Raw genomic sequence first — 60,948 nt, forward strand, 5'->3', positions numbered from 1 at the left:
ATTAAAAAAAAAAAAAAAGCCTGGGGATGTAGCTCAGTGGTCGAGGGCTCACCTGGCATGTGTAAGATGCTGGGTTCCACCCCCAGTACCCCAGAACAGAAAAGAAAAAAATTCATCTTGAACTGCGCAGCTCCTGTTTCCATAGCAGTGTCACACTATGCTCCTTTGTCCTCAGGAGCCTTCAAAGAAGACTGGGCACAAGGGACTGTCCTTACTTGCAGACAGGCCAGAGCAGGACCCTGAGAACACGAGTTCAAGTTTACTTGGCCATTCCACAACACCAGCCACGTGGCATCTTGGGATTTGAACCCAGGGCTTTGTTTTTGTTTTCTACATTTTTTATTGGAGCATCAAAATTGTACATGATTGTGGATTTGCTGTCACATCTTTGTACATGCGCACAACACAGCAGTACGATTTGGCCAACATCACTCCCCGGGCATGTCCCCCCTCCAACACCTCCTTCACCCCCACCCCCACCGTCCCTTTCCTCTATTCTATTGATCTCCCTCTGGTTTTCATGAGATCCCTGCCCCCCACCGTTCTTTTCCATTTTCCTCTCTAGCTTCCACATGTGAGGGAAAACATATGACCCTTGACCTTCTGAGTTTGGCTTATTTCATTTAATATAATGGTCTCCAGTGCCATCCATTTTCCATAGGCAAATTACATAATTTCACTTTTATCTATGATGTTTTTGTTTTAGTGCTGAGTTCAGTGTTCTTTCCATCAGATCAGACTAAGGGAAGAATTCATTCTTTCATTTACTGAATACTTTCTAGGCAACTAAAATGGATCAGGCATCAGAGATAACTCTGGAATAGCAATAACCTTGAAAGTCACCTGCAAGGAATTCTGACAGGAGGTGATGATAGGAGGCTGAAGTTTAGAAAAGAGACAACAGCAACAACAGTAATAAAATCTACTCTATACCAAGCAGCTCTGTGTGACCTCTTCACATGAGATTAAGTATTCTATGGCAGATTATTAAACTCTCCCCACAATCTAAGGAGGCTGGTACAATTTTATTATCTCCATTTTGCAGATAAGGAAACTGAGGCTCAGAGAGGTGCTGTAACTTGACAAAGATGGCCTGTGTGCTGTGAGGCACAGCTTGACCCAGAGCCCACAGGGCTATGTTAACTCTCAGCCTGCTAAAGAGAAAAGGTGCTCCCCAGGGGAAGGGCTGCGGTGGGCAGAGCACAGAGCACCGCTGGGTGCCAGGAGGCTGAGCTCTGTCCCCCGGTGGCCACCAGCTCTTCCCATGCAGCAGGAGCATCCTGTCTGTTCCCCACCCCCACATCTCAGCAACCCTGACCTCCAGCAGGCCCAGGGGGTGCCTGCCCCCGGAAGCCCCGACATCCTGCACTCTGCTGAACCCACAACGTGTCAGGCTGCCCGTCCCAGCTGCGGCACACAGACGGCCTGAGCTGACAGGCTGGGGCTGAATTACCGGCCCCTCAGCTAGAAATAGCCCTCCGAGAAGTGTGTGGTGGCTACGTGTCCACAGAGAGGGGAGGAGGCAGGACAGGGGAGCCAAGGAGTCCCAGGATCCTGAGATAACACGAGTCCGGATGTGCAGCGTCCCAAACACCGTAGGCTAGCCCAGGTCACGGGCTCCAGGGAGGTGAGTGGGAACCAGGATGTCTGTTCCCCGACGTGGGCTGCGTGACAAGCCCCAGGCATCCTGAGAGGGTGGGCTGGGTCCTGCTGGGCAGCCTTGGAGCGCCAATCAGATTGGGCAGCCTGTGTGGGGACACACACACACACACACACACACACACACACACACACGTGCGTGCACACAAGGTTCCTCTTAGTCCAGTTTCTATTGTTCCTTCCTTGGGCAGAATCTCAGCTTTGGAAGCACGACTGATCTCTCAGACAAAAGAACACAATGGGAGAAGAGGGGTAGGAGCAGTCTGCAGAGCCTGCAGGTACAGTAACTCAGGGCTCCAACCACTGCTCCTTCTTCCTCCACCTAAGGAAGACACATTCAGAGCTTACCTGAGGAGCGCTGTTCCCAGGGCTGCGAATCCCCTGCCTCCCCCCTATCATGGCCCTCTGCCCACCAGGGTGCCCAGCCTGGTGGCTTCAGCACTGAAGATACATTCTTGAAACAGGGACATTCACAGACCAGGTGTCCTTGATAGAGCTTGAATTTAGAGAAAGAAGACAAGGATCACACTAGGTGTGTGACCTTGGTCAAGTCACAAATTGCTCCTCAGTATCTTCATAGGAAAGATGAGGATCCTTAATATGTCGTGGGTTCTGGAGAAAAACCAAGAAGAGACTGCATCTGAGGATGTTTTACAAAGAGCATGCAGCTAGAAAGTTCTTTGTAAATGTGAGACGTGATGCAAAATGGAGATAATAAAATTGTACCAGCCTCCTTAGATTGAGACTCCACTAAGTCTCACCTACACCTTGGCTTTTCACTGAGTGGAACAAACATAACCTTGTTCTTATCACCCAAAGAGAAATTTTTGTGAAGTCATTCATGTGGCTGGGTCTCCCTGCCTGGGGATACACACTGTTTCATATTCCATAAGCTACAGAGGCTGGAGAGGGATTTCAGTAAGGAGGAGGCTGTGAGCAGGAGAGGCGAGGAGGGGAGGAGCTGAGAGGGGAGGAAAGGAATTGAGGCTGCCGCTACTGATCGGTTGCAAGTGATTCTTCGCCCTTCACTCTCAAGCTCTTCTGTGATCTTGCTAGTGTCCCCAGTAGAAGGCATCTGAGGGTCCTCTTCTTGTCCAGGCAAAACAAGCTTCTGGTTATGGAACCAAAGGCGAGTTAGCAATACCACGGATTCTGCAAAGTTACAGAACTCACTCGCATTTCATTCTGAAATGTCCGGTGGGAGTCTATCTGTGTTTTTAGATTTACATTTGAGGAAATCTGCTGGATTGAGACGGATTTTATAGTGACTTACAAAAGTATGTAATATAATAATTATATTAAATATTAGATTAAAGAAACCTGCCTTCCTTCCATTTATCCCTCACCTGGGACAGACATTTTAAGCAAGACATGGGAGAGAAACAAGTCTCTTAGGAAATTTAAACTCTTCCAGTCACCAGCCGCATTTGATGATCAAGCAAAACAGGTGAGAAAGCAAATAACTGGAGGGGCTGCAAGACCAGCGAGCATTCTACATCCAGACAAAAGCCCCTGGAGGAACCTTAGAGATTCTCCCCTCTCCCCACCTCACACACAGTTTCTCCTGTTATTAACATCTTACACTAGCGTGGAGCATTTGTTATAACTGAAGAACACTGTTGACACATTGTTATTAGAGCACCTCTACAGTTCAAATTAGGGCTCTACTCTCCTTTTGTTCATTTCTTGGTGGTTTGACTAATGCATAATACCATGGATCCAAAATAGTGTTGCTGCTCTAGAAAATCTTGTGTGCTGCAGTTGTATTTTGTGTGCCCTCTCTGCAATCAGTTCTCATTGTGCAGCTAAGTCAGACAGTGGACCAAACGTACGTCACAAATGACAGCATGAAGGGATGTCAGGCACATACATCCAGCTCCAGCCCCTAACGTCTTGCAGAGTCATGTTCATGGTGAAAAGCATTTGCGGAGCTCTTGGCTGTATCACTGGCATTGGCTGACTTCATGTACTCCTGGGTGATATCTGTCACCTGCATCTGCTGCTGATAAATCCTGCAAGCCTTTCAAGGCTTCTTTCTCCATTGGTATTTTCCCCCCAGTCATCCTCTATCAGATCTCTCTTGCAAGGTTCTTTAGAATTCTTAATCTCAGCCGGGTACAGTGGTGCACATCTGTCATCCTAGCAGCTCGGGAGGCTGAGGCAGGAGGATCGCAAGTTCAAAGCCAGTCTCAGCAACTTAGGGAGGCTCTGTCTCAAAAAAAAAAAAAAAAAAAAAAAATTCTCATACTCACTCCAGCTAAACTCCTAAATAAACAAGCACTCAGCTATGCATATTTAATCACACTTTCTCGAACATTTGGCATTCTTATAAAAATCTTTATGCTCTTAACTATATAGGTAGCAAAAATTTAATGTTATGCATTTGGAAAATTAAAGCTTATTTTCAAGTTAAGTACTTAGCACTCAGATGCCTGCCCTTCTCATCAACTGTCAGTGTCAATGTAAATTCACACATGAGGTCCCTAGAAATCACTGGAAGCTTGGGGATTCAATGGCAGGAAAGGTGGGAGTGAAAATCATTCACTGTGGAGGATCGTGGAGGAGCACCTTAACATTTTATGTGGTTTTGAACCCGTTTTGGGGCCCAATATCCCCCTTCACTTGAGTTCTTGGCTCCCTTGCCCAGGATGTCTTAGAAGCAGACCTTCCTCTCTCGGGCCCTTATTTTGGAAAGGCTGCTATGACAAAAACAAGTGGAAAAATTTGTCTTGGGGAGGAGAAGCTGGAACATACCAATAGGAAAGAAAGAAGGGAAGTGAGGGAGATTGACTCCATGAGACATATTGGTTCTTGAGTAAGAGATGGCAAGTTCTTGAAGTAGCAGAGAACGGTGGTGACCCCAGCCACCAGGGCCACCCCTGCAGGGCCATTACTGTGCATGTATTCAGGTATGTGTATACGTAAATTTGAATATGTGGACGCGTGTGTCGTCATGCATGTATCTTATAAAGTCCTGTGGCCTTGAGAATCACCCTCAAATCTCTGGGGCAGAGCTTGGAAGGGAGGAAATGAGGCTTTTAGAAGAGCTGACCCTCTTAATGAGATATGGAGTGGAAGGGAATTCTTAAGGTGAATTCTAGATAGGGAAGAGGAGTGGGAAGGAAAGAGAGGGGCAGGGGATTAGCAAGGATGGTGGAATGTGATGGACATCATTATCCAAAGTACATGTATGAAGACTCGAATTGGGTATCAACATACTTTATATATAAGCAGAGATGTGAAAAATTGTGGTATATATGTGTAATAAGAATTGTAATGCAAAAAAAAACCCCACAAAGTACATGTATAAAGGCATGAATTGGCATGAACATACTCTATATACAAAGATATGAAAATTGTGCTCTATATGTGTAATAAGAATCGTAACGCATTCTGCTATCGTGTATATCATCCTGACCTGGAAAGATAGTCAAATAGACTTTGGCATGGACGGAATGTGCTTATGCTAAATAGTATGCCCTCAATGTTGACTTTTTAAAAGAACATCTATCTATTACATGAATATATATATGAATTATATGTGTGTGTATAATTATCCCCCAAGCTACAAATATTATTTTACCTTTGGTAACATCTTACCTCCACAGGGTAGAGCCTATATAGGAGATATTCACCTTCTATTTCATATTTTCTTCATTGATTAATTTTTTAAACCAACAGACTGAAAATAATGTGGTTTTTTTCCTTTTTTTATTTTTCCTTTCTTATTTTCCTTTAAATCCTGACAACACAGAATGTGTATATCAGGATCCAGGATTCTCTTGGGAAAGTCGCCCCAAACACCTTCCAGCATATCTCACAGGGCTGTTTTGAGCACCAACTGACACCGATGTTGTGAGCATCTATTGTAGGTGTGAAGTGCTGGGCAAATGCAAAATCCATTCTGTTCAGTAAACTGCAGGTTCCCTGAAGATCACGGCTGAACTTTTTCATTCTTATGCTTCCCTGAAGATTTTCCACAAGGTATTACCATGTAATAGGCTTTGGCTAGATAGTGATGTGTTATTGAACAGGTAGTACATTAAAGCAAGAGAATCTGCTTGGATATAAATAAGTGTCTTTTTGTTTGGTTTTTATTTGTTACCTCGCTGGAAAAGGAATCCAGGGCCTCACTGGCTCTATCACTAAGCTATACCCACATCCCCCAAAGCATGTTTTAACTGACAGGATGACAAGACACATAAGAATGACATTTTCTGGAAGGTTGCAGCACTTCCCCAGAGAACTTCAGAAAACAAGGAACAACCATTTGTTCTGGACTTAGATAACCATCTGTCTGCATGCAGGACTGGGCGAGGTCACCCCTTTTGACAGTGAGGCACCCTCATGGAATCAGATTATGAGAAAGAGAGGCTCAGGGCACAGAAGTCTGACAAGGTCTCCCATTGGTGACAAGGTCTTTAGACAGAGTCTCAAGAGAAGACTTTGAGCCACACTAGACCACCTCCCCTCCTACCTCCCGGGTCTTCTTTCATCTTGATTCCTCGATATTTTTCACCATAGCTAATGATGGTCAAGCCAATGTTACTTTTTGTAAATTGTTGTCAAGTCTTTTCATTGAGAAAATATGATCTGGTAGAGATAATATTCCTCAATACCTTCTCAGAGTGGATTCTGAGAAAAAGAAGACAGGAGATGAAGGGAATGGGTGACCTTGAAGGATTAGAGAGCTCTACCACCCCCAATTCATCTTTAGAGCTGGGTCCTCTGAGTGGAAGTGCAGGGCCTGGACCAGAGGCCTCCACACAGGGGGACTCTCCTGAGGTCAGAGCAGGGGCTCCCAAGGCAGGCGGATAAGCACGTTGGCACACCTGCCCTGGGACCAGCCTTTCTGTTGCATCTGGCAGTCACTGGGAACTGAGGGTGGGGACATCCAGAAGTGCAAATCAGCAGCCTCCTCCATGAGCTTCCTGTTCACATCTGCCATCTGTTTCACTTTGGGCTCCTAAGGTCGCAGTAGTTCCCAGATCCTGAACCGTGGCCAAGGGAAGCCTCTAGATTCAGAGACAAGGAACCCACACACCGGTGTCTTTCCCCTCATACTCTGGAGCTTCAGAAACCACACAGGCTCCAGTTAAAGGCTGTTTGTGGGCACAGAGCACTGACCGACCGGGCATGCACTACTCAGATTCCACAGAAAGGCCCATCTTAATCTACATGTAGGCTGGAAACTCTGGAAGGGAATGGGACAGTGAGCAGTCCAGCGACGGGGCCTTGGCTTCTGTGTACTAATTCCAGTGTGTGGTTGAGACTCAGAGCCTGTTCACTAATAAGTACTTAAATATCAGACACTCCCAGGTGGCTCTGCGAGGAAAGGCACAAATAGCTGTCCTTCACCACTGTAGATTTAAGATCAGCCCTGGGATGTTTTGGGTTTTAAAGCTCCAAGGGTGATTCTAATGGGAAACCAGGTCTGGAGCCCTTTGGTAGGGAGTTTCAGCCAGGGAGGTGGAAGTTCTGCCTCTCTGCATGCAACTGGGTAACTCTCATCTTTGCTCTCAACTGTTCTGTATCACAAATGCAAAGAATTATTCTGACAGTCTTGCATTTCCCTTTACTCTCTCCAAGTGGGGACTGTCTCATCACCCCCCACTCCCTCCCCAGACCCCTTATAAACCTACTCCCAGGAAATAAACCCACTCCCCAGGCCACACTCTGCCTTCACAACCAGCTGCTGTGAATTCACGGCTTTTCCTTGGAGGAAAGTCTTTGGAAATGTAGTGATGGCACAATTCTCTTTCCTAATAGCAGGAGTTCAACTGGTCAGGGACATGTCCCCCATCCACAGTCACCCCAGGAACTCCTTTCTGGACACCTGCACACCCTCCCCTCTGTGCCTTGGGTGCTGGTCAACACCCTGCCCCTTGTACAAAGCTCACTCTCTCCTTCCCCAAAGCACCTTGAGTCCAGCATTCACCCCCAAAATCTCTCCCTCGTGAATGCCTGTGGCATTTCTTACACGTCCTTGTAATTTAGCTCTTACATAGAACATGGCCATGAGCAAAGTTTTTCTCAGCATAACCATATTGTCAACCTCAGAAGATAAATTTGGTCTACTTTTTATTCCTGTAAATCCCTCTCTCCCGTCTCTCAGGGAAGTTTCTCAGTAGCTGCTGATTGCTTCACAGGTACTTCCCATCCCTCTACCATTTGCACCAGGAAGAGGAAATGCAGGGTTATCAATTGGCAAATATTTCTGAATGATGTGCATTTCAATTCTGAAAGCTAGCTGTTTCTTCATTTAGCTAAACTATGATGCTGTATTTATAAACCATTCTGTGACTTCTATGAAGGAAGTCTGTTTTAGACATAAGCATTAAATATTATCCATCTTCCATTTAAACCCTAGAGACAAGCACGTATATGCTAGAGACATACCCTGGGTAAAAACGTTGATTTACTAGAGAAAAGCACTCTGTCTCATTGCTACTTGTACTTACCAAGTGTCATAGCTCTGGCTGTAACATACTGGGTGGGCTTGCACATCTTGCAAAGAGCTACGCAGAGCTAAGTCAGACCTGGATTCAGATCCATCCTCTTCCATGAATTAGTTGTGTATTTGTGCAAGTTACTTAAGCCATGTGCTCCAGTTTCCTCATCTCTATAAAGGGAATAACAGTACCTCCTTAAACGGTTATTCTAAAGATTAAGTAAATTACTACAAGCATTAAAATAGGAAGTGGAAGGATAAGTTCTTGAGCATTTGCTGTCCCTGTGATTCTTACTAGAGAAGCAGCACAGGGAATCAAAAGATCCTGTCCTTCCTCTACCAGTTATTTGCTCAACCGACATCTTCATCTCTTCACAAATAACATTAAAATAGTAACAATACCTGAAGTACCTCTCTCATAGTTTGCAGTGAAGTTAAAATGAGCTAGCTGATTTGAAAATACTTTGTAAACTATAAAAACCTGTACCCCGTGGGGTTACAAAGGCCATTTCTGCTTGCCCGAGTCTGTCTGACGGTGCATGCTTTGTATGATAGTTACTTAATTTTATCTGCCTCCTCCATTAGATTGAGACAGGATCATATCTCATTCTCTTTTAATTAATAACAATGTCTAGCTTTATGCTTTATTCTTTTCTGTAGTATATGCTCAGTAAAATGAGAAACTGAAAGAATGGCAGTCTTCCTGGGGCATGTTTTTCTGGAAACTCTGGAAGGGAATGGGACAGTGAGCAGCCCAGTGCTTGGTTTCTGTGTACTAATTCCAGTGTGTGGTTGGTTGCCTCTCGTTGGGCTGTATGTGCTAAGACCACCACCACCACCACCACCACCACCACCACCACCACCACCCCACGGCCACAACCCTGTGTCAGACGAGTAGTTCCACAGGACATTCCTGGGAGCATCCTCTGCAAGAAGGCACCAGTCATAGAGCTAGACACCCCGTGTGAACACTCTGCTGAGGGTGCTTCCAGCACTCTGCCCGCCTCTGCTCAGCCAGCAGCCCTGCTAATCCCCATAAGCCTCTGATTTCATCTCCTGCCTATTGGAGAGACCAAGATTACCAGTTCAGTTGCCCTAAATCTCCCAACTAGGGAAACTGAGAAATCGGACCTTGGTATTTTCGGTGACCTCAAAGCCTTGTTTTCCTTTGCCCACTTTGAAATCTTTCCAAATGGCAACGTTGGGTTTTGTGTCCCCGATCCCAGCTCGAATATCTTTCCTGAGGTGGGAGTCTCAGCGGATGCCACTTGCCTGATGGCGTCACCTATCTCTATATCTATCAAGACACCCACCTGATGCTGCACACACAGAAAGCACCGGGTACATACATGGCAATTGGAGTTAAAAGGACTGAGGAAACCAAAATGAGTAGACTGGGTAAGAGATGACTAGCCGAGGAGGCGGGATACTACATGACTGGAGCTGGATTTTTTGGGACCGCTGGCTGCCTTCACATTTCCTGGTGGAAGTGGGACAGGTCATCAGATGACCCAGTGTCATAGATAACTTTTGCCCACACATCACTCACTTTTGGGAGCACTGGTCTGAAATTGAGGGGGGTGTGTACGTGTGTGTGTGTGTGTGTGTGTGTGTGTGTGTGTGTGTAACTGACGTACCTTCCGTGAGCCTCAGAAGTCTCTGCACTTTCTTTGAATGGCTGATTACAACACAGAGGATGTGGACAGTGGAGTTTTTCCTGTTTGATGTCATGCTGCTACCCTTTAAAAGTCTGAGGGGGGAAAGGAGGGAATCCAGCCTAGGATCCTCACTCTGCTATTTGCCAGAACGGAGAAGACAGGGCTAGGCCTGGGGAGTCAAGGAGGGAGTGTCAGGTTTCAAACTCAGCACTAGCCATTCAGAAAACAGCGATGTTGGGGACCCGCCTGAGGCTCCTGGTCTGGGCTCTGTGCGGTGTCTGCAGCACGCGTATCATCAGAGCCTATCCCAACACCTCTCCACTGTTGGCCTCCAACTGGGGTGGCCTGACTCACCTGTACACCGCCACGGCCAGGAACAGCTACCACCTGCAGATCCACAGGGACGGCCAAGTGGATGGCACACCCCATCAGACCATCTACAGTGAGTAGGGGCTTCAGGCTGGGAAGTTGGGAAATGGGGGAACTCTCCTTTGTCTACCTGGGGGGGAAGCCTTGGGGTAGACCAGAGGGCTAATCCAGCCTGGTAGCCTCTTTGCCTTGAACCCCTTAATGGTATTTGTAGGCTTTTTGTAAAACCTTAGGGGCGGGGGCAAGGTGGTATTGTGGCACATGCCTGGTGGCTCCAGAGGCTGAGACAGGAGGATCTTGAGTTCAAAGCCAGCCTCAGCAATTTAGCCAGACCCTAAGCAACTCAGCAAGACCCTGTCTCCAAATAAAATGTAAAAAAGAGTTGGGGATGTGGCTCAGAGGTTAAGTAAGCACCCCAGGGCTTAATCCTCAGTACCAAAGAAAGAAAGAAAGAAAGAAAGGTATGCCACCTCCCTAATTAGTATTTACTAATTTCTTTCAACACGAATAATTTAATAATTTGTCTTGACTAAAATACTCTTCCCATAATAGAAACCACTTGCACTTTGCCTTGTCCCAAGATTTAAAAAAAAAAAAAAATGTACAGAACGACAGGCAAGGTATCTAAAAGGAAAAGAAGCCAGATAGATGATCAATAGACACTAAGTTTTAGCTCATGAACTTTGAGCAGGGCTAACTAGGGATGTTATGAAGATTCCTGTATCATTCCAAGGATTGAAATAGATGAACTCAGAGGTTCTTTCCAACTCTGAGCTTCTAGTATTCGGATTTTGTTAAAATTATTAAGAAGAAATGTATTAAAGGCAGATTGCCCAGATACATTGTCTTGGTGAGTCTGACCAGGTATACAATCTATTTGTCCACTCATCTGTCCATCCATGCATCCATCCATCCAACAGGTTTATGAGGTGCTTCAGTGGTGCCCCATATAGGTTCTCAGTTCTGGTCAGTGGAGCTGAAAGGTGTCTAATCAGTAACAAATTGGGCTATCTGCAAACTCATTGACAACATGAGACAACCAGAATGTTTTTAAAGATTGGGTTTGATGAAAGATGGATCACAGTCCACAATAGTCTGTCAAGTAGCTGTCATTCAAATGACCGTCCTTTGCTGTGTGCCTAGGTAAGAGACAAAGGAGTGAGAAGGGAGATGGGTATGAAGAAGGATGTTCTATTTTTGGAGAACATGTTAAAATTACTCTAAGAATTCAGAAAAATACAAGATGATCCAATGTAGTTCAAGCAGAAGAAATAAAAGAGCAATCAAATCTCTATTTCAACAATGGAGGTGTCTCATGCCTCTGACCTTGGAAGGGCATGGGATTTGGGATTCAGATGTCCTCTAGGTTATTTACTACCTGTGTGGCCCTGAACCAGTTACATTGGAGAATGCACTCAACACTAGGTGCATTAAAATGACTAAGAAGCAAAATGGACTGAATGGACTTCAGATTTCCGTGTGCATGCGTGGAGCGCGCGCATGCGCGTGCACACACACACAAATTGTGTTTAGGTTTGTTTTGTCTGACATACAAGCCATCCAAGTATTATTTTTTTGGGGGGGGGAAGATGAACATACTAGCTTGGGGTGGGTGACTGAGAGTCAGGGCTACAGGAGAGGCACCTACTTTCCCTAACTGATATGTAAGCTTTGGTGATGTTCCATCAGTTATCAGGTGTATTTAAAAAAAAAAAAAAAAAGGAAAAAAAGTGTGCATTAAGATTAAGTTACCAAGAAAGGAAAGAAGAAACACTAATGCATGTAGATAAGTCTGGTAAAAGATTTTGGATGACATCATTGATAAAGCAGTGCTCTCCACACTGATGGAAAAGAATGTTATTTTCCCTTCCCAAATAATTATACATTTCCAGTGAAATCTGATTCCTTTTACTATTGTGTTTTAGTAGATCACTGATTAAGGGTTGAGTGTTCAACCCCTCTTGGGGTCACTGATCTTAATAAAATGAAATCATCTATGAGATTCTACGAGAGCCCCTGGGGTTCAGTGAGCTGAAGTCAGGGGGCTTCCCCAGTACCTACACACTTGTTCCACTGTGAACAAGTCCACCCTCCTATTCTCCATTAATCTAACTCTGTAGAAACAACAGGAAATAGACACTCATTACTATTAATTAATATCCCATTCTTTCTTTTTTCTCCCTGAGGTGTTGAGGATATCACGTATACTAAGCAAGAGTTCAACCACTGAGCTGTATCCCCTGCCCTCGTTTAGTTAATATCAATTCCTCGATCCTAATTTTTTTGCTTCCTCCATTCTCCAATTCTTCTGTACTTGAAGCTGAACTACTCAGGGTCTTTAAGCCTTCTTCATAGTTTCTCTTTTGAGGAGCTCAAAACCCTTTACATTTACCATCTTATTTATCACATACTGGCTATGAAAGTAGAAATAAGCAGATAATGTTCTACTTTTTAGCAGAAATTGAAATGAAACAGTAATAGTAACAGTTACTTTCTAAATTGCATTTAGAAATCTCTTTAAATGGGTGAAAACTCATCTCATTACATCCTCAGCAGGACTAGAGGTGGTTTAAACACCTCCATTTCAGACATGAAAAACAAAAGTTAAAGAATGTAACTGGTTCAGGGCCACACAGGTAGTAAATAACCTAGAGGACATCCGAATCCCAAATCCCATGCCCTTCCAAGGTCATAGGCATGAGACACCTCCATTGTTGAAATAATGTTCCTTAACCCTGCCAAGTGCCAACAGGGAGAGCAGGTGACTTCCACGGCCAGAGTGCTTTTTTGCTTTTTTCTGCTGAAATTTCCCTTGGATGTGTGCAGACTGAGAAAACATGCCTCCTAAAAACACAAAGGGGAGAAAATCCATCTAAATTACATTTTCTAAATGTTCACACTGGCTTACATTGGTTTGATTCAAGAGCCTGTGTACCCTACCCCACTCCACCCCAACCCACAGTAGCTGCAGGTTGTTTTCTACTGGGACTGGCCCTGGACCAGGAGCATATGTCCAGCGCTGGCCCCAAGCATCAGACCAGCATGATGATCGCATGTGGGTTTGGCACAAACAGCAGGTCAGCTGCACCATGATGCCCAACACTGTCAAGGGCCTTGGCAACCATTAACCCATTCAATCCTTGTGATAACCTACAATGTGGGCAGGATGGCTGTACTTTTGTTCATTTCAAAGCTGAGGAAACCCAGGCTAAAGCAAAGTTACTGGAGCCCACAAGTTCTTAAGTGGTAGAATTGATACCACAGTCCAAGTCTCTGGGCTCAGTGCCTCTTCCCTGCACCCCAGGGGCACTGAAACTTGGTGTCTTTGGGCCCTACAGCATGTATTTTGCATTTGATTTTTGTCTTCTCATGCTTGTGATGAATCCTGCTTTATCAGTTAAGTTGGGATGCTTCTACTACTACTAAAATAATATATTAACAGCAATACAGCAGCTATTTTGAGAATTGAAAATATGTAAAACACTTTTGCAACCACTCCAAAATCATTACTAAGTGTAATTTTTTCTCGATAGGACTGAAAAGCCATAGGATGGAAACTACCTCTTATATATTCCTTATGTTTTTCCTCAGAGTTTAACCACAAAATTGACCATACAATTGAGACACATAGACAGTCACCAATTTGGAGGAATTTAAATATCTTCTGTACCTCCCACACCTCACCACACTTTCCAGAAGCTTCCCTGGAGGCTAACCTTCAGTCAAATAAATTAACTGCTCTTCTTGGCTCTCTTCTGTTCCCTTCCTTCTGGGTTTGCTTCCACCCTCCATCCCTGTGTCCCACGTCATTCCAACTTCAGGCCACATCAGGCTCAGTCTAATCATTGCCCAGCCACTGCCCCCAGAGATCTTTATATTGAGCCCTCATAGGGTAGGAGAGGAGCCCAGGACTTCAAGTCACCCCAAGGCTCCCCCAGAGGCCCCACCACTTGCTAGGCACAGATGATGGGCATTTACAACCTCTCCAGGGGGTGTTTGCAGAAAACAGATTCTAATTCCTGGCTGGGCAACCCCCCCTTAACCACCACCATGGGGTGGGGGGCTGTCAAATGAAGTCAAATGAGATGCACACAGAAATATCCTGGTAGGCAAAAGGAAAGGTTTGGGGGTTTTTTGTTTGTTTGTTTTTTGACAGGAAATGTGAGACTCTCTAAACAAGCTGGATCCCTGAAAGACATCTTAGCATAGAAATAAAAAATAACAAAAGCAGAAAGCTTGGGAGGACATGTCCACTACCACAGACATTAAGAGGTATTCGCCAGGCAAGGGGAGAAATAAAATTCAGGTGGAGAGAGAGAAATGTGTGTGGGGCACAGGAAAAAGAAAGTGGTGAGGGGCTGGGGCTGGGGCTCAGCGGTAGCGCACTTGCCGGGCATATGAGAGGCACTGGGTTCGATTCTCAGCAGCACATATAAATGCATGAACAAAATAAAGGTCCATCAACAGCTAAAAAAAAATATTAAAAAATAAAAAGAAGAAAGTGGTGAGCTCCATTGGTCCCCATATAGGTAAGAGGATGAAGTGAGAGGTGAATGAGCAGGGAAAGGAGCCACAGGAAATGAGGGGGAACAAAAGCAGGAAGGGAGTTATGTGAAGTCTTCCCCACAAGGAGGTTTCATGAGGTGGAAACTTGAGTCTGTGACCTGAATAATTTTCTCCACAGGTGCCCTGCTGATCAGATCAGAGGATGCTGGCTTGGTGGTGATCACAGGTGTGATGAGTAGGAGATTCCTCTGTATGGATTTCAGAGGCAACATTTTTGGATCAGTGAGTTTCTTTTTATGTTGGTCACCATTTGCAATTATTTCTTTGGCAGAGCATAGACTTTCTAGTTTAAAGGCTCTACTTTCAGTGTCCCTGGGTGATCTGTTTTCACTTGGTACTTTATCCAGACTAAGTATCAAATGTGCAGCTGTATGGGGTGGGGGTTACAGCCTGGTTCTTCCGCCCAGGCTTTCTCCAGTCTGTTCTTCCTACTGTTTCCTACTTTTGCATCTAGTGTGGCCCCCTGAATGTATTTGTAGGTTCTTAAGTTGTGTAAATTCATGCTGCAACATAGTTTAGAAAACACTGAAAGGGGGCTGGGGATGTGGCTCAAGCGCTCGCCTGGCATGTATGCGGCCCGGGTTCGATCCTCAGCACCACATACAAATAAAGATGTTGTGTCCACCGAGAACTAAAAAATAAATATTAAAAAAAAAAGAAAGAAAACATTGAAAGGCCAGTGGTGTCTTCTGGAATCTGTTACCAACTGTGACCTTGGGCAAGTCCTCTCACTTCTCCAGTCCTTCCCTTGGAAAAAGTGAAATGGAATGGACCACATGATCTGGAATGCTCCCTCCCATTAAAGATCTCTTAATTAACTACCTGTGCCCTAGTGGGGATCTCTGGTCCTTAAGACTGGTAAGCACAGGGTTTCCCAAGTAAAGCTTGCTGTGTAGTCCAGAGGATTTTGAGATGGTCAAAGAGAAGGATTGTTTACCCTAGGATTCTGTTACCAACCAGCATACCCACTAGGAATTTCTTGAGAGTGAGGACTTTATTTTGTTCACTGCTGTGTCCCAGGACCAACATCTATCTGGTCAGAGTGGATAAACACGGGCTGAGCCCATACAGGCATATAGATCATCCTCATCTGTACAAATACTTTGTGGAGTCTGAGGATTAAGTGGAATAGTATATAAAGGCCCTCATAGGAACTCAATAAAAACCTAGTACTAGTAGCAGAATGAGGATTTAAACCCAATTCATATGTTAGCAAGTTCATGTCCCTAATCCCCAAGGACATTCTCTCTCCATTGCCAGTATCCTCATTCATGTTTGACCCAACACTACATCCCATCTCCTCCTTTCTCCAGGCAAGGAGACAAACACAAGCCAACTTTCAGCCAGAACAGCTCTAAAAGGTAGAAACCTTTTAGAGGGGGATTGTTAGCCCTCCCTCCAGAAACTAGGCACAAGGAGTGTCCCCGTTCCTGGGCCCAGCCCTAGCAAGCCAAGTGCCAGGCCTGCCCAGGTCTCAGGCACTGAGTTGTAAAGACCCAGAGCACAGGTCTTCTAGTCTAAAGACTGGAACCATATTCAGTGCTTGGACAGCTTGGAGTGCATTAGTGGAAATCCGTTGTTTTCCAAGAAAGGAGCCAAGGGAAAGCTGAACAGGTAAAACACTCCCAAGCTTCGGGCAGGGTACACAGCGCCTGAGCCCTTGGGGGCCTGGGGTCAGGCCCTCCCCCAGCCAGCCTTCACCCTCTGCCCTCTCGCCCCTCCAGCATTACTTCAACCCGGACAACTGCAGGTTCAGGCACCAGACGCTGGAGAACGGCTACGACATCTACCACTCCCCGCAGCACCACTTCCTGGTCAGCTTGGGCCGGGCCAAGAGGGCCTTCCTTCCAGGCATGAACCCGCCGCCCTACTCCCAGTTCCTGTCCCGGAGGAACCTCGTCCCGCTGATCCACTTCAACACCCCGACGCCGCGCCGGCGGCACACCCGGAGCGCAGAGGACGACTCGGAGAGGGACCCGCTGAACGTGCTCAAGCCCCGGCCCCGCATGACCCCGGCGCCGGCCTCCTGCTCCCAGGAGCTCCCGAGTGCCGAGGACAACAGCGTGGTGGCCAGCGACCCCCTGGGCGTGCTCCGTGGCAGCAGGGTCAACACGCACGCAGGGGGGGTGGGCGTGGAAAGGTGCCACCCGTTCCCCAAGTTCATCTAGGGAAACCGGAAAGATCCTCCTTAACCCACCTTTCCGCCCACTCAGCTTTCTCTAAAGGACCCAGCCCCCTTCACACTCCAAGGTCAAGGTGGAGGTGGTGCGTGCAATCCCTGCTTCCCTCCATTCCCTTTCCCGCGGGTCCCCTGAGAATCAGCCTTTGCAGCCTGAGTACTGGAGTTTCATTTCCCCCACCCTACACCCCCGCCTTTTGGTATAAGAAACCCCAACAGGTAAATGTCCCATTAAAGGGAAGAAAAGGGATTCCAACCACCCCCGCTTCCCTTCCCTATGCCTCTTCTCTACATCAGTCCAGCATTTAGAAGAAGCAGTGGCAGGTTGGGTTTTCATACTTGCATGGTGTGGGGAAGGGGCCATCTAGCAGCTTCTCCAGCGCTCTGTGTTACTTCTCTGGATCCTACTGGCATTTGAGTTTGCACACCTTGACATTAAGAGCTGAACCAGGCGAGTTGAGGAGAACACTAATTTCAAGTTTTGGTTCTGCCTGGAGTATCTCTGGGGAAAGGCTATCCAAGGAGACTGAGGCGGGCTGGTCAAAACCACATGGAGAATGCTCCTGGAACTGAAGCAGAAATCTCCACCCCTTTGCAGAGTGGCTGCGCTCTGCCTCCCTCTCTCCTTTTACACAACTAGAGCCAGAGGACCAAGAGTGATTCTGCATTAGTTCCCAAGTGCCTGATAATTTAGCCTCACTCCTTGGCCCCATTTTTGGCTTTAATGAATTAGGCCCAAAGAATAAGTTTAGTTTTTGGTTCATGGGAAATCTACCCCACCTGCCAGGATTTTGCAAAAGGGAAACACATTCACTCTCTCCTAAGAGGCATTTAATTATGCCTCTACTTGCAGGTTGAGTAGTAATACCTTTGACATGAATTTCAAAAACGTGTCTGGGGAACACTGAAACTGCTCTGGGTTGGACTTTCCATGGACTAAAAAAAAATGCAATTTTTTTGTAAGTGAAGTGGAATCAAGGACTTGGGGCAAGAAGTCTAATAACCAAATTATAGAAGAGGCAGAGGTGGCTACAGGATTAGTTACAGCACTCCTAGGCTGATGGCAGGCTCTCCATCCACTTGGAAGTTCCTGGGGCATTATGTTAAGAGAGCTTTTAGTCCCAGGAGCCCCAGTGCTGTGCGGAGGAAAAATCAGCCTGACTTTGAGAAAGCTGAGGTGTGCTGGATGGGAACTAATGCTCAGCCCTCATCTTAGTCTTTCCCAGTGACTTAGACTCTTCCTGCATGGTCCCTTTTTTTCTATCTCTATTTAAAATGACCACCTAAAGTGCAGAATATTAACAAACTAGATTCCAACTTCTTCCCACCTTTTATTTTTCCTGCCACCTTCATGTACCCAGACGTAGAGATTGACCCATTCTTTTTCCTGATCAGAGAAACACTGGACGACGACTTTGATCTGATGATTTTGAAGGACTAGTTCCCATACTCAGACTGTGTACAGCAGCATATACAGTGGGGCGTGGTGAATAATTTCTTTCATGGTTTTCATTTCCTGTTGGGGACATTGTCTTGTACAGTAGCTATAGATGCTCTCCCCTTCCTGATAATTAGATGGGAAATCCCAAAAGGACTTTGGTAGAAAACTGATTGTAATCTCAGAAACCCAGGACCGCCATTGGGGGGGTCTTCTTTTTGGCAGAGCCAAGGTAGCCCCTGCAGTTCCTTGTGTCCCTTAGCATATGGCCATATTTATTTATTTATTTGGAAGATTTTGCCTATCACTCTGTATTTATAGATATTTATAAAAATGCAATCCCACCTTTTCCTTCCTTCCATTTAAAAGAAAAATAAAATTTCTCTCAGCTTCTGTTACTTTTCTCTGCATTACTACATAAAAGCATGTTGGGATGTGAGAATTAAAGGGTTTATGGGAGGGGAGCATTCAGAAAATCTGGAGTAAGGACAATCGAAAAGGTTATCAGAATTTTTAAATATTCAAAGTTTTTTTTCCATTCAAAGCACACTTAATTTTGATTCATCTTAATCATTGAAAACAATAAAATTTTATCAATACTGGATTTCAGAGCACTCTAGCCCTAAAGTAGCCCCTTAAAGGAGAGAGAATTTCTAATTTGAAAATGTACACTGACACAACCACATCAAAAACCTCAGTAAACCAGGTGTTTTGCTGTGTCATTCAGCTTTCCACCACTATGACAAATCCTGAGATAAAAGATTTAATGTGGGCTGGGGATGTGGCTCAGCGGTAGTGCGCTCGCCTGGCATGCGTGCGGCCCGGGTTCGATCCTCAGCACCACATACCAACAAAGATGTTGTGTCTGCCGAGAACTAAAAAATAAATATTGAAAATTCTCTCTCTCTCTCTGTCTGTCTCTCTCTCTCTCTCTCTGTCTGTCTCTCTCTCTCTCTCTCCTCTCTCAAAAAAAAAAAAAAAAAAAGATTTAATGTGAGTCATAGTTTGGGAGGTTCCAGTCCATGATCCAGAGGTCACCTTGCTTTTAGCTCTTTGGTTGGGGGATAGCAAATCAGGGCATGATGCAAAGGCACTCACCTCATGGCCAGGAAGCAAGAGAGGAAGAGGCATCCCTTCAAAGCCCCCCTCCCAATGACCTATGACCTCCCACTATGCCCCACTTCTGAAATGTTCCACCACCTCCCCAAGAGTACCACAGGCTGGGGACTGAGCCTTCAACACATGGGGCTTTGGGGACATGCAAGATCCAAACTATACCAAATGCACTTAACACAGTGTTACAGTCCTGTGAGGTGTGATAGCAGCCAGCAAGGTAGTCTACCTTCTCTTTCTGTAGTTAGTGTTCTCAACATTCCTTCTTTAACCTCCATCCAGCTCTAAAAACCAGGAAGCAAAGATGCTTATTACACATCTGAATCTCTCCGTTCCAGTTCACATGGGCTCAAGCCTAGTTGTCACCTAACTTTAGCCTGCTTCTCGCTCTTAATGACGACTGTGGAAGAACTCAGCATAGGGGCCACCATTTTGACATCTGACAAAGTCTACACAGGGAATTTTGTTCTGATTATGTCCCTTTTAAGAGTCTGGGTGCCAGAGTCTTCCATATTACAGAGTAGGGCAAGGGAGAGTCACTAGATAGATATAGGAGCATAGGGAACAGGCTTTATTTCTTTAATCACACAAAACAGACTTATCAAAGGCAGGTTATTGCTGTTTCAAAAGTACTTTTTCCCCCCCAGACGTTTTATAAAAATGAATGATTTGGCCTCAGCTTGTAGGTTTTACCCCTCCATGGTATTTCAGAAATAAGAGGGTCAGGTATTTCTTAACTTTGCTCCTGGATCAAGCCACCTGAACACCTACAAAAGTAGGTAGAGCAGCATCAAAACAATCCTTTGGGAATAATCAGACTTTCACTCCCTTATAGAAAGAGAGTTAAACCTTGAAGAAGAGAAAAAAACAGACTGAATATTTCCCTACAAGAGTTCCTTTCTTTTCCCATAAATTTCTCCCTTGCATAAGGAAAAGAACAGCTGAAGTTTAACTGAAAACAATTGGTGGGGTGAAGACAGGAGAGACTAAGGGAAGAAAAAAAATGAATATATCGTGTGTGTGTGTGTGTACATGTGCATACTCTTATGTGTGGTGTGTAGTCAGTTTTATGATACATAAAAGTCTGCGTGATTACCAATCCTTGCTGAATAAAGATATCGCTGTAATATAGGTATTTGCTTAGAGACTTATTGTTTAAACAGAACTTTTTCTTAACATCTTAACTCATTTAACATTGAATATCACATAGATTTTCGTTTCTAGGATAATTGACTCACCCTCCTGCCAAAATTTATAAATGGAATAAAATACGAGGTAGTCCTTTCAAGCAGGGAGTAAGCACAGGACTATGATCCTTGGGAGAAAGGAGACTCACAAGTTGAATCCCATGTTTCCAAGCTTTCTGCTTTAGGAATACTTGAGAGCCGCAAAATTGGGAGATGAGTCCCAGGCAGAGTGGTGGTAGTTCTTACTGAGCTGAGGAAGCAGATGTATTTGTGGGCAGGGTAGCTGGAAAGAGGGAGCTATGAGAAGGGGAGGTTTCAGAAGTTGTCATGAGCATTCACTGCAGGTCTTTAGCCAAAAACTGAGCAGCACATACACAGATGAGGCATCCTAAGAAAGATCACTGGCTATAGCACTAGGAGATGGACAGCAAGCCATGCCAGAGATCATACAACACTGAAAAACATCGAAGATTCACCAAGCCAGGTTAAAAGAACTTACTGAGTGCATCAACATTCAAAAGCCTGTCTTAGTCTAAGGACTAAGCTCTAGAGAAAGGAAATATACCCTAAAATTAAATTCAAAACTGAAATAGACTTTCTCTAATAGGATTGTAATAATAATAATACTAACAAAACTATAAGGATTGGGCAATAATTTAACTGACTGCCAGAACAAAGCTCAATACCCTTTAAAGGAAGATGTCATGATCCAGACTCAATACATGATGTCATCTACATCAATAACAGCAACAAAAACTATACACGAGAAGACACAGGGCAAACTAACCCACAGTCAAGAGAAAACAGTCACTAGAAACCAATCTAGATGTTAGAATCAGCAGGTAAGAACTTTAAAGCAGCTAGTGAAAATATGCTTGAGAATATTAAGAAAAGTCATGATTATAATAAATAAACAGACTAGGAATCTCCACAGAGAAAGAAAAAAGAACCAAACAAAAATTCTAGAATTCAAAAACAGACTATCTCAAATGAAAATTTTACTGAATGGGCTTACCAACAGATTGAAGATAAGAGAAGAATAGGTCATTTAAGATAAAGAATGTTGCCCAGCAGCCTGCAGCAGGGCCCCGGAGATCCAGGCCAACTGATTCGCGTGGCCTGCCCTGCGGCTACAGAAGGCGTGGCGCCTCAGTGAAGCCATTAATTGGCAAGCAGGGAGGTTAGGGAAGGCCATTAGGTGGAATCCCACCAGCCAAGCCCACACGGACCCTTGGGCCGAGCACGGGTTCTCAGAAGGGGAAGGAAGCGGTACAGTCCCATCCCCCACAGCGGACACTCCGCCGAGGCAGTCAGCGGCCACCATCCGGGAAAGCTGAAGGATACACCGCCACTCTCCTTCAGAGTGCGACATCAAAACAGGTCGGTGTCATTCAGCTCACCCCCCAGACAGCGGGAATTCGCATAAAATCTCTCCTAGGCTTGCCGGGAGAGGGAGTATCAAGCTGAGCCTCCATACAGGCTAGGGGGAAACCAGAGACACCTGACCTCCAACCCCTCCTCCCAGTAGCAGCCAAAAGGAAACCTGGCTAGCCAGCGCTGGGGGAGGGGCAAGCAGAAAATATCAAAGTGATAGAGTGCCAGGGATCCCAGCAGCCTGCAGCAGGGCCCCGGAGATCCAGGCCAACTGATTCGCGTGGCCTGCCCTGCGGCTACAGAAGGCGTGGTGCCTCAGTGAAGCCATTAATTGGCAAGCAGGGAGGTTAGGGAAGGCCATTAGGTGGAATCCCACCAGCCAAGCCCACACGGACCCTTGGGCCGAGCACGGAATCTCAGAAGGGGAAGGAAGCGGTACAGTCCCATCCCCCACAGCGGACACTCCGCCGAGGCAGTCAGCGGCCACCATCCGGGAAAGCTGAAGGATACACCGCCACTCTCCTTCAGAGTGCAACATCAAAACAGCGGACACTCCATCCAGGCAGTCAGTGGCCACCATCCGGGAAAGCTGAAGAATACACCACCACTCTCCAACAGCTTGTAACATCAAAACAGCCAGCAGCAGGACCCCGGAGATCCAGGCCAACTGATTCGCGGGGCCTGCCCCGCAGCTACAGAAGGCGTGGCGCCTCAGAGAAGCCATTAATTAGCAAGCAGGGAGGTTAGGGACTGCCATTAGGTGGAATCCCGCCAGCCAAGCCCACCGCCCACGCCCGGAACAGGCCCAGCGATCTGCCAGCATTGTAGTCACGACACCCCAATTGGAATAGGGACAGAGCAGAGCCGCCTTCCACTCCCGGAACAGGCCCAGAGAGCCGCCAGCGTGGTAGACACGTCACCCAATTGGAGTAGGGGCACAGCCGCCGCCTGCACCTGCAAGGGAGACTTTTCAAGTATACAAGAGCAACATAAATAAATAGGGGGTAAATTTCAAAACACAACAGTTGCACCAAGCAGAAAGAAACGCGAGCAGTATGAAAAGACAAGGAAAGAAAGGACCACAAGCAATGCAGGTCAACTCAACTTTAGAAGAGGTAATAGCTGCAACAGATGGAATATCAGATAAAGAGTTCAGGATATATATGCTTCAGATGATCTGGAGTCTCAAGGAAGACATGAGACAGCAAAATCAGACAATGAAAGATCACATTGACAAACAAATCCAGGAAGTAAAAGATCAATTTCACAGGGAGATAGAGGTAATAAAAAACAAACAAATTGAAATTCTAGAAATGCAGGAAACAATAAACCAACTTAAAAACTCAATTGAGAATACTACCAGCAGAGTAGATCACTTAGAAGAGAGAACATCAGACAACGAAGACAAAGTATTTCAACTGGAAAAGAACATAGACAGCTCAGCAAGTCTGCTAAGAAACCATGAGCAGAACATCCAAGAATTATGGGACAATATCAAAAGACCAAATTTAAGAGTCATTGGGATACAGGAAGGCACAGAGCTCCATTCCAAAGGAATAAACAGTCTATTCAGTGAAATAATACGAGAAAACTTCCCAGAATTGAAGATTGAGACAGAATCCCAAATCCTAGAAGCCTACAGGACGCCAAATGTGCAAAATCATAAGAGATCCACACCTAGACACATTATAATGAAGATGTCCAACATACAGAATAAGGAGAGAATTTTAAAAGCTGCAAGAGAAAGAAAGCAGATTACATTTAGGGGTAAACCAATCAGGATAACAGCTGATCTCTCAACACAGACTCTGAAAGCTAGAAGATCCTGGAATAACATATTTCAAACACTGAAAGACAATGGGCTCCAACCAAGAATCGTGTATCCGGCGAAATTAAGCTTCAGGTTAGAAGATGAAATTAAAACCTTCCACAATAAACAAAAGTTAAAAGAATTCGCAGCTAGAAAACCATCTCTTCAAAAAATCCTTGGCAAAACATTACAGGAAGAGGAAATGGAAAACAACATTGAAAACCAACAATGGGAGGTAGGACAGTAAAGGGGGGAAAGTAGTCAAAGAGGATAACAAATCAGGTTTAGTAACATCAATAAACAAATATGGATAGAAGAACAAACCATATCTCAATAATAACCCTAAATGTTAATGGCTTAAACTCACCAATTAAGAGACACAGGCTAGTAGAATGGATCAAAAAACAAGACCCAACAATATGCTGTCTACAGGAGACGCATTTGATAGGAAAAGATATACATAGACTGAAGGTGAAAGGTTGGGAAAAATCATATCACTCATATGGACCGCGGAAACAAGCAGGAATGTCCATACTCATATCTAATAAAATAGATTTCAAGCCAAAGCTAATCAAAAGGGATATAGAAGGACACTTCATACTGCTCAAGGGAACCATACACCAACAAGACATAACAATCATAAATATATATGCCCCAAATAATGGTGCAGCTGTATTCATCAAGCAAACTCTTCTCAAGTTCAAGAGTCTAATAGACCAACATACAATAATCATGGGAGACTTCAACACACCTCTCTCACCACTGGACAGATCTTCCAAACAAAAGTTAAATAAGGAAACTATAGAACTCAATAACACAATTAACAACCTAGACTTAATTGACATATATAGACTATACCACCCAACATCAAGTAGCTACACTTTTTTCTCAGCAGCACATGGAACCTTCTCAAAAATAGACCATATACTATGTCACAGGGCAACTCTTAGACAATACAAAGGGGTAGAGATAATACCATGCATCTTATCTGATCATAATGGAATGAAACTGAAAATCAATGATAAAAGAAGAAAGGAAAAAGCAAGCATCACCTGGAGAATGAACAATAGGTTGCTGAGTGATCAATGGGTTTTAGAAGACATCAAGGAGGAAATTAAAAAATTCCTAGAGTTAAATGAAAACACAGACACAACATATCGGAATCTATGGGACACATTGAAAGCAGTTCTAAGAGGAAAATTCATTGCTTGGAGTTCATTCCTCAAAAAAAGAAAAAACCAACAAATAAATGATCTCATACTTCATCTCAAAATCCTAGAAAAAGAAGAGCAAAACAACAGCAAAAGAAGTAGAAGGCAAGAAATAATTAAAATCAGAGCTGAAATTAATGAAATTGAAACAAAAGAAACAATTGAAAAAATTGACAAAACTAAAAGCTGGTTCTTTGAAAAAATAAATAAAATTGACAGACCCTTAGCCATGCTAACGAAGAGAAGAAGAGAGAGAACCCAAATTACTAGCATACGGGATGAAAAAGACAATATCACAACAGACACTTCAGAAATACAGAAGATAATCAGAAATTACTTTGAATCCTTATACTCCAATAAAATAGAAGATAGTGAAGGCATAGATAAATTCCTTGAGTCCTATGATCTGCCCAGATTGAGCCAGGAGGATATAGACAACCGAAACAGACCAATAACAATAGAGGAAATAGAAGAAACCATCAAAAGACTACCAACTAAGAAAAGCCCAGGACCGGATGGGTATACAGCAGAGTTTTACAAAACCTTTAAAGAGGAACTAACACCAATACTTTTCAAGCTATTTCAGGAAATAGAAAAAGAGGGAGAACTTCCAAATTCATTCTACGAGGCCAACATCACCCTGATTCCGAAACCAGACAAAGACACATCAAAGAAGGAAAACTACAGACCAATATCTCTAATGAACCTTGACGCAAAAATCCTCAATAAAATTCTGGCGAATCGGATTCAAATACATATCAAAAAAATTATACATCATGATCAAGTAGGATTCATCCCTGGGATGCAAGGCTGGTTTAATATACGGAAATCAATAAATGTTATTCACCACATCAATAGACTTAAAAATAAGAACCATATGATCATCTCAATAGATGCAGAAAAAGCATTTGACAAAGTACAGCATCCCTTTATGTTCAAAACGCTAGAAAAATTAGGGATAACAGGATCATACCTCAACATTGTAAAAGCAATCTATGATAAGCCACAGGCCAGCATCATTCTGAATGGAGAAAAATTGAAGGCATTCCCTCTAAGATCTGGTACAAGACAGGGATGCCCTCTCTCACCACTTCTGTTCAACATAGTCCTCGAAACACTGGCCAGAGCAATTAGACAGTCAAAAGAAATTAAAGGCATAAAAATAGGAAAAGAAGAACTTAAATTATCACTATTTGCAGATGATATGATTCTATACCTAGCAGACCCAAAAGGGTCTACAAAGAAGCTATTAGAGCTAATAAATGAATTCAGCAAAGTGGCAGGATATAAGATCAACACGCATAAATCAAAGGCATTCCTGTATAAGAGCGACAAATCCTCTGAAACGGAAATGAGGACAACTACTCCATTCACAATATCCCCCCAAAAAATAAAATACTTGGGAATCAACCTAACAAAAGAGGTGAAAGATTTATACAATGAAAATTACAGAACCCTAAAGAAAGACATAGAAGAAGACCTTAGAAGATGGAAAAACATACCCTGCTCATGGATAGGCAGAACTAACATCATCAAAATGGCGATATTACCAAAAGTTCTCTATAAGTTCAATGCAATGCCAATCAAAATCCCAACAGCATATCTTGTAGAAATAGATAAAAGAATCATGAAATTCATATGGAATAATAAAAGACCCAGAATAGCAAAAACAATACTAAGCAGGAAGTGTGAATCAGGCGGTATAGCGATACCAGACTTCAAACTATACTACAGAGCAATAGTAACAAAAACAGCATGGTACTGGTACCAAAACAGGCGGGTGGACCAATGGTACAGAATAGAGGACACAGTAACCAATCCACAAAACTACAACTATCTTATTTTTGATAAAGGGGCTAAAAGCATGCAATGGAGGAAGGATAGCATCTTCAACAAATGGTGCTGGGAAAACTGGAAATCCATTTGCACCAAAATGAATCTGAATCCCTATCTCTCGCCGTGCACAAAAGTTAACTCAAAATGGATCAAGGAGCTTGATATTAAATCAGAGACACGGCATCTGATAGAAGAAAAAGTTGGTTATGATCTACACGCTGTGGGATCGGGCTCCAAATTCCTCAATAGGACACCCATAGCGCTAGAGTTAACAAATAGAATCAACAAATGGGACTTACTCAAACTAAAAAGTTTTTTCTCAGCAAAAGAAACAATAAGAGAGATAAATAGGGAGCCTACATCCTGGGAACAAATCTTTACTCCACACACTTCAGATAGAGCCCTAATAACCAGAATATACAAAGAACTCAAAAAATTAGACAATAAGATAACAAATAACCCAATCAATAAATGGGCCAAGGACCTGAACAGACACTTCTCAGAGGAGGACATACAATCAATCAACAAGTACATGAAAAAATGCTCACCATCGCTCGAAGTCAGAGAAATGCAAATCAAAACTACCCTAAGATACCATCTCACTCCAGTAAGACTGGCAGCCATTAGGAAGTCAAACAACAATAAGTGCTGGAGAGGATGCGGGGAAAAGGGCACTCTTGTTCATTGCTGGTGGGACTGCAAATTGGTGCAGCCAATTTGGAAAGCAGTATGGAGATTTCTCGGAAAGCTGGGAATGGAACCACCATTTGACCCAGCTATTCCCCTTCTCGGTCTATTCCCTAAAGCCCTAACAAGAGCATGCTACAGGGACACTGCTACATCGATGTTCATAGCAGCTCAATTCACGATAGCAAGACTGTGGAACCAGCCTAGATGCCCTTCAATAGATGAATGGATAAAAAAAAATGTGGCATTTATACACTATGGAGTATTACTCTGCATTAAAAAATGACAAAATTATAGAATTTGGAGGGAAATGGATGGCATTAGAGCAGATTATGCTAAGTGAAGCTAGTCAATCTTTAAAAAACAAATATCAAATGACTCCTTTGATATAAGGGGTGTAAACAAGGACAGGGTAGGGACGAAGAGCTTGAGAAGAATATTTACAGTAAACAGGGATGAGAGGTGGGAGGGAAAGGGAGTGAGAAGGGAAATTGCATGGAAATGGAAGGCGATCCTCAGGGTTATACAAAATGTCATATAAGAGGTAAGGAGGGGTAAGTCAAGAGAATACAAATGGAAGACATGATTTACAGTAGAAGGGGTAGAGAGAGAAAAGGGGAGGGGAGGGGAGGGGAGGGGAGGGGGGATAGTAGACAATAGGACAGACAGCAGAATACATCAGACACTAGAAAGGCAATATGTCAATCAATGGAAGGGTAACTGATGTGATACAGCAATTTGTATACGGGGTAAAAGCGGGAGTTCATAATCCACTTGAATCAAACCATGTAATATGATGTATTAAGAACTATGTAATGTTATGAACGACCAATAAAAAAAAAAAAAAGAAAAAAAAAAGATAAAGAATGTTAATATAAACTATCTTATGTAAAGAACATTAATATAAAACTGTCTTATCTGAAGAACAGACAAAAAATAAATTTAAAATAGCAAACAGAGCCTCAATAATCTGTGAGACATTACCAAGTTACGCAACATATGTGTAAGCTGAGCCCCAGAAAGAGAAAAGAACAAAATGTTAGGAAATTAGAAATATTTGAAAATAAGATGATTCAAAAGTTTCTCAAATTGGTTTAACATAAATGTTCTGGGGCTGGGAATGTGGCTCAGGCGGTAGCGCGCTTGTCTGGCATGCGTGCAGCCCGGGTTCGATCCTCAGCACCACATACCAACAAAGATGTTGTGTCCACTGAGAACTAAGAAATAAATATTAAAAAAATAATAATAAAAAAAAAATAAATGTTCTGGTATAAGTAGCTCAGAAAACCCCAAGCAAGGAAAATACAAAGATCATACTTGGATTGACCACATTCAAACTTCTGAAAACAAAAGAAAACACTGAAAACTGGTACTAAAAAAAAAAATGATACTTAAATATCAGGGAACAACTATAGAGTAATGGAAGAAATAATTCTAGATCAATTTTCAAAGACCATGAAAATCAGAAGACAATGGCATGACACATTGAAAAGGTTGAAAGAAAAGATACCTATTCAAAATTATATAGGCAGGAAAAATACACTTTTATTACACCTTCAATGAAGGTGTAATAAAAACTAAGATAAATTGTTGCTAGGCTGAAAATAAATTACAACAGATGAAAATTTAGAATTAAAGAAAGCCTACTAGAAAATTGTAAATTTAAATAATTTAATACATTATGTAGTTTCTTCCCCTGATTTCTTTAAAAGACTGCTTAAGGCAAAAACTATGATATTATGGGGTTTATAACATATGTAGATATAAATATATGGAAAGGGCAAGTGAAATGATTTGTGCACATGATTATAACTATATGTGAAAGTAAGACCAGTCTCTAAATGGACTGATAAGTTATAATCCCTATGATGGCCACTAAAATAATAATTTAAAAACAGGAATGAGTAACAAGCCAACAGAAATATTAGAATACAAAAAATATTCAATTATTCCAAGGTAAGGCAAGAAAGGAGGAACAGTAGAACTAAAATCAAAAGGGGCAAACAGAAGGTTGGTAGACTAAATCAGATCAATCGATAATGACATTAAATATAAATAAGCCGAACACTGCAACTAAAGGCAGAAATGATCACATTGGCTTAGAAAAAATATCCAACTATCTGCCTATAAAAGAGGCACTTGAAAGAATGAAAACAGTGAGCATAAAAAACAGCATAAACAGTGAGCATAAAAAATAGAAACTTACATTAATGTCATAAAAAATAGGCTTCAAGATAAGGAATACTGCTATAGAGAAACACTTTGTAACTATAAAAGGTCCAGTTCATCAGGAAGACGTTAAAGTCATAATGCTTATGTCCCTAAACACAAAGAAACAAAATACAGAAAGTGAAACTGACAAAACTGAAAGGAGAAACAGACAAGTCCAAACCTTAGCTGGAAATATATACACCCCTCTACCAGTAATTGATTAAGCAGGTAACAAAAAAACAGTAAGGATATAAGTATCTGAACAACCTTGTTAACTAACTTCATTGAGTTGACATTTATAGACCACTAAATGCAATAACTACAGAATACATTCTCTTTCCAAGTACAAATCAATGTCCATCAAGATAGGTCATGTGCCAGGCCAATAAACAAGTCCCTATTGACTTAAAATTCAGAAGCTCTCCTGCCATTTGATTAGAGATCAATAACCAGCAAACACTTGGAAAATCCTCAAATATGTTAAATGAAAAACAGCACATTTATAAATAATAAATAAATCAAAGAACAAAACTGATCATTAATTAAACTAAAATTAAAAAATATTTCTAATAAATGATAATGAAAACATAATACATCAGAATTTGTGATATGGAGCTAACAGTGGTGCTTAGAAGAAACTATATTTTAAAAGCTTATATTAAAAAAAAAGGAAGATCAAAATCATCCTAAGTTTCTTCCTTAAGAAATTTGGAAGGGGAAAAAAAAGGAAATTAGGTCCCAAAGAAATAGATGGAAATAAATAACATAAAGAGAAGAAATCAATAAATTAGAAAACAAATGAAAGGTTGCTTTAAAAAAAAAAAACTAATACAACCGAAAAATCTTTAGCAAGGAATATTAAGAAAATATGAAATGCCAGTATGAATAATAGAAGAGAGGAAATCACCACATATCCTTCATAAATTAAAAAGATAATATGTGAACTTCAAAAATAACTTTATGCTAAGAAATTTGACTTCAAAGAAAGAGATAAATTGTTTAAAAAGTGTGAACTTACCAAAACTGACACAAGATGACACAATGGCCCTACATCTATTTAAAAAGTTAAAATAATTACCAAAACAAAAATCCCACAAAGAAAACTCCAGGTTCAGATGTCTCATTAGTGAATTCTAGTAAACATTTCAAATAACACCAGTCCTACCCAAATGTTCCAGAGGAGTAGTGCCTCCCAGCTTACTTTATAATGACAGAATGAACTTGATTCCAAAATTTGACAAAGGAATTACAAAAACAAAAAAAATACAACTATATTGGGCTGGGGATGTGGCTCAAATGGTAGCGCAGTGGCCTGGCATGCGTGCGGCCCGGGTTGGATCTTCAGCACCACATACAAAACAAAGATGCTGTGTCCGCCGAAAACTGGAAAATAAATATTAAAAAATTCTCTCTCTCTCTCTCTCTCTCTCTCAAAAAAAAAATACAACTATAAATCATCCTTACAAATAAAGATACAAAATTCCTAACAAAATAGAGAAAACCAAATCCAACAATATATTAAAATGATAACAATACATCAGGACCAAGTAGGATTTATTCCAAGCATGAAAGGTTAACTTTGAAAGCCAGTATTATTCACATTCATGTTTTCTCCCAATGTAACAAAACAAAGGAGAAACATCACTATCATCAGTCCATAGATGCAGGAAAAAATTACACAGAATTTAATATTCATTTGTGACAAAACTCTCAGCAAACTAGGGATGTAAGGGAATTTCATCCACCAATACAGTGCACCTATGAAAAACCTGCAGCTGACATATCTGAACATAGCTTAACATCCTGATCTTAATTAGGAACATGGCAAGAAAGTTTTCTTTCACTGCTCCCAGGTCCTAGGCAACGCAAAGGCAAGGAACAAATGGAATACAAATATTAAAATCTCTCTATTTTCAGATGACACCTTGTCAGTGTATAAAACCTTAAGGAGTCTACAAAGCAACCCTCAGAACTAAAATAAAACTAAAAATAATATGCAATGTGAGCAAATTCACTACACATAAAAAAATAAGCAGGTGTAGCTCAATGGCAGTGTGTGCTTAGCATGTGTGAGGCTCTCATTCAGAACCCAGCACCAAAATAAGTACATAAGTAAATAGGCTGTTAAAAAGCAGCATGAACAATTGGAAAGTAAAAGTTTAATGTGAGGATTCCATCCATAACAAGGTCACATACTCAAGCATAAACAAAAACATAAAATAATTATGGGCAGATTTAACAAAATATATATTATGAAGCATCATGGAGAGAAATTAAAGTCATCAATACTTGGGGAGATCCATGATCTTCCTGATTTGGAAGATTTGACATTGCTAGGTCAGAGTCTCCACAGGCAGGCTATTAAATGGACAAGCTGATTTACAATGCACATCAAACAAGAGGACCTAGTTAGTTGATAGAGCTGACTACATACAGAAATACTTACAGATCTGTATCTGTACATGGTGTTTTAGTGCGCCTTTTCATCCCTGTGACCAAAAGACCTGACAAGAACAATTTTAGAGGAGGAAAAGTTTACCTGGGGCTCCCAGTTTTGTAAGTCTCAGTCCATAGATGGCCAACTCCATTGCTCTTGAATCAAAAGGTGAAGCAGAACATCACATCAGATGTGTATAGAGGGGGAAAGCAGCTCAGGACACGGCAGAAAGGAAGCAGACAGTGAGCTCCACTCACCAGGGACAAAATATATAGTCATGTCATGTCTCCAGGGACCCACCTCACATCCTGACTGCCTAAAGGTACCACCCAGTTAATTCCTATTAGTGGGTTAATGTTCTGATTAGGTTTAGGCTCTCACACCCGATTGAGACGCCCTCTCATTGTCTCTACGTGAGTTTTGGAGGGAGATCTCATAGTTAAACCATAACACAAGGTTAACAGACACACATATTTTCTTGCTCAGTCAGCTGAGAAGAAGGCTTAAAAGAAATAACACTCAAAAGAGTAATGAGCACACCTGACACCCAGACCTTGATTTTAATGCCATTCTCTAATAAAAGGAACCATAGCTTTTTGAAGAAATGGCTGATTCAAGGACTAGACACGAAATAAAGCAAGATGATCCTGGATGATCAGTCTTATACTGATGGGAAGTATGGAAGTGCTAAAAACAAAAAACCAGCCTGAGATGATGGAGGTAGAGGCCAACTGAAAGAGTTCCCAATGGCTAAAGTGGAACAATCTGAGCAACAACAATAGTATTATGGAATTTTAGCCCAGTATAAAACACCATTCACAAGTCCAGCTGATACCAATGACTGAAAGAATACGTAAATCAACAGAATGAGAGGCAAACCTTCCTTTCAAGGAATTCTGGGTAATTTCAGTTGTCCTGTGTCCTCAGGCTCTTCTAGCATTTCCATTCTCTAAGTCCTCACTCCTAGAGTGCACACATCTACTTCCTTCCAAGGAATGTTGTTGAAAAAGATGGAAAAAATAAGCAATCCTGCTTCAGGGGAACCTGGCAGACATAACCTTACCCACCTAACTGAGGCCAACACCAACAATCAAACGAAACAAGTTGTGTTTATAGTGGGCCCCTGATATGATGCAATGAAAATGATCTTTCTTCCAAAAACTCACAATTACAGTCTAATTCTGGGGGAAACACCAGACAAATTCCAACAGAGACAACAAAATATCTGGCCAGTATTCTTCAAAACTTCCAGGATCATAAAACAAAACACAAAGAAAATATGAGACACCGTTAAGTCAGTTTTCCTGATTTGATATTTATTCCCACATATGTAAAATTGTGTATGTGTATGGTGCTTAAGAGTAAACTCAAAAGTTATACTTACAGGCACCCACAGAAAGATGGGGGAATAGTTAAGGAGTAACAGTTATAGAACCCTGTTATAATTTGGCTTTGAAACGTCACCCGAAGGCTCATGTGTTAAGGCTTGGTCCCCAGGGTGGTACTATTGAAAGGTGGTGGGACCGTAAGAGGTGGGGCCTACAAGGAGGTTTTAGACCCTTGGGAATACACCCTCCATTGGGGGCATGCCCTCAAAGGAGATTGTGGAGCCTGGCCTCTTCTCTCTTTTGCTTCATGGCTATGAGGTGAGGGCTTTCTTCCTCCACAAGTTCCTGCCATGATGTGTCACCTCAACATAGGCCCAAAACAATGAAGCCAACCATGAACTGAAACTTCTAAAATTGTGGGCCAAAACAAACTTCTTTTTCTTTATAAGTTCATTATCTTAGGTATTTTCTTACAATAACAGAAAGATGACTAAAACAAGTCCCATTCAATTTCCAGGCTGGTGAGTGCCATCTGCCCTTATGGAGCTGATGATTATGCCTGAGTGTATTCATCTAGAAGATCTGTTTGGATAAAATTGTGATTTTTTTCCTTCACAGAATGGAGATACATAATAGAAACATTTAACTTACAAATCCAACTATGTGTAAATGTAAACATACATATACATGCAAGTATACATAATATGAAAACATTTATTCTAAATGGTATACCCAAACATTGCATCTCCTGCCCAAGTCAGCCATGAGATGAGCCTGATTAAAGACCCTGCTGTATCCTCAATATATTTTACCTTCTGTGCTTCCCCTAATGAAAGCCTATAATGTGCTTGGTATGACACTGTAAGAAATTTTAGATAGTTGCTATAGTTGTTTGAATATGGAATGTTCCCCAAGGATGCAGGTATTGAAGGCTAAGTCCCCATCTTGTGGTGATATTGGGAAGTAGTATATCATTTAGGAGGAGGGCCCTAAGGGAAGGAAGGTAGTTCACTGTGGAATTCCTTGAAGGGAATATTGGGAGCCTAGCTGCTCCCTCTCTTTCTTGCTCACACTCTTCCTCTGCTTCCTGGCCACCACAAGATGACCAATTTCCTCCACCACGCACTACCACCACTGGCCCCAAAACAACGAAGCCAACCAACTGTGGACCAAAACCTCTAAAACTGTAAGCCAAAATAAACTTTTCCTCCTTATAAGCTGTTTATCTCAGGTGTTTTGTTACAATAATGGGAAGCTAATACAATAGGAAAAATAAAGATGCTGGGTAAAACAGGCTTTTAATGGGAAAATAGTTCAGTTAAAAAGCATTAAAGAGGAAGCTGTGTAGGAAATTGAAGTTGAGGGAGTGTCCCTTCCCCTTGCCAGGCCTAGGACTAAACCCAACAGCCAGGGAAGACAAGAGAGGGTGAATACACAGAGCACAGAGAATGTTTAGGGCACTGAAAATGTTCTGTATGACACTATAATGGTGGATACATGTCACACATTTGTCCAAACCCACAGAATGTACACCAAGTGAACCCTAATGTAAACTGACCATCATGTATCAATGACTTGTTATTGTTACAAATGGTACCACTCTGGTAAGGCATGTGGATGTTGGGGAAGCTGCACATGGGCGAGGCAGGGGATATACAGAAAATCTCTATACTTCCTTCCAATCTTGCCATAAACCTAAAACTGCTCTAAGGAAAAAAAAAAAATGCAGGCAAAACATTACAAACAAAATGACAAAACCTTATTGGGTAAAAGACCCAGAAAAAATGATCTATGACATTCACAGATGGGAAGAGGACAGTTCTTCTCCAAGTTAATCTAGGAACCCAGTGTCCAGGTTCCTTGTCTATCACTGGGGACTCTCTGACCTGCTAATGTCCCTGGCTGTTTTTTCAAGTGGCAGCCGCCTCCAGCATTATGTTCCTATAGCGCCCCCTACAGTCTGTTGTCCACACAGCAACCAGGGTAAGGCTACTGAATAAATCTGATCCTGTCACTCTGCTCAAAACTTCCCCAGCCTTCCCAACCTGCTTGGGTAAGAGCCCAAGACCTTAGCACAGGCCCCTAGTTGGGAGGCCCACACAAGCTTTCCACTCCCATCCCATTCCCTTTTCCAGGCAAACCTCCCAAGCATGGTTCCTCCTGGGGCCTTTGGGCTGTCTGTGGGAAGGTTCTTCCAGAGATCATTAGAGCTCACTCCCCTGCCTGTATATGCTGGTACCACCTCAGTCCTTCCTGTTCATCCTGAACAAAGCTTCACATCTCCCTCCAGTCTCCATTCCCCAGCTTTCTTTTTTTTCTTCATAGCACTCACTGCTGTCTTCCTTGACTCTAAATTCCACAAAGATGAAGACTGTATTTTGAGCTTCTTGCTTCATATTCACAGTTCTTATAATAGCTCTAGAGTTCTTATGCTATCCTAGGATGTACATGCTATACTCAAAAAATATTTACTGAATGACTAGATAAGAAATGTATGTGATTAAAAAAAATTGCAACTCAAGTTTTCTGAAAACCAATTGATTCTAGAATTTATATGAACAAAGGTATACAGATAACACAAAGACAACCATAAAAATGAAGAAGAGGAAGTACTCACCGACATTCAGTTGCAAAACTACAAGACACTGATGTGGAAATACAGAGCGCTAAGACAGAAGAGTCCACAGAGAGGCACAGATGGATGTATAAGGGAGTGACAATGATGAATCACAGGTCAGGAGACTCTTTACTTTTATTCATTTATTTTATTTTATTTGAGATGAGGTCTTGCAATGTTGCCCACAGTCTTGAATTCCTGGGCTCAAGTGTTCCTCCCACCTCAGCCTCCTGAGTACTGGGGACAATAGGTGCACCACCATGCCTGGCTAGGAACAGACTTGCAAAAATGCACTGGGGTGGGCTGGGGTTGTGGCTCAGCGGTAGAGTGCCTGCCTAGCAAGTGCAAGGCCCTAGGTTCAATCCTCACCACCACATAAAAATAAATAAAGTTTTGTGTCCAACTTACAACTAAAAAATAAATATTAAAAAAATGTGCTGGGGTAACTGTTTCACCCACATGGAAAACAACATAAAACTGAATCTATACTTTATATTTTTAAAAAAATAAAATCCAGGTAATTTTAAAATTTGACATTCAAAAACCCTCTAAAACTATAAGGGAAAAGAAAGAAGATTATTCCATGATTTCATCATGGAGAAGGCTTCTCCAAGATCCAAGTGCACATACACATAAAAGGACAAGATATTTTGGTTTGACTTGAACAAGCCAATAGAAAACCAGGCAAAGAACATAAACCAGTGGATCAGCAATCCAAGGAGACCGGAACTGTCATTCATTTGAAAAAAAAAAAAATGCCCAAGCTCATTAACAATCACAGAAAAACTTAATAAAATAGTGAGATAATGTTTTTCACTCATCAGATTAGCAAGAACCAGTTAGATGGTACTGAGTATTGACAAGACATGGAAGGGAGGCATTCTTGGTACTGCCAGTGGCATTGACAAGTAGCACAGCCACCATGAAGAGACATCTGGCACAATTTCCACTCTGCACAAGGAGCCAACTAAAGATTCTTCCTCGTGACAGTGTTTCAATGGAGAAATATTGAAGAGACCTAAATGTCCACTCGTAGAATAATAAACCACATGTGCTATATTTATTCATGAGCGTACAGTGGTTATAATTAACTAGGTCTATATATATCATCATAGAGAGTGCCCCAACACAGAATAGGTAAAAATAAAGAACACAGACAGCTCGATGATATTCATGTACATTTCTAAGGCACCAAACAATACTGTTGCCTCGCAGACACGGGGTGAACATGAGAAGAAGAGATGAACACAGACACTCACTCACTGCAGTGGTTGCCTCTACAGGGGAATAGCACTGTGAGAATTAAAGAAAACTCTTCTTACATCTCAATGTTTTATTTCTTTGGAGGAAAAAAAAAAAGAGGAAGGAATTACTTGGGGTCGGTGAGAATGAGGACATTAGTAGTTCTTTGAGGTTATCATTTCAAGTACTTATTTCTAGTGTTCTTCCTCCAGTGCTCAAATCCACACCCTGTCTCCAATCCTGGCAGAAAACATGGTAGTTGTGGACACACCAAGAATGCTGAAATATACAACTTTACAAAAGATTTAAATTATATTCAAAGGAGATATCAACCAAAAGTGATCTTAGCCTTAACTGACAGGCTTAGCATTCATCCTCTTGTAAGCTGAAATTTATGGCACTCAGCAACATGATTACTTAAAAGCAAACTACATGTAAGACACTGCCTTCATTTAGACAAGGACTTTTGAAGGACCAAGCTGATGTCCAAATTAGGTTAGTCAAAATTCCTTTCCTCCGGCGCCATCTAGTGGAAATCAGAGGTAACTTCATTTGTACCTTCCACCAAAAACCACTGTTGCCCCATGCTTTTCTTTCTTTCTTTTTTTTTTTTTTAAAGAGAGTGAGAGGAGAGAGAGAGAGAGAGAGAGAGAGAGAGAGAGAGAGAGAGAATTTTTAATATTTATTTATTTTTTAGTTCTCGGCGGACACAACATCTTTGTTTGTATGTGGTGCTGAGGATCGAACCCGGGCTGCACGCATGCCAGGCGAGCGCGCTACCACTTGAGCCACATCCCCAGCCCTGCCCCATGCTTTTCAATGAAGCTCCCTCTAGGTTCTGAGGTTCCCACATAGTTGATAGTTCCCTTTCTTGGGCCTTCCCCAAACTGGAAATTCTTCAGCCTACAGGATAAAGAAGAAGCAAGTGGATAGTGGTCTTTACTCTCTGAGTCAAACTTCTTTGGGGGACTTTCTTGGCTTCCACTGACTTTGTGTTTTGCAAGATAAAAGAGCACACTGCTCTTTTACCTTCTGCCCAGGGCTTCCATCTGTGATGTGTTTTAGTCAAATGATGTCTTAACCTCCTCCCCCAGGTTGCTCTGCACTCATAATCTGCATTCATCTACATTTCAAGCCCTCTTGAATAAAAAAAAAATAATAATCCAACAGCTTGTTTCTAAGTAAAAGATTTTAGTGTCATTTTATCATTTTACTTTATATATAGACTTATAACGGAATGAATTTTCCATTTAAAGAACTTTTCTTTCAAAATATAACAGTAACTATAAATATGCAATGGGAAATATAAATAGTTCTTTCAAGACTTGGATGTGATAGTAAAAAATATTCATTATCTTACCAAGAATCAATCAATGAAATAGGCTAATTTTTTCATTAAAGAAAAAACAAACAAACATTTTTTAAAAGGGGAAAAAAATTTCTATAATAAGGATGTGAATCCCCCAACTTGCAACACTGAGTTCCTTCCATTTATCACTCAGAGATGGGATCAAGCAGGGTGGAAAACACAGGCTGCACTCAAGACAACATAAGTCAATTCTAAATGGCTTTCCACTACTGTGTGATGTTGCTGACATTCCAGAAGAGTTTATAATATGATTTTTAACTATTTCCGAATTAGCACTAGCAAAGGACGGAAATAAAGTAAGCCAAAGGCACTCCCTTCAGAAGCTCAAAACTGTTAGAATTTTGATGCAGATCTAAACTGAGAGTGTTTTGGTCACTTCATTAAGATGATCCTGTAGGTTCATACAAACACACTTCGGTGTAGGTTCTTTTCCTTTCTCAAAGCTTATGATGAAGAGACTGATCCCAGTATTGGGACTGACTGACGAAAGTTCAAATTTTCTCAGAGATGCTGGTAAGGAACACTTAAGGTCAGTCAGAAAATAACCAAACAGGCTTCTCATGTAAGCACCATGACTCACGACTAAGACACTGGCCACTAATCCTGGAGCACCACTGTCGGAGTTAACTTCAGAGCTGTAGTTTGTTTCTAAAGGAAATATCTCTGCCAAAGAAGTTTCCAGATTGTTGCTTGGAGCTCCTGGAGAAAACTGTTGCTTTTGATCTGCTTCTTTCAGGATTAGCTGACATAGAAATTCAAAAAACTGTTTTCCACGCATTTCCACCTTATAAGGAAAGAAAGAAAATGTGAAATAAAGGGACATTAATGATCTCCTGACAACATAAACATGACATAACTGCCTGCTTTTCTAATGGGTCAATGTAAGGACACCTAAGTAGATGAATCTCAATCTATATTTCCGATCATTCAATTGGGGCTTTCACAGGTACAAGAAAGTGCCTACCACATTTCTGGAGGCAAACCAGGGATACAGATGAGTAGAATATTGTTCTAATTCCTGACTTCGGAGCACTAGGTTAAGGAAATCTACAAGTGAACAGAAAGCCATAAAACAGTGCTCACCAAGAAACTATGTGGCACTTCAGTTCAGCTGGAACAACAAATTTTTCTTTTACTAAGGTAATAGAGTTTATCAGAAAATTACAAAGATAAAGAATAGAGGGAAAATTATCAATAACACAATTCAAAGATGATGACTTATTAGAAGCGTGAGCACTTGAGGATGTCACTCAAGAGCTGCTAGGCAGCAGTGGCCAGAGTTCATGTCCAGAATGACTTGACCCTTGAGTGATTTGCTTAGTCCCCCTGAACACCACTGCTGCTCGCTACTGCTTCACAAACAATTTTTTCTTAGATGTACCATAAAAGAATAGGTCTCCTTAAATTCATGATCAGTAATGGCTGCTAACTTAGCAGCAAATGAGAAAGAGAAGATGCCTTAAAAAGGAAAAAAGAAATAACATCATGCAGAGTTGTGTTATAAACAAAGCAACTTTCAAATTGCTTGGCTATAATTCACAAACGTCTAATTTACAAGTGAGTCAGATTCAGCCATTCTGACAATGTTAAGTCCCCCAACTTGGCAACTCGGGTCAGTGGTACGTACATACCTGGTCTAACGTCTCTCCTCCGGGAGGTGTAAAGAAAGGGCATTCTTCCCCAGCTTCTTTGGCCATGTTCCTCAGGTCACTTAGAGGCTTGCCTTCCGCAGCCCCATATTTCTGTCATGGTCCAACAGACAAAGGTGCCTCAGGTGAATTTGCAAGACAACGATTCAGTTCAGACTTTTGGCCAATTGAGATGGCTCCATGAATAAGCTTAGTTTCCTATATTATTTTAGTATCCTCTCTCTTCCTGATAACAGGAATGTATTCAGTATCATAGGAGGCCATGAAGCCTTAGAAAATACAACAGAAACCTGAGTGGTACACTATGTCCAAAGAGGGTTGTATGGAAGAAGTCACTGAAGCTAAGTAGACGGCGGGGCTTAACTGAATAAATACAAGGTCAGGCTTAGACTCCTGGGCTAGAGAACACATGCAAGGCACCATGCTGGCCACCTCCCATCCACACACTCTCTCACTTGGTCTTAATAAGAGAATTCTGAAGCAGGTATAAAAGTATTCCTCCACGTTTATAAGGGAGGAAGCCAAGTTTCGAGGAGGTTAAACAAATAGCCTCACTTTCACAGACAACAGCAAAGTTAAAATCCAAGTCCAGATTGCTAGCTTCCTAGGCGCATGAAGACTGAGCCCAAGCACAGGACATGCAAGTCACAAATGAAATCAAAGAGCCAAGAAACATGGGGAAACTACCTCATTAGGAATCCCAAGAATGTAAAAATTAAATGGCACCATTTTTCAGCTATTGCATTGTAAAATTAAAGAAACTGACAACATCAAGTGTGGCTTGGAAATATTTCCTCCTAGACCACTCTTGGGAATATTAGCTGGCATGGCTTTTTGAAACGCCATTTAAACTAGGCAATTTAGAGTTAATATAAGAAAAAGTACACACTCAGCAATGTCCATTTCTAGAAGTATGTTAGATGGGTGTACCAAGAATGAACTGCAAAAATATTTATTTTAACATTATTTACATCAGCAGAAAATCTAGTCACAACCTGGATGCTAATTAGTAGTTGCTGGGTTATATAAATTACATAAAATCCATTAAGTCACTAATTAGGTGATTATATCAAGGTGCATTTACAGGCACTGAAAAGCAGTCAGTACACAATAAATGAGAAATGCTAGTTTAAAAGCAATACAAAGAATTCCATTTAGAAAAATGCACAAGCAAGGGGAAATAAATCAGGAACACATACCAAAAATGTCCACTGTTTATCTGGGGGTGATATAGATTTTAACTGTATTTCTCCCCAAGTCACTTTTAATTCCTTATACCGATAATGGGTTGCTTGCATAATAATGAATTTAAAGAAAAAAAACTGTTATAGTTTGCACAGATGATGCCAAAAGATCCTCATACCATCATCAGATAGAAATCCATGAGTAAAATACCATTTTATAAGAATAAATGCATGTTTTGCTACGAAGTCAGCCATTCTTGCAATCCTCAATGCCAAATTCGTGTCTCCAGGCATAAACAAAGCAATCTCTATTACACAAGGGATCAGTAAGAATTATCACTTGCTTTGATTTCAGAGGAATGGAAACCTTCCTTTATTAAGTATTCTGAGTGCCACCATGAAGCAAACTGGGACTGAGGCCACAGGGCTGAGCCCGCCTGTGCAGAGACCAGTGTGGTGAGCTGCTGACCAAGGAGCGCAATGGAGAGAACGAAGGACACAGGTACGCCTGTGGAGATGACTCCTACGGATGGGGGAATCACAGAGGGCCAAAGCCTGACAGGTGAGTAGAAACTGGCAGATGGGGGAGCAGAGTGGAGCACAGGCCAGAAGTTCATGAGGCTGGCTCTTTTGCCAGAAGCATTTGGGTGATTCAGAGAAGAGCCTGAGGCCCGTGATCGGCGTTCCAGAGTATGGACTGCAGGGCTGGGTGGCTATGTGATCGGAGGCATAGACTTGACTTCTATGTGCTTTGATGTCTGCCATCTATAAAATGTGAATTAAAACGTGAGGTTTTTCAGTCTTCACACAGTAGGTTATGAAGCTGAATGAATTTGCAGTGCTTGGAAAGAATGCTAGCGGGTGGCAAACACCATGCCAACGCCCAACCAGTACTCTGAGACTACAACGTGAAGTACCAGGGAGGAAGAGAGGGCAAGGAGGTGACAGGTGAGTTTACACAGTACCTTGGGACCCAGGTTTAAGAGAATTAGTGAACCATTCTGCAAAGGATTATTCAGGTTGCAGTTGGAGATTAGGTTTGAAAAGAGGATGCAAGACAGGAAAGAAGAGAAAGACTATCACAGGGACTGAGGTAGGAGATGACACTGACCTGCTCCAGGATGGCAGCAGGGGTTTGCAGAGAACACATGTAAGAATGCCTGTGGTAGGTGGTGGGGCATAAGAGACAAAGAGCCAAAAATGAATGGCTCAACCAATAGGGTAAAGAGGAGCAGCCTGGGGTACAGGCAGAACACCCACTGAGCAGAAAAGAGGTGCAGAGCATACAAACCAGAAACCACAGTAGGCAGTCTGATAGTGAACATGCAGCTCAGGTAAGAGATCTCAGCTGATCACAGATTTGGAAATCATTGGGATTTCACCAACTAAAACCATAGGAGATGAAATTACTCCAGGACAGAGCACAGAGTGAGAAAGGTGGCCACGCCCACTGATGATGCTTTCTCCTACTGTATGATGACAGGTGTGCTCAGGGTTCAGAGGTCAGAACATCTTGAAGAGTCTGAGCCCTGGTTCTCAGGCACAGACTGAGCCCTTTGTGCAGCCTTGACGATGTAGCTCTAAGATCCATTCTTTACAATAACAGAGAACACATGCAGGTTATGGGAAGCCATTCTTTAAAAATGCCCTCCACATTCTGTTACATTTCTGCCCAGGTAAAGAAGAGATTCATGAAGTGGCAGGGATGCTAACGGGCTTACAGGTTAGTATTAGAGAGCACAATAAAAATCAAGACTGCTCTAGGAGACTTGGATTCAAATCTAAAGATTTGACTGTATGACTTTGCTGTATGACTTTGCTAAGTCAGCCTCAAGAAGACCCATTTCTGGCATACAAAATGGGCAGGAGAAAAATCTATTCATACCTGTAAGGGAGGAGTAGGACTGAGAGGTGAGAACTTTTCACCTTTTACTCTAAACTCTTGTATATTGTTTCAAGTTCTTACAAGTATCTCCTTTTATGATTCAAGAGGCTTATCCCATCTTATCTCATAAAATTTTAGTAATTTAAAAGGTGCTACATATAGGCTGGGTGTGTGGCTCAGTGGTAGAGCACTTGCCTAATATGTGCAAGGCCCTGGGTTTGACACCCAGCAAAACACACACACACACACACACACACACACACACACGTACTATGAGAATATGTAAAAGAATATGTGACTCATTTAGTAGACCCCAGTAGAACTACACTTAATTTTTAGCCACATTATAAAATGAGGTGGCTAGCTGAAATTTTATGATAAAGCACGATGTATAAATACTGTGGTTTGGATCAGGCAGGTCCCCCCAGTGCTCATGAGTTTAAGAACTGATCCCCAGTGCCAATGTTCACGAGGTGGGGCTTTGGGGAAGTGACTGGCTCATGAGGACTCTGACCTCATTGGTGGATTGATCCAGGGATAACTGAATGGGAGGTTGTGGGCGCTAGGCAGGTAGGCCTGTGTGGAGGAAGTAGGTTACTGGGGACTATGTTTCCCTTGGGAACTATATTTTGTTCCTGGCCCCTCCTCTCTCTATCCCTCCCCTCCCCCACCCTCTCTCTCCATCTTGGCTACCATGAGGTGAGCAGCTTTCCTCCGTATGATGTTCTCACTCATTTCAGTTCCAAAGCAATGGAACCAGCCAACCATGGACTGGCACTTCTGAAACCATAAGCCAAAATAAATCTTTCTTCTATGTTGTTTTTCTCAGGTATTTGTCACAGCAATGAAAATTTGGCATACACAATAAATAAGTCACTTACCCTTTCTCGAAGTCTTGAATCATACTGTACTGTCATATCTTTGCAAAACAGGTTGTGCTTCAAAATCCCATGCATGGTCTGCAAAGCAAAACACAACTGTTTCTTATACAAATGTTAATCACTATGAAACATCAACACAATACATGACACTTTCATTAATTAAAAAATATAATAAGACCAAAGGAAAAAAAAAAAAAAGACCAAAGAACAAGCAATAAATTTCCTGTGTAAATTCTGCCTCTTGGGCTGGGGATGTCCCTAGTGGTACAGAACTTGCCTAGCATGCACAGGGTTCCTTCCCTAGCAATGCAAAAACCAACCAACAATAACAAATGGTCCCCCTTCTGTTCTGCTCCTCCTTTTGTCTCTCCATGACTGACTCTGGTATTTTCTGCTAAACTATCTCTTAGTTCACATGTTAGCAAACTATAGCCCACAAGCCAAATCCAAACTGTCAGCTGCTTTGTAAATAAAGTTTTATTGGAACACAGACACAAGTTCCACATAAGTATTGTCTCTGGCTGCTTTTACACTCCAACAGTAGGGGGTGAACAGTTGTGACAGAGAGCTCAGAGCCCACAAGATCTAAAGTATATATCACATGGCTCCTTATAGAAAAGGTTGGCTAACCTGTTCCATTTCCTAAATCTCCACTCAAGTGTCTAAACTGCTATTTAACATCCATTAGCCTCAACTGCAGTGCTATTTTTGGTTCTAGAATTTGAACTTTTGTTTAAAATTTACTGTTTACAGTTCTCTGCTAAGATTCTGGGTCATCGCTCACCTGTGTGTAACATGGGTGTGTTCCTCCTGTGGCTGTTTATCTTTTAATTTTGCTCATGTGTGTCCATGTTTCCTTCTTTCAGTTTATCTGGCTAGTTTTAGTGGACATAAAACACTGTATTTGCAAAACTACAGAAATTGTTAAGTCCACATCTACCTTGCATTTTCATCCCCTCCCTGTAAGTTAGACATTATCATTACTGTAATATGCATGTTGTATTTCTTTGTATTTATCTATGCTATGTGTACCTTTGCCAATTTCTTTGCTCACTGATCTTTTTCTGAAACTCGGACCTTCTAGAATTATTTTCAATATTTTTTTGAAAATGCCTTGAGGGTTTGTTTGTCTGAATGGTCTTCACCTGTTTTCTAGAAAAAGTTTAAAACCCTAGGTTAATCCTTGCCCTCTCTCAGCATACTGAAGAGGCTGTTACTGATCTGTAGACAGCCTAACTGCTTGACTAGTGAATGATGTTTGTCTTCCTTATTCTTTGGAATCTTGGCTTGGCTACAATGAATACAGAGGTGGATTTCTTTTGTATTTACCAATTGGGACTGGTCACACTTTCTGGATCTGAGATCCACTGTCTTTTTGAATACTGCCTCATCCTCACTCTCTGACATCTCCTCTTGAAAGACATTACTACTTCCCATCATGTTCCTCACGTCTTAAATCAGTCATGTATGTCACCCTTAGGTTTACTGTCTTAACAATCATGTCAGCTGTGTGTAATCTGTAACTCAGTATATTCACTGAGGTTTGTCCTAACTTATTCCCTACATTAAATTGACTTTATCGATACATAATTTACAACAGTAAAATACACCTATCTTAAGTCTACAGTTCATTTGAGTTTTGACAAATTTATACACCTATCTAAGTGCCAAAAATTAAAATACAGAAGAATTTTATCACCTCAAAATATACCTTCATATCCATGCCGGTAAATCCTTCTCACCCCTGGCCCAAGCAACCACTGAATTGCTTTATGTAACTGTACATCAGTCTTTTACCAGAGTTTCATATAAATAGAATCATGTATTATGTTCTCTTTAGTGCCTGGTTTCCTTGGTTTAGCATGTTTTTCAGAGACTCATCCATGTTGATGCATGTCTAGTGTTCCACTGTATGAACACACCACAGTTCATTTGTCCATTTACCTCCTGATAAACACAGAGTCTATTATATGGCTGCTACAAACAAAAGTCCTACTGAACAATGGTACACAAGTCTTTGTGCAGACATCCGTTCTTATTTCTCTTGGATAAGTCTCTGGGACTTAAACTACTGGGTAACAATAAGCATATGTTAAACTATTTTCCAAAGTAGTTGGTTTCTTTTACATTCTCACCTGCAATATGTGACTTTTAGATACTCTACAATCTTTTCACATTTTAGTCATTCAAATATTATGTACAGTGGTATCTCAGTGAGGTTTTAATTTGCATTTATGTGATGATTGAGGATGCTGAACATCTTTTCATTTGTATCATTTTATTGTCTTTGCATGCATCTTCTTTTATGAAGTTCCTGTTCTAATTAAAATCTTTTGCCCCTTTTAAAGTTTGTCTAATTACTGAGTAGAAAGAATTCATATGCACACAGTGTCATATATATATATGTACATTTTCTTCCAATCTGTGGCTTGCCTTTTCATTTTACAAATGGTACTTGCAAAGAACAGACAACTTTTACTCGAATAAAATCCAGTTTATATAATCAATTTCAAATTAGTTTTTGTGTGTGGTGCAAGGTAAGGGTTGACATTCATGTTTGTTGTGTCAGCATCATTATTGAAAAGACTATCCTTATCTAATAAATTACTATAGGACCTTTGTCAAAATCCTACTGGCCAAAAACATAAACCAATAATTGACTATATGAGGGTGGCTCTGTTTTTGGCCTCTCCAATTTTGCTTGAGAAAAAAAAAAAAAAAAGTCTTCTTTTTAGTTTTCAAAGTATTTTCAATCTTTATACCTTCAGAATATATTTCTAAAAAATCCTGTACTCACTCCTACCTCCTTTTCCCCATTTTCCTCTCAGGACTCCCAACCAACATGTGTGTTGGATTGTCTGACACTGTTCCATACTTCGCTGAGACTGGTTATCTTCCTATTTTATTCTTTCTTTCTTTCTGCTCCATAGTAAATTCAGAATGTTCTGTTGCTAAGTCTTCATGTTCAATGACCTCTTCTACAGTGCCTACCCTGTTAGTCCATCTTGTGACATTTTTATTTCAGGACATCATATTTTTCACCTCTAGATCAATCTGGTTCTTTTTTTAAATTCTAATTTGCTATATACGACAGCAGAACGCATTACAATTCATATTACACATATACAGCTCAACCTGGTTCCTTTTTTTTTTTCATTTTTTTTTTTAAATATTTTTTTAGTTGTTGATGGACCTTTATTTTATTCATTTATTTACATGTGGTGCTGAGAATCGAACCCAGTGCCTCACACATGCTAGGCAAGTGCTCTACCACTAGGCCACACCCCCAGCCCCAACCTGGTTCCTTTTTAAGATTTTTGGTTTTTATCTTCTATTTCTCTCCTCATTTTTCTTCCTTATTCACTGCTAGGAAGTATTCATTCTGGAATCACTACTGTGTGCCCTGTGTATTCCACAAAATCCCTGCACGCTGACTGGTGGGGACTCACGTGCTTCCCCACCCTCTGTGAGCTCTAGGAATCGCTCCACTTTTCCCTCCCCAGGAACCAGTCTCTCCTCTGCAGCTGTGTCTTGCTTGTTCTCATGCGGTGTCATTCCACCCATATGCAGAAAACAGTCCACCAAAGAGTTTCTTTTTGGTTGAATTTTTAAAAATTTGTTCATTTTAGTTATCCATGACAGAAGAACATATTTTGACATATTTAAGCAGACTGCTATGTATACTTCTAGAGTTCTTTCTCTGTCTAGCTCTTCTACTTCTCTGAACCTCAAATTTTAGTCACCTTAATATCCCCAAATTCCACGATTTCCCTCCTCAAATCACGGGGACCACCGAGCTCTATTTTGTGCCCCCTACCAGAGTCTGGAAATGACTTTGGACAATCCTGGGGCACAGCTTATTTGTTCCAACTCATCTAGGCATCACAGAGTCACAATGTGCCTGGAGTCCAAGGTCTCACTTACTGGATTTTATTCGAGTAAAAGTTGTCTGTTCTTTGCAAGTACCATTTGTAAAATGAAAAGGCAAACTACAGACTGGAAGAAAATTATAAATAAGTGTATTACATGTATATAATATATACATATATATAAAATAACGTATACTTTTTTTAGTTGTAGATGGGCACAATACCTTTATTTATTTATTAATATGCAGTACTGAGGATCAAACTCAGTACCGCACATGTGCTAGGCAAGCAGTCTTCCACTGAGCCGCAACCACAGCCTCGCCGAGATTTTGCACTTATTGTTGAGTTTTCTAGATGTTTACACAGGGAGGTAAATTCCAATCCTATTAGTCCCTCATAGTTAGTCACAAAAGTCTCCTTCCATTGAGTTTTAACAAGTTGATTTGGTTCTTTTTAAAAAAATCTGGGTGTCATTTTTATAGAGATCTGTTCTCTAAAGACATTTACATCATGTCACATATTTCTTTATGGAATCAGAATGCTTTTTTTTACTCTGCTGGCCTTTCTATTATCTGATGTGACTGTGGGTTGATCTCCTGCCTGTCATTTCTCCTGGATTTTTCCTGATACCTTATTTTTATTTTTTGTTAAGCATTTTTTCCCAAAGCTACTCTAACTTAAATATTCAAAAAACAAAAAACTAAGTTCAACGAGAAGAAAAGGAAAGAGTTCACATGGAGATGAGAGAGTGGGGAGGAGGTGCTGTCTATGTGATTTAATTCCCTGCGGGCTCTGGTGGCAGATCTTTCCAGCTTATACACTTGTTGAGACTTGGGACCTCTTAGCCTAAACCTTCACCCTACACTCACCTGCTTTGCCCGCGTGAGGTCGCTGGAGAAAGCATGAGTAAACCTCACTTTACTCATAAATCTCCCAGCAGCAGCCGCTTGTTTAAATCCAGTCTCCGAAAGAGGTTCATCTATTCCTTGTCCTGTGGTGAAACAAAGCATTCAAAAACATAACTGAGGGGTACAGATAAAGCCACATATAAGAGAACAGAAACTGTGCCTAGCTCTATTTTAATGAAAAGTTTCCTCGAGCACTTTTCTACACGACTTTTCAGAGAGCCAAGGAGCCGACAGTACCTACTGTGAAGTTAAGCTGATTCTATCAAGGCTCAGATTCAAATGTTTTCCAAAGAGTGGTTTGCCTGCTGGGAATAAGGTGATGCTAACAACATCTCAGTTTTAGCTCTTCCCTCTTTTGTGTTTGCCCATGTCCTCATTGGTTGCATTTTAACCCTCCATGTGCTGCTATCATTACCATCAGAGTTTTGCCTCCTATATCTCCATTGTCCAAATGTTCAATATTATAATGATGGTACTTCTCCTTCCCTGCCCCCTTCCCTTTCTTTTTTTTTTTTTTTTTTTTCTTTAAAATACTGTGAAACCTACTTCCTTCCAGGAGAAAAAGCAGAGCGGACACTGTGAAGGGACTTATTACTACAGAATAATTAAGCAATGTATGCTTGGCATGAGTGGGCTCACAGAATGCAAGGAAATTCCCAAGGGATGAAGCCAAGCCATCAAAGACCCCTGGGCTGAAATGTGAAAAGTGATATGGAAATTTGGAGTTGCTGCAACATCAGCTCAGGCTGGAAGGGTTTCTGGAGGAGGCCTGCTCATGGGACAGCAAGGTGGGAGGACCAAACTGCACTGAAGCAAGGGGTCCTGGAAGGAGGCTACTGTCATCTCAGGCCAATGGTCAAGTGCAAATCCTGCTCAGAACAAACCACTCACAACAAAGGATAACAAGCTCTCCACTAATTTTAGAGCAAATAATAGTTCAGCCAAAGATTCAACACATACACAAGAAAATAATCCATAATGAATGAATGAGAGTCATAATAATGAATGAGAGTCAGCAGAAAAAAAGAACAGATTTAGAATCATTAAGAATTCACACACTGAAATCAGCAAAGAAAAGCTATGAAATTAATTATGAATAAGACATAAATGTTATAGGCAGAATATTCCTGGTCATACCAGAAAGATTTCAGATGTGTTGCTCAGAGTAACAGGCATGAATTTATTAGAAGGGATAGGAAAAGGGAGAGAGCGGGTCCTCTCCTACCCTCTGATTATATTGGGGGTCCCAGAGAAGTTTCCAGAAAGACCACCCAGGTCCACCTCTTGACTTTCGACTGACAGACAGCAGGATGACAGCAGACTTTCAAGTTTTCTCTGCACATGGGAACTCTAGTTTGGTTTGTCCTGTGCTGAGTGGTTCTAACTGGAACTTGTTCTTAGAGATGTTATGGTTAGGGGAATTATCCTTACCTTTCAGAGTTCTGGGATTGGTCTGTGGAAGGGTCACAAAATTCCCCCCTTATAGGGTAACTAATGTTTTTATTGGCATTTTAGGCCTGCATTTCTCCTGCAGATAACAGGTTGTTATGCCAGGCAGGGCTGCAGGCAAATTGCTTTTTTAAAAAAGAAACCACATGAGAGTCAGCACAGGAGACTCATTTTATAGAATTATTCCCTTAACCTCATGTTTCCACTGCTCACATCTGTCTGTTCCCTATCATAAAGACAGATTCAGAAAGATAAGCAATTAACAGAAAGCATTAAAAACAACCAGATGGCTTTCTAAAAGATAAAATAAATCTTTAATAAGGAAAAACAGAATGCTAAGAAAATAAAAAAAAAAAATCCCTCAGTGGATTGAGTGATGTGGTTGAAGGGAGGTGTAATGAACTCCAAGACAGAGATGCACATACTACCCAGAATGCAGCACAGATACAAGGAGACGGAATGTGGATATACTGGTGATGAACGGAAAAGAATGAGAATTCCCCACATGCATTGCTTAGTTCAGGCTACTGTAACAAAATACCATAGATCAGATGGCTTATAAACAACAAACATTCATGTCTCACAGTGCTGGAGGCTGGAAGTTCACGATCAGGGTGTCAGCATGGCTGGGTTCTGGTGAAGGCCTCTTCCAGGGTACAGAGTGCTGACTTCTCCCCTTATGTGCTCAAATGGCAAAAGAAGGTGCAAGAGCTCTTCAGGGCCCCCTTTTAATAATCCTGCCCACAAGGGCTGCACCCTCGTGACCTAATCACCTCCCAAAGATTCCATCTTTCAGAGACGAAATCTTTGGAGGTAGAAAACGGAGAAAATAAACATAAAGAGATAATGGCTGGGGCTGGGGATGTGGTAGTGGTAGCGAGCTCGCCTGGCATGCGTGCGGCCCGGGGTTCCATCCTCAGCACCACATACAAACAAAGATGTCGTGTCTGCCGAAAACTAAAAAAATAAATATTAAAAATTCTCTCTCTCAGAAAAAAAAAATAGATAATGACCGAGTTTTCCAAAAATGAGAGAAGACACCCATGTACAGATAAAGGAAACACAATGCATATCAAATAGAATAATTTAAAAAAAAAAAACCCTCCTAGATAAACCAAAGCAAAGATTTTCAGAATAGTTATAGAGAGAGATGTAAATGTGGAACGTACTTGATGGGCCAGGACTTCCTCACAGGAACAATGAAAGCCCAAATAAGAATAGATTAACATCTTCCAAGTGTTGAAGAACCGTCCAACCAAAACTGTATGCACTAAGATCACCTTTATCATCAGCCTAGCCACACACACCCGGGAACCTTTCAGAAAACATAATTCTGGAAAGAAGGTCTGAGATGCAAAAGAAGCAATGAGCAGCAAAGGTAGCAAACACTGCCTGAATGACAAGTGGAGGCAATAATGTTCACATCAAGTGGTTTTAAAAAAAAAAAAAAGACTTAAGATGACAGACAATGATAACATAAGTTCCTGTATTTTTCGAGAGGGACATTAATAATATTATTCTTCAGGAGGCTGAGGCAGGAGGATCACAAGGTAGATACCTGCCTCAGCAACCTTGCAAGATGCTGTCTCAAATAAAAAGGGCTGGGAATGAACTCAGTGGTAGAATGCCCTAGTACAGAGGAAAAAAGAGAGAACAAAAGCATGCTCGGACACAAGAGCTCTTACTGTCTGTTCTTAGTCGTGGGAGGATGCCACCAAAAGACAGAAGTCTGCAAACCAGGAAGCAGACTGGGAAGACCTTGATCTTGGACTTGGCCTCCACGGCTGTGAGGAAATAAACGTGTGGTTTCACCTGCCCAGTCCATCTTCGTAAACTGACTAAAACGAGTATGAATGGGAAAATCTAAAGGCAATCATTAAAAGACCAGAAATGGTGGAACCAGTAGGGAAGGTAAGACAAGCCTGAGAAATAAGGACTTAAGATATAAAAGTCAGTAAGAATAAAGAGGAAGACTACAAAAAGAAGGAGGAAAAGAACAACAAAGGAAAGATGTTCAAACATATCAGTAACCAGAATAAAGGCAAATAGACTATTACCAGCTAAAAAGATTATGTATATTTTTTAAAGAACTAAGCATCCAACTAAGTTGGGAGAAGAATTTAAAAAAAAAAGAATAAACTAAAAAATAAATGTGAACACAAAAGACTTTTATTCACATTCCACGGTCAGCTTCTAATGAAGTAAGACAAAGGAGCAGTACTAAAGGACAAGGTGGTGGCAATGGATCAAAGCCAGAGAATAACTTGGATCAGTACAAGTCATTCAAAAGCAGGTTCATTTAAGTGTCAGACTAGTTAGTCTCCAGAAAAGGGAGTTAAGCACCCTGGGAATGAAAACCAGTTTACATCAACCCCAGGTCACTACCCTTCAAACAAAACTAAATGCTTTTATAATCACAGCACAGAAATAGAAGTTCTACCTGAAAGTTCACTCGGGATATTCTTTAAAAAGCTGAGCTAGATCACAGGACAACTAAAAACTTGGGGTCCATACTAACAGAACTCAACAGGAAGAATCAGTTCAGAATAAAATAATGAGCACACATGAGAATTAAATCTAAAATATCTGAGCTAGAAAATACCATTAACACCAGCCAGAAAACGTCACATTTCCAAATAGGAACCATTTTAAATCTAGACAGTTATATTTTCAGGCATCTAGAACCAATATAACTTTCTAATCAGCTGACTAGGCCTCTTAGAAGCTGAATGTAAATAGCAATTTGGAGAAGTAGTTTCTGGGTTTTTTTTGTTGTTGGTGGTGGTGGTGATAAGGTTTGAACTCAGGGGTACTTTACCACTGAGCTGTCCCCAGCCCTTTTTATTTTTTGAGACAGGGTCTCACTAAGTTGCTCAGGGCCTCACTAAATTGCTGAGGGTACCCTTGAATTTACGATCCTCCTGCCTCAGCCTCCCAAATCACTGGGATTACAGGCCTGCATCACTACACCCAGCTGAAGAGCTGTTGTGTCCATTTAGTTCAGTCAAGATTTATTCCTCTTGGTTACCAGTTGCTCTGACCATATTCTGTGGCTGTTATATTCTTTATTTCTGAAATCTCAATCTAAGCCAATCCCAGTACAGTGCTGCCCCCAGACTACCCTACCCACTGAATCTGATTAATTTGCATATCACTTTAACACTAAAGCAGAGATTTAGAATAACAACCAGATTATACCAACCTTGAAGTACTTTCTCTTTGTTCAATCTTGTTTCCCCACTAAAATAGAAAGAGGGAGGAAAAAACTTTAATATCAAGTTATGTCATTTTTGAAAAGAAGAAAACTAGCTATGAAGGGTAATGATATTCATAAAAATCATCTGAATCATAACACACTTCATAATTGAACCTATAAAAATGCAATTCATTCTATAGCTCTAGTGATGAGCTCAAAATTTCAAACTACCCCAAATTAAAATATATAGATTAGGAATCAATCTTAAATAAACTGCAAGAGTATAATGCTATTTTTAAAATATTTATATATGTACATACATTATTTTTGTTAAATAATCTTGTCAAAATAAACATATTACTCAAAATTACTTTCAAAGGCAGAGCCAAAACATGAAGATCAGTCCTTATATTGCTGACCTTGAACTGAGCAAGGGAAAGGGCATTGGAATGGAATGGGAAAGAAGGAACATTTTGTAGTACTGAACACTATCCTGCAAACCACAGCACACTGAACTGAGGCTTGGACACTACAATTTTAGGAGTTAAAAACAAAACAAATTCAAACAGCCTTGAAACAATGAGAAGGGTGAGAGGACTAGAAAAATTGGTCACCAAGTAACTGGGGAAATGGAGGTTGGAAAGGAAAGAGGAGAGGGGAATACATGGGCAAGTCCAGATGACAGGGTAGACCAATAAAAGCAATCCTCAAGTAAGTAAAAAGGAGAATTCAGTTAAAACTCTTGTGCTTTAATCAAATGTTTCTTGAGCCATGACTAGGAATACAGACTGAGTCTCTGCGTAGGCTCCCGACCATTGTGATCAATGGCTGCCTGGAGCAATGGGTCTCAAACTTGAGCCTCATCAGAATTAACTGGCGGGCTTATTAAACCACAGCCCTGTTGCTAGGAATACCTGCATTCACTCATATTAAAATTATTTCTAATAGAAAAGATTGTAAATATTCCATTGACAAGAAGTTGGTTTCCATAACCATAGCTCAAATAACCATTTATTAATGGTTTCATTAACAAATAAATAGTGATATATCTACCTAATGGAATAATGTGTAGCAAGCAGTGTCTTTGAGAGAGAAACTTACGTAAAGATACTAATTAAATAGAAAAATCATGGTATAGAATAAAATAAAAAGAACATCACCTTTTTAGGAAGGAGGGAAATAATATTTGGATCTGCACAAGAAACACTGGAAGGATACACAATGAAACTAAGAAACTGTCATCTATGGGTGGGGAAATAACAAGAGGGAGAATTATTTTGATTTCTAAAAATGTTTGTTTATTAGTTTACAAATAAAAGTAAGATAAATGAAATTATTATACATAGAACTATTTATGCCTTGGCAAAACAAATAGTACTAATTCATCATTATTATCCAGAACTCATTTGGAATCCTAATGGACACAAAAGTGAAAATTAACCTCTACCCTGCAGATGGATCAGAAGCATCCAGGGTAAGTTTGAGGAACTCTGTCATCTCACCTAGAAAATGGTGTTACGCATTAGATTCACTTTGTATCTCAACCTCATAATCTTGCTGAGATGAAGAATAAAAGAACTGCTTCTAAAGTTACCAAAAATGAAACACCAGTAATTTGATAGTTTTGTAGAGGCACTTCCCACCATCTAATGATTTTGGCAAAAGGAGAAAAATAGCTGTGATGTAATGCGGGACTTCTTTTAGCTATTTGTCAATAAAGACTGCTACAGAACTAACTGTATTATTATAATCACTGGCTTTTGCTTTTAACTTGTGTTGGGTATTTTTGCCTTCAAACCACTTTATAAATATTACACAGTAGGAATCCAAAAGTTGCATTTTCCCTAAAACTTTTATTAAAATTTTAGAGCTTTTATTAGCTTTACCAAGATTACATAAATCCTTGAAGCAAGTGTTTAAAATTAGTTTGGGGAGTGGAAACTAGATGGATAAAATAGTTTTAACTATTAATCCATTTTCCTTAACCAAAGCTTGGCTTATGACAGAGGCAGAGAAGAGGCGGCAGCTGAAAGGTCAGAGGGATATATTTTGAAGGAGTCAAGAATAACACCACTCATTTTCAAAACTGCAGTGTGATCCACTTCCAAAATACAACACCCAACTCTGCAGGAATCTAAAGACTTATGCCAAGAAGTGAAGTCTTATGAAGAGCCATTTATAGGCCCACAAATATGCATCATTAATTTTGTAGTTTATCATACTGTTTTTCACTTAAAGGTGTTTTTTTTTCAGTCCAGATTTATATTCTGTGGAATTTCTTTAGAAATCATATAAAGCTTAATTTCCCCATTATGTCCTCTTGAGGGATTCAAATCCAACAGACAATACTCAGTTTGCCATACCAGAGAGACAAATCATGGGAAATTAGTATATACTCATTAGTATACATTTTCAGAATAAATATGCTTTATTGTACATGGAAATATAAAACCTTCTGATATTTATTCATGAATACAGCTTAATTCTAATTCCTTTACAATTAATTCATTTGCAAATAGAAGATTTCAAAGGTTAGTAATAGAAGGACTTTCACTAGACGGTTTGAGTGGAAAAACACTCATAAGGCCGGGCACAGGGTGCATGCCTTTAATATCAGCAACTTGGACAGTTGAGACAGGGTGATCATTAGTTCAAAGCCAGTATCAGCAACTTAGCAAGACCCTAAGCAACTCAGTGAGGCCCTTAGCAACTTAGCAAGATGCTGTCTCAAAATAAAATATAAATAGGGCTGGGGATGTGGCTCAAAGGTTAAGCACCCCTGGGTTCAATTTCCGATACAAAAAAAAAACAAAACCACTTGTAAAATAGCCAACTCATGATACATTTTTTGTTTATATATAGAGCATCCTGGTTGTAAAGGCTCCCCTCAGTTGACCACCCCAATACCTAGGAACCTATATCACAGTAATATAGCAATTACATATATCTTTATAAAAATATTAAATTGCAGATAATTTAATACTGCTTTGCTTTTTTAATGTCTAAAACAACGACTAACATTTAACAAAAAGTAACTGCTGACAGAAGTAGAATAAAAAAGGGCAGTTTGGCTATGCACAGCTTTACTAACTGATCATCTTTAAGTCATCAAGTGTAAATTAAATATACTTTATAAAAAAAAAAGTTTTATAAGTCAGTTGGAAGTGAAATGATGGCTTGCAAGTGACTGACTGCAAACAGCAACAAAAAACAGTTCAAGGAACCAGGGCCTTCAACAGCCTTGTGTCGGGTGTTCCAGAGCAAGGGCCAACTGCAGGGATGAGGCAGCCACGGCCCTCTTCTCTCACTGGTTCTTCTGATCATGCCAGAAACATATCAGAATGTTGCTCAGAGAAACAGGTACGAGTTTATTAGAAAGAACAGGAAAAGGGGACACTCTCAAGGTAGGAAGTAGGTCCTCTCAGAGAGGGGAAGGACAGCATGCTCCTTCTGCCCTCCAATTTTACTGGGGGTCCCAGGGAAATTTCCTGAGTCCCGCCCAAAGTCCATCTCTTGACTTTTACTTGATATCACATTTGCATCAGATTTCCCTGCACAGGATAAAGAATCAAGGCAACTCTGATTACTTTGACCCCTGCTGACTAGTTCTAATTGGAATTTGTTCTTACTGATTCTGTGGCTAGGGGGAATTCCAGTTTTGGAATCTAGTCTGTATAAGGGTCACACAACCCCCACCCCTTTTCAGGGTAACTTGCATTCTTTTTGGCATTCTGGGGCCGCCCTTCTGCATATAACAGATTGTTGGCTGAGGAACATAACATATTCTGTTGACTTAAACCAGGCAGGATTGCAGGTAAATTGCCTTTAAAAACAAAACAAAACACATGAACTGGGTGAGGTGGTGTGTGACTTAATCCCAATGGCTCAGGAGGCTGAGGCAGGAGGATCATGAGTTCAAATCCAGCCTCAGCAAGGCCCTGTCTCAAGACCCTGGGGATATGGCTCAATGGTTAAGCACATCTGAGTTCAATCCCCAGTACAAAAAAAAAAAAAAAAAAAAACAAAAACCATGTGGGGGTCAGGGAAAGCATAATGGATCCAGTTTATAGAATTATCCCACTATCCTCATGTACCGCATGATCCCACCACTCAACTGTCTGTCACCTATCAGGAGATGATAATGCCAACCTACATCTGTTGGAGATTTCAACAATGCTGTGCTGTCATGAGAAATTACAGTTTGATAATAATGGTAGATTCAAAGTTGGGAATCTTGAGCATTCTCTTCCAAAAATGATACACACTGGTCCTTTCACTTCAAAGTATAATGAAGAAAGATAAACACACATATAGTAACAGAACAAAATTCATGGTGGATTTAGTTGCTTTAAAATTTCCTTGCATTATAAAAATTATATAGTTATATATTATACATCATAAAGTTCTATAAAATTATTCAACTCTTTAACAAACCATTATATTTAACTATGTTGATTATCAAATTTGAAATAATTTCTTTTCCTGAAAGAACCACCAGTTGGTTTTGTGTTTTGGTTTATTTTTTACCTTTTTTTTTTTTTTTTTTCTCTAAGAACTCTCAAGGCAAGAAAAGGGATGGAGGGCCTGGGATTGTGGCTCAGTGTAGAGTACTCGCCTAGCATGCATGAGGCACTGGGTTTGATCCTCAGCACCACATAAAAACAAAATAGATATTGTGTCCACCTATAACTGAAAAAAAAAGAAAAGGGACGGAATGGCTCTGATAATAAAGCAGTTAATCACAGCCCTCCTGATTATCCCAACATCTTTTTTTTTCCATTTTCCTAAGTTTAAAATAGATCAAAATTTATTCTCATCACAACTATCTTATGGGCAGGGGAAGAGACTCAAACATGGCCAGTGATACTCAAGTAATCTTCAAATACTAGGACTTAACATAATAATAATAATAAAAGGCAGAACACAATGGGTAAGTTGTTTTGGTTTGAATCCTACCTACCCAACTTGCCACATGAATTTAAGCAAGTTACATGGCCTCTCTGCCTCATTTTTCTCACCTGCAAATTGAGGATGTCAGACCTCAAGACTGTCAGATTCTAATTACACCTGTGCTTGACACCTAATAATTTATTAAGAGACGGTTTTTAAGTGATTTCCTATGAAGGCCTTTTTAATGAAGGCCTTTTTAAGCAGAAGGAAGGGAATGAAATACACATTCATAATTAAGAATCTAAACAGGGATCACCTTACTTTTCAAGGGGTGCCTTAACTCAGACTTCCTAACTTCTAAATTTTCAATCATTTGATTGACACTGTTCTGGCTAGATCCAGAAAGCACTCCTATGTTGGGAAAACAAACAAAAAAGTGGCATTAGTAATCAGGGATCTAGTTCCAGTTTTGCTAACCAATTTAGTTGTATGACCTCAAGAAAGTCAAGAATCCCCCAAAGCTTTCTAAAATGGGGGTGTGGGGTGGGGTGATAGGAAAACATTAAAATTTTATGAGTCCTCAAAAGACAACTTCAGATGATTCCCAAGATTATCTTCCTATAAGGGAAGAATGGGAGAGAAAAAGACCTCAGTTAAAGTAGGGTTGACAAAATTAAATCCTATAAGAGTTCTTTCTTTGTGAGCTCCATGAAGTATCTTATTATCCCTGTAATTCCCTCCACTGGCAAGTAGAATTTACTCAAAATGCTCGTCTGATAGACTATACATGTACTGTTGAGAACCAATTGCACTTTGTTGGAGCTGTCCTTATACAACTTATTTAATTCTTAGATGTTTTCTTCCCCTACCTTATGCCATACATTTTACCTTTCCCCATTTAATCCTCACAATAACCCACTGCAATAGGTACTATCACTATTCCCATTTTGCATATCAGGAAACTGGTTATCAGAGGCTCAGGCTTCAGGGCTCTGTCCTGGAGGCAGATTCCAACCCAACTATTTTACTTGAAAATTTTCTGCTCTTGAACTGCACTGAATTACATGTCCCATGAACACTCGGCAAATAGGTGCTGAGAAGGAAAAAAGAGACAATAACAGATTTAGCTCCATGCAATCTGTTATGATAAAAATATTTATTCTGGGTGATGGCGGTCTGCCAAGAGGCTAAGGCCCTCTTTTTTTTTTTTTTTTTCTCAGAACTGTAATCTCTGGAGAGGAAGGAAATAAATCGGCAATACATGCCCGTGGAGCTGACTGCTCTGGTAAACCAAGAAGATCAGCAGAGTGGGAGAAAGGCAGTAACCAAAGGCAGAGGGCATTAAAAATATCAGCCACGGAAGGGCAATTCTGCAAACTCTTTAAAATCTGCTGGGGAGCAAAAACTGCACAGAAGCCGAGAGACAGGGTTGTCTTTCTTCAGTTTTAGTTCTGCCACTAAGAGAACCGTAATCGTTTACTCAGCTACCACTGCTTTCTCACGTGAAACACCGGAGTGATGATATTTAAGACCTGCCTTCAGCACTCGGATGGTTGTGATCAGAGGGGTCGAAATGGGATGACCCAGACGACAGAGCCTGGAAACATTCCCTTCCAAGTCATCCCTCCAAGGGCTGAGCCGGCAGGGACAAGAGATGACAGATGCATGCTCCTACCGCCCACTCCAAAATACTCGATGGGAAGGGAAAGAAAGGCCCCCTGCAAGAGCAGTACTCACTGCCGGACAACGGTCAGGGCGAAGCGCGTCATCCTCACGTGGTCGGGGGGAGGTGAAGCAGTGGCCTCAGCTCTGCGTCCCAGCCCCGCGCGGCTCCTACACTGCGGGATCACCTTGCTCACACCACTTCCGCCACTCGACCGGCTGCCGGCTCCGCAACCATAGGCGGAGGCGGCCTCTTGCGTCATCCCCAGAAAGCCAATCAGAGAGGCGGGAGACCTACATGTCTGAGGAGACTGGGGAGTGGTGAGGCCCCGCCCACGGCTGTGGCGCTTGCGCTCCTGCGCGCGGGTCTGTGATTGGCGCGCAGCAGGTGCGTGAGGGCCCCGCCCTCAGATAAGGCTGTGGGATTCTTGGTTTGCTTGCCGCCTGCAGACTGAGGACAGAGATATGAAAGGCTGTGATTTTTGGTTGGTCAGATTGGAGGCTGGGATGCAACCAGTAATCTTACCGCTGGGCAATGTGGTGAATACCTCACGACGTACAGAGCCAAATTGCATCCTCTGAAGTTTAAGCTGTTAATCCCTAATATTGGGGTAGGAAGGTCAGCAAAGTATT

General features: G+C 41.3%; 2 protein-coding genes across 2 annotated transcripts; one reads left to right on the plus strand and one right to left on the minus strand.

Annotated features, from left to right (window-relative positions):
* Window positions 1–9,999: 9,999 nt before the first annotated feature.
* On the plus strand, window positions 10,000–16,871 carry Fgf23 (fibroblast growth factor 23). Its single transcript, XM_026407256.2, has 3 exons — window positions 10,000–10,210; window positions 14,822–14,925; window positions 16,428–16,871. The coding sequence occupies exons 1-3, from the start codon at window positions 10,000–10,002 to the stop codon at window positions 16,869–16,871; spliced, it is 759 nt and encodes a 252-aa protein (XP_026263041.2).
* Window positions 16,872–38,534: 21,663 nt separating this feature from the next.
* Window positions 38,535–60,537, minus strand: Tigar (TP53 induced glycolysis regulatory phosphatase). Its single transcript, XM_026407255.2, has 6 exons — window positions 60,391–60,537; window positions 53,770–53,807; window positions 49,080–49,201; window positions 44,342–44,419; window positions 40,374–40,484; window positions 38,535–39,526 (listed from the first exon to the last, which is right to left on the minus strand). Exons 1-6 carry the CDS (start codon window positions 60,420–60,422, stop codon window positions 39,095–39,097), a joined length of 813 nt encoding a protein of 270 aa, XP_026263040.1. The 5' UTR covers window positions 60,423–60,537; the 3' UTR covers window positions 38,535–39,094.
* Window positions 60,538–60,948: the final 411 nt, after the last annotated feature.

Source organism: Urocitellus parryii, chromosome 5, assembly GCF_045843805.1.
Source record: "Urocitellus parryii isolate mUroPar1 chromosome 5, mUroPar1.hap1, whole genome shotgun sequence".
NCBI classification, from domain to species: Eukaryota; Metazoa; Chordata; class Mammalia; order Rodentia; family Sciuridae; genus Urocitellus; species Urocitellus parryii.

Excerpts from the sequence above, each read along its gene's own strand:
- Fgf23 (XM_026407256.2), top strand. The coding sequence starts at position 10,000 with ATGTTGGGGACCCGCCTGAGGCTCCTGGTCTGGGCTCTGTGCGGTGTC. Across the intron at positions 10,211-14,821 it reads ACCCCATCAGACCATCTACA|GTGCCCTGCTGATCAGATCA; the intron begins GTGAGTAGGGGC and ends TTTTCTCCACAG. Across the intron at positions 14,926-16,427 it reads GAGGCAACATTTTTGGATCA|CATTACTTCAACCCGGACAA; the intron begins GTGAGTTTCTTT and ends TCGCCCCTCCAG.
- Tigar (XM_026407255.2), bottom strand. The coding sequence starts at position 60,422 with ATGACGCGCTTCGCCCTGACCGTTGTCCGGCA. Across the intron at positions 49,202-53,769 it reads CAAAGAGAAAGTACTTCAAG|GACAAGGAATAGATGAACCT; the intron begins GTTGGTATAATC and ends GTTTCACCACAG. Across the intron at positions 39,527-40,373 it reads GAGGAGAGACGTTAGACCAG|GTGGAAATGCGTGGAAAACA; the intron begins GTATGTACGTAC and ends TTTCCTTATAAG.